The sequence below is a fragment of the Mustela nivalis genome (assembly GCF_964662115.1).
Source record: "Mustela nivalis genome assembly, chromosome: 18".
Lineage (NCBI taxonomy): Eukaryota > Metazoa > Chordata > Mammalia > Carnivora > Mustelidae > Mustela > Mustela nivalis.
The window spans coordinates 45755673-45825955 of NC_139037.1; the positions used below are offsets into that span (position 1 = coordinate 45755673).

The following is a 70283-nucleotide window of genomic DNA, read 5'->3' on the forward strand; positions in this document are numbered from 1 at the left end:
ACCCACTGAGCCACCCAGGCGCCCCTTTTTAAAAGATTTTATTTTGAGTTGATAGCTGTTATTTTTAAGATTTTCAACCACTAAGAGTCAGAGAGTCCCCAGAGCACTTCTAGAGTATGACTCTCCAAACTCTCATAAAACCCTTTCTTTTGGAGTCTCTCTCCTCGTCCTTGTCTTCTGGCAAATGTTCTCCCTCTCTTTCCTCTAAGACCTGCCCTGCTCCTGCAAGAAGGCACACCGGTGGGCATGTGCTGTCCCAACAACCAGATAGAAAGAAGCTTGACTTTCTTCTGCTCCTTGGTGTTCCCCTCCCACCACTCACCCTGGTCCTTGCTGTCACGTGAAACCCAAACCCAAACACTTCACTCTGGCCAAAACCCTTGTTCTACTCTCTGCTTCACTGAGGTGACACTGCTTGGGTCTTTGGTTTAATATGCCAAAGAATGCAAACATAACAGAAGGTCAAACATCCCTCCCATGAAGAGAACTGTTTTATTTTTATTTCCTTTATACAATCGGAATCTTCTGTTTTAGGCCTACAAGAACCACAGGATTATCAGGAACAGTTCTCTAATGTCTCATAAAGAGAAGGGAGGACTTGGCCACCCAGCATGGTGGTTAAGAGCATGAAATCTAGAGTCAACAACACGAGGACATGCCCAGGTCCCACCCTGCTCAGCTGTGGAGCCCAAAACAACTCACTCCCTGCTCCTTGGGCCTTGCTTCACTCGTCTGCAACTGGGGACGGTCAACCCGACCTCACTGGCTTGCTGTGAGGATTTTAGCAAGATCATGCCTGTAAAAACTTCACACAGTAACATCATGAGCTCACTGAATGCTACCATTGTCAGCAGGGCTAGCTTTTACATTTGAACCAAGAAGGCTTAACTAAGATTCTCACCTGCGAAGGATTTGGAATTAGTTACAGGTGGTTGGTTTCTCAACTCTGGGAATGTACTAAATGCCATGAGCTGTTTGCATTAAAAATGGTAATTTTAAAATACGTATTCCTTGATTTTTTTTTTTTTTAATTTACGTACTTATCGCTTTAAGCTCCACACTCAACATGGAGCTTGAACTCACAACCCCAAGATCAGGAGTTGCATTCTCTCCTGACGGAGCCAGCCAGCTGCCCCTTCACATCAACTAAAAAACAAAACAAAACAAACATTCTCATTTGGGAGAGGTCATAGATTTCCGCCACACTTGCGGGCATGCGCCAGGTTTGTGGAGAGTTTCGGGTCAGGCGAGGAGGTGGAGGACAGCAAGCTGATTGATGAGGTTGGCACAGGGAGCAGGGGCCTGGCCTGTGAGGCTCTCTCTGCCCTGCCCTCCGCTCCTCCCCCACCTGTGAACTCCTCCTGCAAGACCCAGCTCCAACAACACTGACTCTAGGAAGCCCTTCTAGCCCTCAGCCCTGAGTACTAGTACTATGACACATAATTACTAATGAGCACTCGTGGGGTCCTTGAGGACTTTAGTTAATCTGGGTCTGCTGTCCCACTGGTCGGAGAAATCCCTAGAAGCAGGGACTGTGCCCAGTTCCCAAAGTGTCCAAAATGGAACTCATTATCTCCTTCCTCAAACCTGCTTCTGATCTGATAAATGACACCGCCATCTACCCCACACTGGGACCCTCCCTCACCTTACCCCACACAGCCAGCACATAACCAGGTTAGAACTGGTTCTTCCTTCTGTCCCTTTCTCCAACCCACGCCTCCTCTCCCTGCTCATGGTCCGGTCCTCTGTCCCCTAGAGCCTATGGAAGCCACTTCCGTGGCTCTGGACCTGTAGTCTCCTCTTCTCCATAAATCTCAACAAGCTCTCCGAAACACAAATCTGGCCGGCTTGTTCCCCTGCCTAAGACCCTCTGGGGCTCCCCATCATCCTAGAACAGAGTCCACACTCCCCGCCCAGTCGCACAAGGTCCAGCAGGTCTGACTCCTGCTGATGGCTTCAACCTCATCAGTGCACATGGCCCAGATCCTTCCACCCTAAGGATACCTGACCATGCTCCCCTGTCTTGGCACTCAGATTCCTCTGCCCAGAATTTCCCCTCCCCACTGTCCCCATCCTGCCTTGGAAAAACCCCTACGTGGCCCTCTAGTGGCTCAGCGTGAACTGAGAAGCGTGAAGCAGGGGCTCTTTCTGGGCCCCTACAGACACCTGCGCCTCCCTCCCCGCTCCCCCAGCCCAGCCCTCTGCAAGCGCCTTCTCACCCCAGCCCTGTGCTGGCTTCAGGAGGGCAGGGCTCAGGGTCACCCCTGTGTCCTCAGCATCCCTCAACAAGGCTGGAACAGAGTGGCGGGGTGACAGCCCTGGGAGGATGACTGTCTTAAATGTGCTGAGTGGCTTAGGAGGCTGGGGGCACTGTGGGAGGGAATTCTCGGAATGGACGTTCACCTTGATCCCATAGGAGCTGACCCACCTCAGAATGCTCTCAGGACACACCTGTCCCATGCAGCCCCTTTCTGCCTGGTGTGACCCTTGAACGCCCAGGGACACAACACCCTGACAATAGGGAATTACTCGTGTTTTTAAGACTGGAAGTGGAGCTGGGCGAGGGCTGCCTCTGAGCACACACAGACAGGCACCAGCAGATTGCAGCCACGTGTACACAGCGTGGCCCACGTGCCTACACATGACACCAGCACACACACACACACAAAACGTCCATCCACACAGCCCTAGAAGGACCTGCAAACAGACACGTGTGGACGCACAGTCAGACGTCAGGGCGGACACACGGACACTCACGCAGACGTCCTCCCACAGGTGTACTCCAAACCATGTACTCGGTTGCCCACACACACAGACACGGCCATGCATTTGGGCACACTGGCCTGCGCACACACACAGAAGGACATGTCTAGACACAAATAGGTATGGAGACCCGCTTACGCACAAACACTCCACAGACGGGAGTGTCATAAATCCATATATCCACATGGACACGCAGACACGTACACGCGCTCAGATGTGCAGAGATCCCAAGCACGTGCCCGGAATGACACACGTAGACAGACGTATAAATAAGAAGATACACAACAGAGGCATATAGGAGAACCCACTTGACACGCTGGCAGGAACGGAAAGACCCAGAAGCACACAAGAGGGCGGGAGGGCAAGTGGACTTGCAGGGAAGACAAAGAATAAAGAATAAGACAGTCAGATGCAAGGGGAGACACAACCGATGGGCAAAGTGCTCTGAGGAGGGTCAGACAGCCTGCGGGTCTATCCCTGATCTACCTTTCCCACTCACTGCCTACTCCACTGACCCTCCAGAAGCCTGCCTCTAAGCTCCATGTTCCATTCTCAACTCCAGGGGGGAAGGCTCAGCTGTACCAAAGAAGGAAGGGCAGGTGGGGTGTCTGGGTGGCTCAGTGTGTTAAGCCTCTGCCTTCTCTTCAGGTCATGATCTCAGGGTCCTGGGATCTCAGGGTCCTGGGATCAAGCCCCACATCGGGTTCTCTGCTCAGCAGGGAGCCTGCTTCCCCCTCTCTCTCTGTCTGCCTCTCTGCCTACTTGTGATCTCTGTCAAATAAATAAAATCCTTAAAAAAAAAAAAAATAGAAGGAAGGGCAGGCACGTTCCCACAGGCTTTCTCTCCCTTCCTCCTTTCCCAAATAAAAATATTTGGAGCTTTAAACCAGAGAATGTAAAATCTGGAAGGGGGTTTAGAGAATCCCTTACTTATCATCCCACAGAGTAATGGGAACAGCTACTCATTTTTGGCACTTAATGGCCATGTACTTCAAACCCATTAATCAATGACTCCTCTCATAATAAGCTAAGAGGTACATCCTGTCCTTGGCCCCAGGAGGCCCAGAGAGGTGAAGTGACCTGTTCAAGGTCCCCCAACAACGAAGCAATAGTAAGATCTTTCATCCATGCCTTCACTGAGTGCTTCACTGCTGCTCCATTGTCCAGAAAGGGAATCTGAGTCCCAGGGAGGGAAAGAGATTTTCCTGGGCGCTGCCCTAACTCACCCTGGAAACTGATGCCCACCCATGCTGTTTGCACGCTGGCCTGGCATACTCCTGCCTCTGGGGGAGAAGGAATGTGATGACAGATGCTGGCCTCGCTCCAGTTTCCAGAGTTACCAACAAAATCAGGCACACTTGACCTCTGTTACCAAGTACTTCTGTCGGCCATAGGCCCTACTCCTCCCCAGCTCATGACAGCCTGTCTGAACGCTCCGTGCCCTGGTTGGTGCCAAGTTCACTGACAAACAAACTCTCGAAATTCTACCTCCCTCCTTGCCAAGGAAGACCAAGGGGAAGTGGAGGGGGGGGGCGGGGAATGGACAGGCTTGTCACCAGCCCAGGTGTAGGCTGGTGTTTGGGATTAAAGGGACTGAAAGCCACCAAGCCTGTGCTAATCTTTCCCTCCTCTGTTCCCTTTAAAACCAACAAGCTTTCCTATCTCTGTTTTGCGTTCTGCTCTTCTGCTCTTCGTTCCCTCCCTATAGGAATCCAGCTTAGAGGTCTAGTAACTCAAAGCTCTTGGAGCAACATGCCTGTCCTGAGAGTGCTATCCTCTCCCACCTGCACTCGTCCTAAGTCAGAGCTGGCATCTGAGTGGGTGGAGGCAGGTTTCCAATAATCAGATGCTGCCTCTTTCCCATCGGGGCCCTGATCAGGCCCACGGGAGGCCAGTCCAGCTCCCACATGATGTTCATGTCAGAGCCAGCTGGGACCAACCTCTGAGCCACACGGCGCCAGCCCCAGTGGCCACCGGGGCCTGCTCTCAGACCCTCCTGCAGCCAGAAGTGGCTCTGTGAGTGTTCTGGCATCAAGTTCAGGGTCCACTTGCTTTCAATTCCAGTGTCTAGCAGGAGTGAACCGATGCCAACGGCAGAAGTTGCTAGCATATCTCTGTGTCCAATGCCAATGCCAATCTCACACCACTCCTTGCTAAACTTGGACTCCACTTGGCCCTTAAGATGGTCTAGGCTAGTCAGTGGAGGCAGGAGAAGACAGGGTTCAAGTCCCAGCTTCCTACCCACTACCTGTGTGACCTCGAGCAAGTGGCTGTGGGAGACCTGCTCTTCTGAACAGCGAAAGGAGGTTGCTGTGAGAGAGTCCCTGCTAGAGGGGTTCTGTGGGGTCACATTCACCCACTGGCTCTTCAGTTAGGGCTCACCAAAGCCTAGCACCTCACTGTTAAGGAAGAAGGTGACTGGGGGAAGGACAGCAGGGCCACCATCTTTCCTCTCTCTCACTGTCAGCCTCCAGGGCCTGGCTCTCCCCAACTCAGGAGTCTTCCCAAACCTCTCCCTGCCGTCACTCCCTCTGGGTGCTGCCAGCAGCCCTGCCAAGCCTGGAGTCACCCCAAAGGGACCTCCCAAGCCCTCACACTCTGCCTCCTCTTCTCGAGTGCCCCCTTCCCACTGGTGGGAAACCCAGCCCCAGAATGGGGGCGCAAGCATGCAGAGCAGGAGACACAGGAGCCCCTGCCCCCCTGTTCTCTGTCCTCGGTACTCTCACACACCAGACGGGGATGGTAGTACTTCTACCAACAGCGACAATGGAAATGGTGAAGCTAGTGAGCTCCCCCAGGGGTCTGGGTAGGACTGGCGAGGCTCTCTGTCAGTTACAGCCCTTGAGACAGTCGGGACTTCTTGGCACCATATGGGTGGATGTCCTTACTGTTTCCAAGTCCTGCCCAGGGCCTCTGGCATGGAGACCACAAGTTACCCTTCTTTCCTAAGAAAGGTTCCCCTTAAATGTGGCTCTGGACTTCTACCCCTTTCCCAACCACAGAAGGGGCAGTGACACTGATCCTGACCTTGCTTTCAGGTCCCCGTGGGGATTCTGGGATACCTTTGCCCAAAGCAAAGGTAGGTCAAAGCCTGGGGGAGGTGCTGACCCTTTGATCCTGCTGGAGTTCCGCATACTTCTTCTGGGAACCCCGCATCACAGCTAGGGGTCCTCCCTTACCCCAGGACCCCCAAGTCCACTCCCTTGGATTTCCTCTTCCAAGACCTTTTTTTTTTTTTTTTTTTTTTTGAGAGAGAGAATGAGGGATTGCCTGGCAGTGAGGGGAGGGGTAGAGAGGAAGAGGGGCCAGAGGGCAGAGGGAGAGAGAGAATCTTAAGGAGGTTCACCACCCAGCCCAGCCCCGAGCCTCACACTGGGCTTATCTCACAACCCCTGAGATCATGACCTGAGTTAAACCAAGAGGCAGATGCTTAACCAACTGAGCTACCCTGGTGCTCCGCATTCCAACACTCTTAAACCCAGATCTCTGGGTACGTTTTTCTAGAGACCTCAAAATTTGCAATGCTAGGGTCCCTTCTCACTCTGAGTCCGAAAATCCAAAGCACGGGGGTGCTCCATGTATAAGAATTCTAAACTCTTCAGTTCTGGAATTTGTCTACTGCTTCAATCAGTTCTGCAGCCCTGGGGTGGTCCCTCCCGAGGGCCAACACTCTCTGTCCTGGGGCCCTACTCCTCATTAATCCTCCTGGGGTCCCCGCCTCCTGCCTCACTGGCTGTGTGCCAAGCTCAGCAGTAAGCCCAGGGTTGCAGGGGAGGGTTAGCTGGGGAGTGAAATGGTACAATTATATAATGAGTCCCAAACTCCGCCTTTCTCTCAGGTCATATAAAGGCAAACCACCCCAGCCAGCACCATCTGACCGTCTCTCCCAGGGTCACCATGCTGGCCTCAGGGCTGCTCCTCGTGGCTTTGCTGGCCTGCCTCACCATCATGGTCTTGATGTCTGTCTGGAGGCAGAGGAAGCTCTGGGGGAAGCTCCCTCCGGGACCCACCCCGTTGCCCTTCATCGGGAACTACCTGCAGCTGAACACAGAGCAGATGTACAACTCTCTCATGAAGGTGTCAGAACACGGGATGGGTGCAGTGGGGTTCGGGCTGGGCGCTGGCCTGGTTGAGCTGGGACTGAATGGCAGGGGCTGGGCAAGGTTGGACCAGAGTCTTCAGAGAGTGGAAATCTACAGGTTGGGTTGCTGGGTCCCAGACAAGAAAGAGCAGATCTTGGGATGTCCAGCCCCTTGAGTATCAGAACCTGGGGGCAAGGCATGCAGTAGGTGAGGGCTGGGCACAGGCCGGCTCCCAGTGGGGGCCGCAGCCTCTAAGCCCCCACTTCCATCAGATCAGTGAGCGCTATGGCCCGGTGTTCACAGTCCACCTAGGACCCCGGCGCATCGTGGTGCTGTGTGGACACGAGGCGGTGAAGGAGGCTCTGGTAGACCAGGCTGAGGAGTTCAGCGGGCGAGGCGAGCAGGCCACCTTCGACTGGCTCTTCAAAGGCTATGGTGAGAAGCTCTGGGTGAGGGTTCGTGGCCAGGCACACCTGATGGCCTTAGTTTCCCCACTGCTCTTCTCCTGACTCACCCACCCGAGCCTGTGGCTGACTTCTACCCCTGTTCTCCTCTGTCCCTGTCCCTGGTTATTGTGGCCTCTCCTTTGCCTTCTGTAGCTTGGCTCAGGGTGTCTGCGACTTGTTCCCCCTGCTTTTTGCCCCATCTCCCCATTCTCTCCCATGGATGCCTCTTCTTCCATCTTGGATCCCCGGTCCTCCGTACCCGTATCCTTGCCTCTAACTACTCTGCTTCTGACTTCCCCAAGCTTCTGTCTCCCTCTGTCTGCCTCTTTCTACTCTGTGTGAGAATCTCACCTTGTTTCTGTTCTCTCCAGACCTTCTCTGTTCTTGCTCCATATTTTCCTCTTTCTCCAGCTCCGCCTTAGGATCCGTCATGTTTTTTTATTGCCACTTCCCAGATCTCCACAGAGATCAAACTCCTCCTCCCCTCCTTCCCTCCCTCTCTGTTTATGTCTCTCCATCTCTGTGGGCATCTAACTTGCCTCTCTCCTTCCAATTCTTTTCTTACAACCCGATCTCTATCTCTTTCAGTGTTTCTCTGACCCTGAGTTATCATTTCTCCCTATCTCTCCGCCCCCAATCCATCCTCCTCCTCTGGCCATCCGGTCTGCTCTGTCCACCTCTGTCCCCGCCCCTCCCCGCCTCACCACACCCTATGCTCCCTCCCCAGGTGTGGCATTCAGCAATGGGGAGCGCGCCAAGCAGCTCAGGCGCTTCTCCATCACTACGCTGCGGGACTTCGGAGTGGGCAAGCGGGGCATTGAGGAGCGCATCCAGGAGGAGGCGGGCTTCCTCATCGAGACCCTCCGGGGCACGCAGGGTGAGCGGGGCTGGGAGTGAGCGAGAAGGAGGGATACACCAGCACGAAGAGGGCTTTCTCCTCCAGGAAGGGGACTGGCTTGGGGGAAGGCATCAGGGTTCCAGGCTCTGGGTCTTGTGTCGGACATCTGGGTCCTCACTCCAGTGCCCTCCTCCAATCCTCAAGCTGGCATGAGACAGCCCAGTTGACGCTCCCCCAAATCCCTGTCTCTCCCCAACCCTATCTCATTCCCCAGGTGCCTTCATTGATCCCACCTTCTTCCTGAGCCGAACAGTGTCCAATGTCATCAGCTCCATTGTCTTTGGGGACCGCTTTGACTATGAGGACAAAGAGTTCCTGTCCCTGCTGCGTATGATGCTGGGAAGCTTCCAGTTCACAGCTACATCTACAGGGCAGGTAACCCGTCCCAGTCTCGCTCTAAAGCACCCCTACCACCACCCACAAATTGCTTTCCCATGCGGAAACAGGTGCCCCGAACCACCATCCTCCTCCTCTCCATCAAAACCACTCGTGGACAGTGGAACACTTACATCAGAATACCCACTTTCCAAGGACACCTGGATATCTCCACAGATGCTCCCCCCACCCAAAAAATAAAAACCAGACCAAACAAACAACAGACAGAGCCTGCAGGGAAGATACATGTAATCTGCTCAGCCATACTGCCTGGACATGCGTTTCATCCCAACTGACCTACTGGTCCCTAGGAAGACAGTCCACCTCTTTGTATCTTAACACCTGAACAAGTGACCACCTCAGCCCACCTCCTGAATACAGGAGCCCCAGGTGCTATAAAATACAGCCCACCAAAATCATTAGGTGTCCCAAACCAGCCTACTGGGTACCTAGATAAGTGTCCCTACAGAGCCCCATGGAATACCTGAACATCTGGACAGGTGCCCCAACCAAGAAGACCCCTCCACATGTAAACACCTGGATGGATGTTTCCCCAAACACCCAAAGAATGTCCCCCAACCCAGCTGACTCCCTTACAGAGGTGCCCCCATCACCTCTGTGAACATCGAAAACAGGATCAGCTATTTCCCCCACTTCAACACTTGCCCATCCGCCCCAACTGAATACCTCAACACCTATGTAGAAGAAAACAAGTCAACCCCTGAACAGGAGTCTCCCAATTCAACCGCATCAGAGTATCTGAACACCTACATGTGTTTTCCAATCCAGCCTCATCAGAACACCCGAAACCCAGATACACAGCCCAGTCCATCTCACCTACATTCTAGGACAGGGGCCCTCAAGCCTAATTCACTTGAAAACTTACCTATCTCCTCCCATCAAGCCCCATATGAGTCCTAAACACCTGGACAGCTGCCTTTAACCCACTTCCTTCCTTACCCCGAGAATGGTCCCGCTCCCAACAGGACCTGCCTGAGAACATCTATACTTCCCCGCCATTCTTCTCTCCTGTCCTCAGCTCTATGAGATGTTTTATTCAGTGATGAAACACCTGCCAGGGCCACAGCAGCAGGCATTTAAGGAGCTTCAGGGTCTGGAGGATTTTATAGCCAAGAAGGTGGAGCAGAACCAACGCACCCTGGACCCCAACTCCCCGAGGGACTTCATCGACTCCTTCCTCATCCGCATGCGGGAGGTACAGCCCAGTGGCCAGTGCGGCAGTCCCAGAGTCAGGCAGAGGGAAACCAGCTGGGATGGGGAGACCAGGGGCCCCTTCAGATCACCCCCGTCGTGACAGCCTCACAATCTCATGTGTGATACCCGGGCTGCTCCGTCTACCAGCGCTTGCCACGGGCAGGACCTGCGTGTGCACCATAAGAGAACGCTTCCACACCGTGCACTCATCGTCAGTGTCCTTTTCCTTCTAAAGGGTCCTCCCTTAAAACAGTGACACCAGGCCTGATGTGTAAAGGGCAGGGAGGTAGCCAGGGAGAGAGTGTGGGAAGGGCATTTGGCCAGAGCCAGACGCCTAAACAAAGCCCTGGCAGGACTAGGCTCTCTCTTCCCATCCCTGGTCTGGACCTAAGAGAGGTGCGCCCAGATGGAGAGACCCAGGCAGGGCTCTGAGGGCTGAGGGGAGGGGGCCTGGCCTGAAGCCCTCTCCCTGCAGGAGCAGAACAACCCCAACACAGAGTTCTACATGAAGAACCTGGTGCTGACCACCCTGAACCTCTTCTTTGCGGGCACTGAGACGGTCAGCACAACCCTGCGATATGGCTTCCTGCTGCTCATGAAACATCCACACGTGGAGGGTAAGGCTGCGGGGACGGGGCCCTGGCCTGGTGGCCACACCCCACTTCCTCTGAGCCCACTGCAATGTCCCCACCCTTCCCAGATGCCTGGAACCTCACCCATACCCTGCCATCCAGATGATAGGCGATATTCTGCTGGCTGTTAATTGGGTTTCACTGGCTGTTAAAATACCAAAAATGTGTGAACTGATGGGCAAATAGCTCCCGTGCTGAGCCAAATGTATGTGAGACCACATACAGGTTGAGACCAGGTGAATAAGACACTGTCCTCAACAATGTTTATGGCCAACGTCTGTCTTGAATGGTCTATGCCCGTGTCACACATGGATGTACATATTTGGATTACTGTCCTTCGCGAGACCCCCAGATACCTAAACACGTTCCCCCTCCTCCCACAGCCAAACTCCATGAGGAGATTGACCGGGTGATTGGCAAGAACCGTCAGCCCAAGTTTGAGGACAGGGCCAAGATGCCCTACACTGAGGCGGTGATCCACGAGATCCAAAGATTTGGAGACATGATCCCCATGGGCCTGGCCCGCAGAGTCACCAAGGACACCAAGTTTCGAGAGTTCTTCCTCCCCAAGGTACTTTCCTGTCCCTGCTATGGGGACCTCCAACCTGCTCCCTGGGGCCCAGCATCCCATCCCCCTTAGAAGCTTCCCAGCCGCTGTCCCACTGCCTCACTCAAACACTTCCTCAACCACCATGTCTCTTCAACCTTCCCACTCAGAGCTTCTTGACTCCAGTAGCTCTCCCAGAGCTCTTGCCACAGGGATTATGAACCCCATGTCCCCAGAAGTCCTCTCTCAAAAGACATGACTTCATTTCTAGACCTCCTCCCTCAAGGACACGAGTCTCATGTCTCCCAAACATCCCGCCTAAGAGGCACAAACCCAGTGTCTTTAAAACCTCCTGTCTCTGGAAGCACGAACCCCCATGTCCTCTCCACCCCCACCGTGGGAGACATGAACTGCACATCCCCCACACGTTCTGTCCTAAGAGACACAGAACCTGTGTCCTTCAAACTTCCCTTCACACAAGACATAAGCCCCATGTCTGCATAGCTTCCTGTCTCCGACACAACAATCTCCTGTCTCCCAAAGCTCTTCCCTCCATGGACCCACACTCCCAGGCCTCCCCTTCCTCATCACCTAGGGCACCCCAATCGTCCCTCCAACCTCCATGCATTTTCAGCACACTGTGCCCCCACTCTGCCTTATCAAATACCCCCTCTCCTCCTCCCCAGGGCACCGAAGTGTTCCCCATGCTGGGCTCCGTGCTCAGGGACCCCAAGTTCTTCTCCAAGCCCGGAGACTTCCACCCAGAGCACTTCCTGGATGAGAATGGGCAGTTTAAGAAGAGTGATGCTTTTGTGCCCTTCTCCATTGGTAAGAGACCACTGTCTGCTGCTAAGCCACCGCTCCCACCAACAGGGCTGTCTTCTCCTCAGCTCCCCTCTCTAAGGAGCAGCCTGATGTCTTTCTCCAGCTTGGAAGTCCTTCCCGTGATCGACCTCAGCTGCAACCCCTATAATTACTTGAGCTTCAGCAAAAGGATAAGGATGATCACACCTGTCTCAGGGATGGGGGAAATCAGAGCCCTTAGTGAGTCAGAGATTTGTCCACCGTCATTTAAATTCTTTAGGTTCCTCAGTTGGAGGTGAGAGCCAGCAGCCAGATCTGAGTGTGCACCCTGAGGGAGGGGCGTCTAAACTTCCCATTGCTACAGCTAGCTCACCCCCATCCCATGCACAAGGGAAACTGATGCTCAGAGAGGATTAGAGAGGTCTCTGAAAGTCTCTCAGGCCAGGCTCTTCCAGCCCCTCATTCCTGGGAGAAAGCATATGGGGGAGGGTAGTGGGGCAAGGGGCAGTGAGAGCAGGTCTCACCTCCAGCCCTCTTCTTCTGTGTCTTCAGGAAAGCGCTACTGTTTTGGAGAAGGCCTGGCTAGAATGGAGCTCTTTCTCTTCCTCACCAACATCTTGCAGAACTTCCGCTTCAAGTCCCCGCAGCTGCCCCAAGACATCGACGTGTCCCCCAAACACGTGGGCTTTGCTACCATCCCACGAAGTTACACCATGAGCTTCCAGCCCCGCTGAAGGAGGGCTGTGCTAGGGCAGGGCTGGGGGAAGAGCAATGTAGAGGGAGGGTGGGGTAGGGCTAAGGATGCGGGCGGGGTTAATGATGGGGCGGGGCTAGTAGGAGGGAGGTGGCTTAGGGAAGAAAGGGCAAGGTGAATGGGAGAGGAATGGGGTTTTTTCTGTTCACCTTGCTAGAGGCAGAGCCTTAAGAGGTGGGATAAAATGAAGAACCTTACACTATACTGTTAATAATAATAATAATAATAATAACAACAACAGCAACAACCTTATTATTTATTGTATCGAATTCTGCGTCAGCTCTGTGCTAAGAGCGTCACAAACCTATGTGCCAGGGAACGGTGCTCATGCCCATCTTACAGGTGACAAAACTTAACTGATTCCCACGGAATCTACAACAAGAACAAAAAATGTCCTCCTAATAAATGAATTCAGTAAGGTCACTGAACATACAAATGTCTTTTTCTGTTGTTGTTTTCCTATATATTTTAAGTAATCAAAATTAAAAACACAATAATACTTTAGTCACTGAAAGAAACAAAAGACTTAAGTATAAATCTGACAACACATGTACCAAGGCTGTACGGTGAAAACTACAGAAGGCTGATGAAATAAATAAAATATATTTTAAAGACCTCATTTATTTATTTGAGAGAGAAAGAGAGAGAGAGAATATGAGCACAAGCAGGGGGAAGGGGCAGAGGGAGAGGAAGAAGCAGACTCCCCACTGAGCAGGGAGCCTTATGCGGAAAGTGATCCCAGGACCCTGGGATCAGGACCTGAGCAGAAGGCAGACACTTAACTACTGAGCCATCCAGGCACCCGGATTTTTTTTTTTTTTTTCAAGGTGAGCCAAGTCTGTAGGCAGATTACAGGGCAAAAATATTAGCTGCAGATGATCTAAGATGTACTCTTATGTCTTTTTAAAAAAGATTTATTTATTAGAGAGAGAGGGAGAGAGTGCTCAGTGGGAGCGGGAGGGAGTCATTTTTTTTTTTTTAAGATTTTATTTATTTATTTGGGAGAGAGAGAGAAAGAAAAAGAATGAGCAAAGAAGCTGAAGCAGACTCCATGTTGAGCACAGAGCTTGACCCTGAGACCAGGACTCAAAACCAAAAGTAAGAATCTCAACCAAGTTTGCCACCCAGGTACCCTGTCATGTGGCATTTAGTAATTCTGTATGTAAAGGTTTGACTATATGGCCTCATGAAACTGAGACAACAGACACTGGAAATTGCAAGGAATTTCTCCAAAGCTCACTTCTGCAGAGTTTATGGAAGACAAAAGTTAGATTTTGGTACGATGCCATGTTAAGTGTCTATTGAAAAAGGCTTTGCTTGGGGTGCCTGGGTGGCTCAGTGGATTAAGCCGCTGCCTTTGGCTCAGGTCATGATCTCAGTGTCCTGGGATGGAGCCCCGCATCGAGCCCCACATCGGGCTCTCTGCTCAGCGGGGAGCCTGCTTCCCCTTCTCTCTCTGCCTAACTCTCTGCCTACTTGTCATCTCTCTCTGTCAAATAAATAAATAAAATCTTTTTTTTTTAAGATTTTATTTATTTATTTGACAGAGAGAAATCACAAGTAGACGGAGAGGCAGGCAGAGAGAGAGGAAGGGAAGCAGGCTCCCTGCTGAGCAGAGAGCCCGATGTGGGACTCGATCCCAGGACCCTGAGATCATGACCTGAGCTGAAGGCAGCGGCTTAACCCACTGAGCCGCTTTCAATAAATAAAATCTTAAAAAGAAAAAGGCTTTGCTTTCCAAAGGATTAAAAATTGTGCTGGAGGAAATGCATAAGATAACATCAAGCAACTCCAAATTGAAGTCTGAACAATTTCCAAAATAATTATTCTCTGCTATTGAAAATATCAAGGTCAAGAGAGACAAAAGCTGAGAGTCTATTCCAGGTTAAAGAAGACAAAAGACATTACAACTAAATATAATGCACGATCACGGATCCTGAAGTGGGGGAAATAATTTGGATATTAACTGTTTATCAGATAAGCGGTTTGCACATATTTTCTCCCATTTTGAAGGTTGCTTTTCATTTTATTGATTATTCATTTGTAGTGGAGAAATTTTTCAGTGATGTGTTCCCACTTGTACATTTTTGCTTTATAATTCAGTGAATGGATAAAGAAAATGTGATACACACACACACACACACACACACACACAACTCACCAGGGAATGTCATTCAGCCTCTCTCACAACTCAATAGCAAAAAAACCTGCAAAAAACCCAAAACCCCCAAATCAAAAAAATACCCACCAGATTAAAAATTGGACAGAGGGGGTGCCTGGGTGGCTCAGTGGGTTAAGCCTCTGCCTTTGGCTTGGGTTGTGGTCCCGGAGTCCTGGGATGGAGCCCTGCATCGGGCTCTCTGCTCAGCGGGGAGCCTGCCTCTCCCTCTCTCTCTGCCTGCCTCTCTGCCTACTTGTGATCACTGTCTGTCAAATAAATAAATAAAATCTTTCAAAATAAATTGGACAGAGGACATGAATAGACATTATTCAAAAAAAGACATACCAGGACACCTGGGTGGCTCAGTCAGTTAAGCATCTGACTCTTGATCTCACCTTAGGTCTTGATCTCAGTGTTGTGAGTTCAAGTCCCATGTGAGGCTCCATGCTGGGTGTGGAGCTTCCCTAAAAAAAAAAATAAAAAAGACATACAAATTGCCACCAGATATATGAAAAGGTGCTCAATATACCTATTTATTTTTAAAAAGATTTTATTTATTTATTTGAGAGAGAGATCACAAATAGACAGAGAAGCAGGCAGATAGAGAGGGGGAAGAAGGCTCCCCACTGAGCAGAGAGCCCGATGCAGGGCTCGATCCCAGGGTCATGACCTGAGCCAAAGGCAGAGGCTTAACCCACTGAGCCACCCAGGCGCCCCTCATTATCCCTATTCATAAGAGAAATACAAACCCAAACCACAATGAGATATAATTTCATACTTTACAGATATCATAGAGAAAAGAGATAACAAATACTGGTCATGATATGGGTTGGAACACTTGTGCACCATTTGTAACCGTCCCTCAGAACAATGTGTTACTTAAAGTATAACTTCTAAGAAATCATACCAGTCCCGCAAACATGCTTAAATATAGCATTAAGAAAAACATGTACTAGCAACAGGCCTCTGGGGGAAAGGACAATATACGTCCTTGAAGTCGAGCAGCTGGGAATGCCTGGCTGGTTCAGGGAGGAACAGCGCCAGAGATCGCCCATGGCTAATTAGATGATCCCTTTGGATGTGCTTGCTCAACTATAAATTCTATACTGCTTGACCAGGCATATCCTGCCTCTCTTCTTGCTTATCTATAAAACTTATAAACAGTGTCTAACTCATATTCCTTCTTGTTTATCTACAAGGGATATGGTTAATGTGCAGTCTTCTTTGGCTCCTTTTTTAATTACTGTCTAATATCCAGTAAATATGAGAATGAGGAGTTGTTCAGGGCGACAGTCTTCTCTACTCTCGTCCACTGCTCCCTCTCTCTTTCAGCTGACTTGTTTGTGCCTCATTCTCCTCCGGTGCACTGCCAGGAAGCGGCAACCACTGATGTGAATGTAAATTGGTAAATTACCAACTTACTGCCATGGTGGGAAACAGAATGGCTGTTCCTCAAAATATTAACAATAGAACTACCAGGGCGCCTGGGTGGCTCAGAGGGTTAAGCGTCTGCTTTCCACTCGGGTCACAATCTCAGGGTCCTGGGATCAAGCCCCATCTTGGGCTCCCTGTTCAGCGGGGAGGCTGCTTCTCCCTCTGCCTCTGCTGCTCCCCCTGCTCATGCACTCTCTGTCTCTCCCTCTCAAATGAATAAATAAATTATTTTAAAAAATAAATACATAAAATAAATAAATATCCATTGATGGATGAAAGGATAAAGAACACGGCAGTGGTTACTTTATAATGCTTAAGTCAGGTTTGAATTAATCTCTTTGCTGTGCCAAGGGGGGCACTGAATGTTTTTCCCTATAACCTGGAGGATCAGGACCCCTGCTGTGCCTGAGGCCCAGGCAGCAGCAGCACATAACCCAGTAAAGGTTCTGGAGAGCAGTCCACTCTTAGGAGTGTGGCCCTCTGCATGTCACCTATAGTGACTTATTTCCTCTTCTCTCCTCTTTTTTTTCTTTTCTTTTTTTTTAGCTCCCTAGAGATGGTTCTTTTATGAGTGACCACTCAAAGGATCCCCAGGTCACAGTGCTTTTTCTGAGTGCTCTATCTGTGGGGCCAGAGCCTGGTTGGGACATACAACTGATCTGCTACAAGGTATAATCTTTCCTCTGAGTCTAGCATGAGTCACAGCTTCATTCCGAGCCACACAAATAAACCCAGGCAAAGACATATTGTCCAGGACCGCATTAAGGAGACCCTGTTACCTTAGTCCTGTCCTGAAATGCCTATTAGTTAGTGGAACTTTCAGTTTAGGTCAGCTAACTCAGAGACGCAACAGTAGTCAACAGTGCGACACAATGCAGCCAGCTCTGCTCACCGTCAGCTTACCCAGTTGGGAAACTCATTCATGTGCAAGTCCTTAGTCTGTCTTCTGATTTAGTGAGTAGCAAGATAGACGGGCAAGGATAGGGAGGAAAGCAGAACTTCAGCTGGTCCCCAAACATGTCCGGCTCCTAGAATACCCAATCCCACCCTGGCAAGCATGAGAAAGAAGCAGAATTCCCTTCTAGGAACTTGCAACCCTCAATGAACTCACACCCAGAAGGACCTAGATTCCTGCAAAAGGCTGGGGCAGAAAAGACACCACATCTGCTGACTCCTTTTCTGAATCTAGCTTCTATCCCACCTACTACCCAAACTTTCTCCTCTACTTCTAGGCACAGAGAGTGTCCTGGGGGGAAAAGATACACTCTCACCCCTCCAGTCTTCTCCCGAGGACTGTGCAATTTCACACCTCCTGTTCCTATAGCATTCTGTTGAAGGGTCAAGACCACATTCAGGGTGTGGTTTGGTTACTCAGCTCTGAGCAGCTGACTCTGGGAACAGAACCAGAATGGGGAACTGGTCAGACAAGAGAAGAGCTAGGCCGGAGAGTGGTGGATTTGAAACAGAGTGACTCAGAAAACGCTAGAGGAGTGGAGGTCCACCACAGCCCCTGGAGTAGGGATTCCCACCTGTATTCATGCAAAGCCATGGAGGAGACAGCACAGCCCAATTATCTAGATGTGCCAGCTGAATGGGATGTGATGGAGGGAGAAACAAGTGACAGGAGAATTTGGGAAAAGGAGAAACTAAGAAGGAACAAAACAGGTGGACTCCAACAACATATTGGCTGAGGGATGCCGAGGACAGTTACTAGAACCGAACGCTTGGATTTCTGCCATTTATACCACAATAGGAACAGGAGGTGTGAAAACTCACTGTAAGCCTCAAGCACAAGGCATATCAAGAAAACTATACCTCTGGGGCGCCTGAGTGGCTCAGTGGATTAAGCCTCTGCCTTCCACTCAGGTCATGATCTAAGGGTCCTGGGATGGAGCCCCCCATGGGGCTCTTTGCTCAGCAGGGAGCCTGCTTCCCTCCACCCCTGTTTACTTGTGATCTCCATCTGTCAAATACATAAATAAAATCTTAAAAAAAAAAAAAAGAAAGAAAGAAAGAAAAGAAAACTACACCAAGGTATGCCACAATCAAATTGATTAAAACTGGCTATACAGAGAAAAAACCTGAAAGTAGCCAGAGGGGAAAATGCCATTACAGACGAAGTCACTCCGCTTCCATAGTGGAAACTAGACACATTGAATAGCAACCCCCACCCTTCTTCCCTTTCCTCTAGCCCCTGGCAAGCATCATTCTACTCTCTGCTTCTATGGGTTTGACTATTTTAGATTTGTCCAGAAGTGGATTCATGCATTATTTGCTCTTCTCTGATTGGGTAATTTCACTTAACATAAAATTCTCAAGGTTCATCTGTGTTGGCAGGATTTCCTTTCCTTTTATGACTGAAAAATATTCCTCTGTATGTATATATCACATCTCCTTTATCCATTCATCAATCAATGGGTATTTAGGTTGTCTGTTTATTTATTTATTTACTATTTTTTTTAAGATTTTTATTTATTTATTTGACAGTCAGAGATCACAAGTAGGCAGAGAGACAGGCAGAGAGAGAGAGGAGGAAGCAGGCTGCCCGCTGAGCAGAGCCCAATGCGGGACTTGATCCCAGGACCCTGAAATCATGACCTGAGCGGAAGGCTGAGGCTTTAACTCACTGAGCCACCCAGGCACCCTTAGGTTGTCTATTTAAAAGTGATTTGCTTCTTTCTTCCGTGGTGGGAAGTTTTCAGCATACAAGTTCTGGGCCTGTGTTGGTAGATTTATAGTTACCTATGTCGCTTTCCTGAGTGACTATAAATGGTATTGTGTTCTTGATTTTGATTTCCTAGGGTTCATTGCTAGCGTACGGAAAAAACAACACAACAAAAACTTTGGGTATGTTTAGTGACCTTGCTAAATTCATTTATTAGGAGGTTTTTCGTCGTTGTAGATTCCTTGGGAATCGGTTAAGATTTGTCACCTGCAAAATGGGCATAAACACCGTTGCCTGTTGCGTCGGTTTGTGAGCCTTAGGCGAGGTGAACGAGTTGACGCGTTTAGCATGGACAGGACAGAGAATATTTGCTCAAGAAATAATTTCCCTTCTCTCATCCCACCTCTGAAGGATCTACCTCTACCAAGGTGAACAGGCAGAGTCCATTCCTGTCCTCTTCCTCTCCCATCCTCTTGGCGCCTATTTCCCTAACCCACCGCCCTTCCGCTAGCCCCGCCCCCAAACCACGCCCCTCCCGACAGCCACGCCGCTCCCTCAGCTTTGCTCCCCCAACCAGCCCTGCGCCTTTGTTCAGCGAGGCTGGAAGCTCAGGGTGTAACTTCGTGGGATGGTGGCTAAGCCCACAAGCTTGGGGGACACATCGATGTCTTGGGGCAGCTGCGGGGACTTGAAGCGGAAGTTCTGCAAGATGTTGGTGAGGAAGAGAAAGAGCTCCATTCTAGCCAGGCCTTCTCCAAAACAGTAGCGCTTTCCTGAAGACACAGAAGAAGAGGGCTGGAGGTGAGACCTGCTCTCACTGCCCCTTGCCCCACTACCCTCCCCCATATGCTTTCTCCCAGGAATGAGGGGCTGGAAGAGCCTGGCCTGAGAGACTTTCAGAGACCTCTCTAATCCTCTCTGAGCATCAGTTTCCCTTGTGCATGGGATGGGGGTGAGCTAGCTGTAGCAATGGGAAGTTTAGACGCCCCTCCCTCAGGGTGCACACTCAGATCTGGCTGCTGGCTCTCACCTCCAACTGAGGAACCTAAAGAATTTAAATGACGGTGGACAAATCTCTGACTCACTAAGGGCTTTGATTTCCCCCATCCCTGAGACAGGTGTGATCATCCTTATCCTTTTGCTGAAGCTCAAGTAATTATAGGGGTTGCAGCTGAGGTCGATCACGGGAAGGACTTCCAAGCTGGAGAAAGACATCAGGCTGCTCCTTAGAGAGGGGAGCTGAGGAGAAGACAGCCTTGTTGGTGGGAGCGTGGCTTAGCAGACAGTGGTCTCTTACCAATGGAGAAGGGCACAAAAGCATCACTCTTCTTAAACTGCCCATTCTCATCCAGGAAGTGCTCTGGGTGGAAGTCTCCGGGCTTGGAGAAGAACTTGGGGTCCCTGAGCACGGAGCCCAGCATGGGGAACACTTCGGTGCCCTGGGGAGGAGGAGAGGGGGTATTTGATAAGGCAGAGTGGGGGCACAGTGTGCTGAAAATGCATGGAGGTTGGAGGGACGATTGGGGTGCCCTAGGTGATGAGGAAGGGGAGGCCTGGGAGTGTGGGTCCATGGAGGGAAGAGCTTTGGGAGACAGGAGATTGTTGTGTCGGAGACAGGAAGCTATGCAGACATGGGGCTTATGTCTTGTGTGAAGGGAAGTTTGAAGGACACAGGTTCTGTGTCTCTTAGGACAGAACGTGTGGGGGATGTGCAGTTCATGTCTCCCACGGTGGGGGTGGAGAGGACATGGGGGTTCGTGCTTCCAGAGACAGGAGGTTTTAAAGACACTGGGTTTGTGCCTCTTAGGCGGGATGTTTGGGAGACATGAGACTCGTGTCCTTGAGGGAGGAGGTCTAGAAATGAAGTCATGTCTTTTGAGAGAGGACTTCTGGGGACATGGGGTTCATAATCCCTGTGGCAAGAGCTCTGGGAGAGCTACTGGAGTCAAGAAGCTCTGAGTGGGAAGGTTGAAGAGACATGGTGGTTGAGGAAGTGTTTGAGTGAGGCAGTGGGACAGCGGCTGGGAAGCTTCTAAGGGGGATGGGATGCTGGGCCCCAGGGAGCAGGTTGGAGGTCCCCATAGCAGGGACAGGAAAGTACCTTGGGGAGGAAGAACTCTCGAAACTTGGTGTCCTTGGTGACTCTGCGGGCCAGGCCCATGGGGATTATGTCTCCAAATCTTTGGATCTCGTGGATCACCGCCTCAGTGTAGGGCATCTTGGCCCTGTCCTCAAACTTGGGCTGACGGTTCTTGCCAATCACCCGGTCTATCTCCTCATGGAGTTTGGCTGTGGGAGGAGGGGGAACGTGTTTAGTGTTTAGGTATCTGGGGGTCTCCGGGTGGTGATGGTAGTCCAAATATGTACATCCATGTGTGACATGGGCATAGACCATTCAAGACAGACGTTGGCCATAAACATTGTTGAGGACAGTGTCTTATTCACCTGGTCTCAACCTGTATGTGGTCTCACATACATTTGGCTCAGCACGGGAGCTATTTGCCCATCAGTTTACACATTTTCGGTATTTCACAGCCAGTGAAACCCAATTAACAGCCAGCAGAATATCGCCTATCATCTGGATGGCAGGGTATGGGTGAGGTTCCAGGCATCTGGGAAGGGTGGGGACATTGCAGTGGGCTCAGAGGAAGTGGGGTGTGGCCACCAGGCCAGGGCCCCGTCCCCACAGCCTTACCCTCCACGTGTGGATGTTTCATGAGCAGCAGGAAGCCATATCGCAGGGTTGTGCTGACCGTCTCAGTGCCCGCAAAGAAGAGGTTCAGGGTGGTCAGCACCAGGTTCTTCATGTAGAACTCCGTGTTGGGGTTGTTCTGCTCCTGCAGGGAGAGGGCTTCAGGCCAGGCCCCCTCCCCTTAGCCCTCAGAGCCCTGCCTGGGTTTCTCCATCTGGGCGCACCTCTCTTAGGTCCAGACCAGGGATGGGAAGAGAGAGCCTAGTCCTGCCAGGGCTTTGTTTAGGCGTCTGGCTCTGGCCAAATGCCCTTCCCACACTCTCTCCCTGGCTACCTCCCTGCCCTTTACACATCAGGCCTGGTGTCACTGTATTTTTTTTTTAGATTTTTTTTTTTTTTTTGACAGACAGATCACAAGTAGGCAGAGAGGCAGGCAGAGAGAGAGAGAGGAGGAAGCAGGCTCCCGGCTGAGCAGAGAGCCCAATGTGGGGCTCGATCCCAGGACCCTGGGATCATGACCTGAGCTGAAGGCAGAGGCTTTAACCCACTGAGCCACCCAGGTGCCCCCCTGGTGTCACTGTTTTAAGGGAGGACCCTTTAGAAGGAAAAGGACACTGACGATGAGTGCATGGTGTGGAAGCGTTGCCTTATGGTGCACACGCAGGTTCTGCCCGTGGCAAGCGCTGGTAGACGGAGCAGCCCGGGTATCACACGTGAGATTGTGAGGCTGTCACGACGGGGGTGATCCCTGGTCTCCCCATCCCAGCTGGTTTCCCTCTGCCTGACTCTGGGACTGCCGCACTGGCCACTGGGCTGTACCTCCCGCATGCGGATGAGGAAGGAGTCGATGAAGTCCCTGGGGGAGTTGGGGTCCAGGGTGCGCTGGTTCTGCTCCACCTTCTTGGTTATGAAATCCTCCAGACCCTGCAGCTCCTTTAACGCCTGCTGCTGTGGCCCTGGCAGGTGTTTCATCACCGAATGAAACATTTCGCAGAGCTGAGGAAGGGAAAGAAGAATGGCGGGAAGGATAGATGTTCGCAGGCAAGTCCTGTTGGGAGCGGGACCTTTCTTGGGGTAAGGAAGGAAGTGGGTTAAAGGCAGCTGTCCGGGTGTTTATGATTCATATGGGGTTTGATGGGAGGAGATACATAAGTTTTCATGTGAATCAAGCCTGAGGGCCCCTGTCCCAGAATGTAGGTGAGATGGACTGGGCTGCGTATCCCGGTTTCAGGTGTTCGGATGAGGCTGGATTGGAGAACACATGTAGGTGTTCAGATACTCAGGCAGGGTTCTGTTGGGGCCACATGTCTAGGTATTTAAGCAGTCATGTGATCTCACAAATTTGAGACAATTGTGTAGATAGTTAGGGGATCTTAACTGGGAGCTTTTGTCCCTTTTGTTGGGCTGGCAGGAAGGGCTACCAAAGATGGCGAAAGTTCCCACCACAAGACCTGAGCTCAGACAGGAGAACAAAGGACCAAGATGGCGAAAGTTCCCGCCACAAGACCTGAGCTCGGACAGGAGAACAAAGGCCCAAGCAGGAATCTGAGACCCCCGCCCCGGGCTCCTGTGGACCAATGGGATCCCGATGAGCAGGAGGGCTATCCAAATAAGGGAAACTTGCCAAAAGACCCCTGAGCTTTCCCCAAGACCCCTTAAAAGCCCCTTCCTCCCTGCCTTGGGCGCGACTTCCCCCACTCTGCTTTCCAGAGTTGCGGAACCTCGCCCTAGGGTGCCCACCTCCTCCCGGTGCAACTTTCTCGGCTCCCCTTCACCTGGGCCCTGAAACTTCACCGGAGAGAACCTTTAATAAACCTTGCCTTACACCCACTTTGCCTGGTGTTGTGTTTATCTCGCCGGAAAAACCTTACACCTTTCTCCTCTTCCCCTTTCTCCTCCTCCTTCTCCCTCTCATCTTTTCCTTCTCCATCTTCTCATGAGGAGCTACTGTTGAGATATTCAGGTGTCTTTGGAAACTGGGTACTGGGCACTGGTCTTGGGTTCTGATGCAGCTGTTGGGTTGTCTGAAAGTGGGGGCTGGTTTTGAGGGTACCCTACTAGAGGAAGATGAGAGTTTGGGACACCCGTCCATATGGGACACATGGGAAAGCAACTGGTGGATTGTAGCAGGGGTGTTATAGAATAAGACTGGGATGAGTTACCTGCCCTATAGGGGTAGCTGTGAACTGGAAGCTTCCCAGCATCATACGCAGCAGAGACAGGAACTCTTTGTCCTCATAGTCAAAGCGGTCCCCAAAGACAATGGAGCTGATGACATTGGACACTGTTCGGCTCAGGAAGAAGGTGGGATCAATGAAGGCACCTGGGGAATGAGATAGGGTTGGGGAGAGACAGGATTTGGGGGAGCGTCAACTGGGCTGTCTCATGCCAGCTTGAGGATTGGAGGACGGCACTGGAGTGAGAACTCAGACGTCCGACACAAGACCCAGAGCCTGGAACCCTGATGCCTTCCCCCAAGCCAGTCCCCTTCCTGGAGGAGAAATCCCTCTTTGAGCTGGTGTATCCCTCCTTCCTCACTCCCAGTCCCGCTTACCCTGCGTGCCCCGGAGGGTCTCGATGAGGAAGCCCGCCTCCTCCTGGATGCGCTCCTCAATGCCCCGCTTGCCCATTCCGAAGTCCCGCAGCGTAGTGATGGAGAAGCGCCTGAGCTGCTTGGCACGCTCCCCGTTGCTGAATGTCACCCCTAGGGAGGGAGCATAGGGTGTGGTGAGGCGGGGAGGGGCAGGGACAGAGGTGGACAGAGAGCAGGAGCAGAGAAGGATGGGTTTGGGAAGGGGGTGGGGGGTGAGGGAGACAGAGAGACAAGTGAGGGTCAGAGAAACACTGAGAGAGATAGACTGGGTTGGAAGGAAAGATTCTGGAAAGAGGCAAGGACATGGGGACGGAGGACAGGGGTTCCAAGGCAGAAATCCCAGGAGCTCCCCTGGGACCCAGAGGAAGAAGAGGCATCCTTGGGAGAGAATGGGGAGATGGGGCAAAAAGCAGGGGGAACAGGGTCGCAGACACCCTGAGCCAAGCTACAGAAGGCAAAGGAGAGGCCACAATAACCAGGGACAGGGACAGAGGAGAACAGGGGTAGAAGTCAGCCACAGGCTCGGGTGGGTGAGTCAGGAGAAGAGCAGTGGGGAAACTGAGGCCATCCGGTGTGCCTGGCCACGAGCCCTCACCCAGAGCTTCTCACCATAGCCTTTGAAGAGACGGTCGAAGGTGGCCTGCCCGCCTCGCCCGCTGAACTCCTCAGCCTGGTCTATCAGAGCCTCCTTCACCGCCTCGTGTCCACACAGCACCACGATGCGCCGGGGTCCCAGGTGGACCGTGAACACCGGGCCATAGCGCTCACTGATCTGATGGAGGTGGGGGGCTTAGAGGCTGCGGCCCCCACTGGGAGCCGGCCTGTGCCCAGCCCTCACCTACTGCATGCCTTGCCCCCAGGTTCTGATACTCAAGGGGCTGGACATCCCAAGATCTGCTCTTTCTTGTCTGGGACCATGCAGCCCAACCCGCAGATTTCCACTCCCTGAAGACTCTGGTCCAACCTTGCCCAGCCCCTGCCATTCAGTCCCAGCTCAACCAGGCCAGCGCCCAGCCCGAACCCCACTGCACCCATCCCGTGTTCTGACACCTTCATGAGAGAGTTGTACATCTGCTCTGTGTTCAGTTGCAGGTAGTTCCCGATGAAGGGCAACGGGGTGGGTCCCGGAGGGAGCTTCCCCCAGAGCTTCCTCTGCCTCCAGACAGACATCAAGACCATGATGGTGAGGCAGGCCAGCAAAGCCACGAGGAGCAGCCCTGAGGCCAGCATGGTGACCCTGGGAGAGACGGTCAGATGGTGCTGGCTGGGGTGGTTTGCCTTTATATGACCTGGGAGAGAAGGGTGGACTTTGGTCTTATTTGTTAATTGTGCCATTTCATTTCCCAGCTATAGTCCCTGCCCACCCCCACTCCCAGACTCACAGTTGACCTTGGGACAAACCAGCAAGGCAAGAAGAGGAGATTTCAGGGAGATTAACAGAGAGTGGGCCCTGGGAAGGGCCACCCTCAGTCTGTAGACTTGGCTGAAGCAGTAGACACATTCTGAACTTTAAGATTTTGGAAGATATGGATTCAGACTCCTGAGCTTTGGACTTGAGGTCAGAGTGGGAAGTGGCCCCAAAATTATGGATTAGGGCGTCTTGGGAGAAAAGAATTCAGAGATCTGGGTTTAAGAGTGTTGGAATGGGACAGCATGTATGGTCATAGATTTAGGATTTTTTTGCAGAGGAGAGATGTACAGTTAAAGGTCTTGGGAGGTGAGATCCCAGGGAGTGGACTTGGAGGTCTTGGGGTAAGGGAGGACCCCTAGCTGTGATGCGGGGTTCCCAGAAGAAGTATGCAGGACTCCAGCAGGATCAAAGGGTCAGCACCTCCCCCAGGCTTTGACCTACCTTTGCGTTGGGCACAGTGTCACTTCTGGTGCCCAGAATCCCCACTGGGACCTGAAAGCAAGGTCAGGATCGGTGTCACTGCCCCGCTGTGATTGGGAAAGGGGTAGAAGTCCAGAGCCACATTTAAGGGGAACCTTTTTAGGAAAGAAGGGTAACTTGTGGTCTCCATGCCAGAGGCCCTGGGCAGGACTTGGAAACAGTAAGGACATCCACCCATATGGTGCCAAGAAGTCCCGACTGTCTCCAGGGCTGTAACTGACAGAGAGCCTCGCCAGTCCTACCCAGACCCCTGGGGGAGCTCACTAGCTTCACCATTTCCAATGTCGCTGTTGGTAGAAGTGCTACCATCCCCGTCTGGTGTGTGAGAGTACCGAGGACAGAGAACAGGGGGGTAGGGGCTCCGGTGTCTCCTGCTCTGCATGCTTGCGCCCCCGTTCTGGGGCTGGGTTTCCCACCAGTGGGAAGGGGGCACTCGAGAAGAGGAGGCAGAGTGTGAGGGCTTGGGAGGTCCCTTTGGGGTGACTCCAGGCTTGGCAGGGCTGCTGGCAGCACCCAGAGGGAGTGACGGCAGGGAGAGGTTTGGGGAGACTCCTGAGTTGGGGAGAGCCAGGCCCTGGAGGCTGACAGTGAGAGAGAGGAAAGATGGTGGCCCTGCTGTCCTTCCCCCAGTCACCTTCTTCCTTAACAGTGAGGTGCTAGGCTTTGGTGAGCCCTAACTGAAGAGCCAGTGCGTGAATGTGACCCCACGGAACCCCTCTAGCAGGGACTCTCTCACAGCAACCCCCTTTCGCTGTTCAGAAGAGCAGGTCTCCCACGGCCACTTGCTACTAGCAGGTAGGAAGCTGGGACTTGAACCCTGTCCTCTCCTGCCGCCACTGACTGGCCTAGCCCGCCCTGAGGGCCAAGTGGAGTCCAAGTTTAGCAAGGAGTGATGTGGGATTGGCATTGGTGTTGGACACAGAGATACACTAGCAACTTCTGCCGTTGGCATCAGCTCACCCCCGTTAGACACTGGAATTGAAAGCAAGTGGACCCTGAACTTGATGCCAGGAGAACACTTACAGAGCCACTTCTGGCTGCAGGAGGGTCTGAGAGCAGGCCCCGGTGGCCACTGGGGCTGGCGCCGTGTGGCTCTGAGGTTCGTCCCAGCGACTCTGACGTGAACACCATGTGGGTGCTGGACTGGTCTCCTGTGGGCCTGATCAGGGCCCTGATGGGCAGGAGGCAGCATCTGATGATTGGAAACCTGCCCCCACCCACTCAGATGCCAGTTCTGACTTAGGATGAGTGCAGGTGGGAGAGGATGGCACTCTCAAGACTGGCATGTTGCTCCAAGGGTTCTAGAGCTCTAAGCTGGATTCCTGCAGGGAGGGATCGAAGAGCAGAGAACAAGGCAGAGATAGGAGAGTTGTTAGTTGGTTTTTGTTTTGTTTGTGTTCATTGGCCAGGAATGTTTGTTGCTTTTAATGGGGGAAAAGGAGGGCCAGAATATTAGCACGAGCTTGGCACGCATCCATGTCCCTAATCCTAAGGACCAAGCTGCATAGCTATTAAGAGCCAGATTATGGCATGGATTGGAATCCTTTGTCCTTTCTTTGTTGTGGGACCTTGAACAGGTCACCTCACCTCTCTAAGCCTCCTGGGGCCAATGACAGGAGCTATCTCTTAGCTTAATGGGAGGATCAGTGGGTTCATGGGTTTAAAGTGTCAACAAATAGTAGCTGTTCCTATTTAATCCTCAGGAAGAAGGACTTGAGTATGGGGTTCTCTACATCCTGTTCCGGATTTTACATTCTCTGGTCTAAAGTTTTGAATATTTTTCTTTGGGAAAAGAGGAAGGGAAAGAAAACCTTGTGGGAACCGGCCTCCCTGCCCTTCTTCTTCTTTTTCTTCTTTTTTTTTTTTTTTTAAAGATTTTATTTATTTGACAGAGAGATCACAAGTAGACAGAGAGAAAGGGGAAAGCAGGCTCCCTGCTGAGCAGAGAGCCAGATGCAGGGCTCGATCCCAGGACCCTTAGATCATGACCTGAACAGAAGGCAGAGGCTTAACCCACTGAGCCACTCAGGCCCCCCAACTGCCCTTCCTTCTTTGGTACAGCTGAGCCTTCCCCCCTGGAGTTGAGAATGGAACATGGAGCTTGGAGGCAGGCTTCTGGAGGGTCAGTGGAGTAGGCAGTAAGTGGGGAAGGTGGATCAGGGATAGACCCGCAGGCTGTCTGCCCCCCCTCAAAGCACTTTGCCTATCGGTTGTGTCTCCCCTTGCATCTGACTGTCTTATTTTTTATTCTTTGTCTTCCCTGCAAGTCCACTTGCCCTCCCGCCCTCTTGTGTGCTTCTGGGTCTTTCTGTTCCTGCCACTGTGTCAAGCGGGTTCTCCTAGATGCCTCTGTTGTGTATCTTCTTATTTATACGTCTGTCTACGTGTGTCATTTTGGGCACGTGCCTGGGATCTCTACACATCTGAGCATGTGTACGTGTCTGCGTGTCCATGTGGATATATGGATTTATGACACTCCCGTCTGTGGAGTGTTTGTGCGTAAGCTGGTTTCCATACCTGTTTGTGTCTAGACATGTCCTTCTGTGTGTGTGCGCAGGCCAGTGTGCCCAAATGCATGGCCATGTCGGTGTGTGTGGGCAACCGAGTACATGGTTTGGAGTACACCTGTGGGAGGATGTCTGCGTGAGTGTCCGTGTGTCCGCCCTGACGTCTGACTGTGCGTCCACACGTGTCTGTTTGCAGGTCCTGCTAGGGCTGTGTGGATGGACGTTTTGTGTGTGTGTGTGTGCTGGTGTCATGTGTAGGCACGTGGGCCACGCTGTGTACACGTGGCTGCAATCTGCTGGTGCCTGTCTGTGTGTGCTCAGAGGCAGCCCTCGCCCAGCTCCACTTCCAGTCTTAAAAACACGAGTAATTCCCTATTGTCAGGGTGTTGTGTCCCTGGGCGTTCAAGGGTCACACCAGGCAGAAAGGGGCTGCATGGGACAGGTGTGTCCTGAGAGCATTCTGAGGTGGGTCAGCTCCTATGGGATCAAGGTGAACGTCCATTCCGAGAATTCCCTCCCACAGTGCCCCCAGCCTCCTAAGCCACTCAGCACATTTAAGACAGTCATCCTCCCAGGGCTGTCACCCCGCCACTCTGTTCCAGCCTTGTTGAGGGATGCTGAGGACACAGGGGTGACTCTGAGCCCTGCCCTCCTGAAGCCAGCACAGGGCTGGGGTGAGAAGGCACTTGCAGAGGGCTGGGCTGGGGGAGCGGGGAGGGAGGCGCAGGTGTCTGTAGGGGCCCAGAAAGAGCCCCTGCTTCACACTTGTCAGTTCACGCTGAGCCACTAGAGGGCCACGTAGGGGGTTTTCCAAGGCAGGATGGGGACAGTGGGGAGGGGAAATTCTGAGCAGAGGAATCTGAGTGCCAAGACAGGGGAGCATGGTCAGGTATCCTTAGGGTGGAAGGATCTGGGCCATGTGCACTGATGAGGCTGAAGCCATCAGCAGGAGTCAGACCTGCTGGACCTTGTGCGACTGGGCGGGGAGTGTGGACTCTGTTCTAGGATGATGGGGAGCCCCAGAGGGTCTTAGGCAGGAAACAAGCCGGCCAGATTTGTGTTTCAGAGAGCTTGTTGAGATTTATGGAGAAGAGGAGACTACAGGTCCAGAGCCACGGAAGTGGCTTCCATAGGCTCCAGGGGACAGAGGACCGGACCATGAGCAGGGAGAGGAGGTGTGGGTTGGAGAAAGGGACAGAAGGAAGAACCAGTTCTAACCTGGTTATGTGCTGGCTGTGTGGGGTAAGGTGAGGGAGGGTCCCAGTGTGGGGTAGATGGCGGTGTCATTTATCGGTTGGGGACACAGATCAGAAGCAGGTTTGAGGAAGGAGATAATGAGTTCCATTTTGGACACTTTGGGAACTGGGCACAGTCCCTGCTTCTAGGGATTTCTCCGACCAGTGGGACAGCAGACCCAGATCAACTAAAGTCCTCAAGGACCCCACGAGTGCTCATTAGTAATTATGTGTCATAGTACTAGTACTCAGGGCTGAGGGCTAGAAGGGCTTCCTAGAGTCAGTGTTGTTGGAGCTGGGTCTTGCAGGAGGAGTTCACAGGTGGGGGAGGAGCGGAGGGCAGGGCAGAGAGAGCCTCACAGGCCAGGCCCCTGCTCCCTGTGCCAACCTCATCAATCAGCTTGCTGTCCTCCACCTCCTCGCATGACCCGAAACTCTCCACAAACCTGACGCATGCCCGCAAGTGTGGCGGAAATCTATGACCTCTCCCAAATGAGAATGTTTGTTTTGTTTTGTTTTTTAGTTGATGTGAAGGGGCAGCTGGCTGGCTCCGTCAGGAGAGCATGCAACTCCTGATCTTGGGATTGTGAGTTCAAGCTCCATGTTGAGTGTGGAGCTTAAAGCGATAAGTACGTAAATTTAAAAAAAAAAAAAATCAAGGAATACGTATTTTAAAATTACCATTTTTAATGCAAACAGCTCATGGCATTTAGTACATTCCCAGAGTTGAGAAACCAACCACCTGTAACTAATTCCAAATCCTTCGCAGGTGAGAATCTTAGGTAAGCCTTCTTGGTTCAAATGTAAAAGCTAGCCCTGCTGACAATGGTAGCATTCAGTGAGCTCATGATGTTACTGTGTGAAGTTTTTACAGGCATGATCTTGCTAAAATCCTCACAGCAAGCCAGTGAGGTCGGGTTGACCGTCCCCAGTTGCAGACGAGTGAAGCAAGGCCCAAGGAGCAGGGAGTGAGTTGTTTTGGGCTCCACAGCTGAGCAGGGTGGGACCTGGGCATGGCCTCGTGTTATTGACTCTAGATTTCATGCTCTTAACCACCATGCTGGGTGGCCAAGTCCTCCCTTCTCTTTATGAGACATCAGAAAACTGTTCCTGATAATCCTGTGGTTCTTGTAAGCCTAAAACAGAAGATTCCGGTTATGATAAAGGAAATAAAAATAATACAGGTCTCTCCATGGGAGGGATGTTTGACCTTCTGTAATGTTTACATTCTTTGGAACTTTAAACCAAAGACCGGGCCAAGCATTGTCACCTCAGTGAATTGGAAAGTGAGCAGAACAAGGGGTTTGGCCAGAGTGAAGTGTTGGTTTTCAGGTTTCAGATGACAGCAAGTATCAGGGTGAGCGGCAGGAGGGGCAGGCCAAGGAGCAGAAGAAAGTCAAGGTTCTTTCTGTCTGGTTGTTGGGACAGCGCATGCCCACCAGTGTGCCTTCTTGCAGGAGCAGGGCAGGCCTTGGAGGAAAGAGAGGGAGAACGTTTGTCAGAAGACAGGGACAAAGGAGAAAGACTCCAAAAAGGAAGGGTTTTATGAGCTGGTGGAGAGTCATATTCCAAAAGTACTCTGGGGAGTTTTTGACTCTGGTAATGGTTGAGTAGCTCCTACCAGATCAAGCATCCTGAAAATAACAGCTATCAACTCAGAATAAAATCTTGAAAACAAAACAAAAACCTGATTCCCTCACATCACTGGAGAATGGGTCAAAGCAGACAGATACTGAAGGAGGTCAAAAGGGAGTTTCCTGTTATTAAATCTTTTGGCCTGAAGGCAGGTGGAGACGATGCCTTGAGGATGGCTGAAACCCAAGCAGAAACTGTAAATTTTCGGAGTGAAGAAACAGGACAAAGAGCAGGGTGATTACAGTGTGTGGTGGTAGCCGTGATAGGGTCTCCAAAAGGTGAGAGCCAGAGTGGGGGAGTCCCAAATCTCTGTATAAACTCTGTCCCATTTTCTCACCTGTTGTTGAAGTACTTACGTGCTAGGAAACTCCATGTGGTGCTATGTAAGTCTACAACATTGAAAGATTTCAGAGCTGTCATTTGAGTTCAGCCAAGTTAACTGCTCCCTGAAACAAACAGAACAAGACAAATTGATATTCTTCAGTAGAACATTACAGAATCCAGAGTCTTTGCAATATGTTACTTGTCTTATCGAGGACAAAATCCAAAATAACTAGGCATATTAAAATACAGGAATATATAATCATACTCAAGAGAAAAGGCAATTGATGGAGATTGACCTGGGGATGCCCATAATGTTGGAATTTAGCTGAGACAGTTTAAAAGTACCTATTATGTCTGTGCTCCAGATGTCAAGTGGTATTCAGAAACAAGAAGTATTGACCTACCTTCTGACTGTGAGACTCAAAGGAGGTAGTCAAATGTGTCCTCTTCATTGGAGAGAGTGTTAGGAAATCTGTGCTCTTGAGGGAAGAGCTTATTTTGAATGAGATTAGGAAATAGAGAGTTTAGAGACACAGTTTATTTTTACACAGATGTTAATAGAATACCTACCATGTGCCGGCCCCTGGGTCAGGTGTTGAGGATATAGCAATCAGCCAAACAGTCCAACATCTGACTCTCTGCAATTTACATTCTAAATGTGTCCAGGAATTTTGGTCAAAGGCATTCTGCTCAGGAATCTATTTGGGGAAAAGGACATGGAAGCAGAAAGAAAATAAATGGCGTCTTGTAATGAACCAGCAGATAATAACAGCTGTATTTACTATTATTTTAGCTAATGATCATGGAATGCCATGTGCCAGGAAGTATGCTAAGTGATCTGCATGCAAGACCCTTGCTTAGTTCTAGGAACAGCTCTGTGAGATAGGCTATATTATTATCTACAGCTTTCAAGTGAAGATGTTGAGGTCACCAACTCAAACATTGCAGAGAAAAGACTAGAATTGAGGTATGTCTGTGCATGGAGCTTGATCTCTTAACCACTACACAATAGTCTACCGGGCAGGTGTTGGAAACATTAAGAGGAATAAGAACAGGCTGGTTCGAGTGAAATCTGTTCACATAAAGCTTAAATTACTAAGGCTACAAATATGGGGAAACTATAAAGAAGAGCAAGAGAATGATAAGTAGAAAATTCAGAATGGAAGCTGCTTCTCAGGAGAAGCAAGAGAAATGATTACAAAGAGACAGAGTGGATTCCTAAAGTTTTAATTTTTTAAAAGATTTTATTTATTTATTTGACAGACAGAGATCACAAGTAGGCAGAGAGGCAGGCAGAGAGGGAGAGAGGAGGAAGCAGTTTCCCTGTTGAGCCTGATGCAGGTCTCGATCCCAGGACTCAGGGATCATGATCTGAGCCGAAGACAGAGGCTTTAACCCACTGAGCCCCCCAGGCACCCTAAAGTTTTAATGTTTTATTTCCTAGGTGAAGTGGTGAATGTTCATTTTCTTGAAACAGTGGTTGTATAGTTTATCAGCATTAGTACATATGATGGGTGTAGCCAGTTGAATGGTGACCCTCAAAAGATATGTCTGTGTTCTGATACCCAGATCTTGTGATTGTTACCTGTTTGGAAGAAGGACATTGTGGGTGTAATTAATTTAAGGATCTTGAAATGAGGAGACCATTGTAGATTATTTGAGTGTGCCATAAATCCAATGATGAGTTTCCTTATAATAGAAAGGCAGAGAAAGGGATGAGACAGACAGACTTGAAGACAGAGACACAGAGGAGGAGGCAAGGAGAAAACAGGTGTAGATTGGGGTGATGTGGCTAACAAGCCAGGGAACCCCATGGGTTGCAGGCAGCTGGCAGAAGCTAGGACAGAGGTTTATAATGCATTATGGCAGGCTTAAGTAACTCATACAAAAGTTTCACCAAAAAAAGTTACCATTTAAAAACTAGACAATAGGGGCACCTGGGTGGCTCAGTGCATTAAAGCCTGTGCCTTCGACTCAGGTCATGATCCCAGTGTTCTGGGATTGAGCCCCACATCAGGCTCTCTGCTTGGTGGTGAGCCTGCTTTCCCACCCCCCTCTCTCTCTGCCTGCCTCTCTGCCTGCTTATGATCTCTGTCTGTCAAATAAATAAATAAAATCTTTTTTTTTAAGGAGAAAAAAATAAAATAAAAACTAGACAATAGGGCACCTGGGTGGCTCAGTTGGTTGAGCATCTACCTTCGGCTCAGGTCATGATCCCAGGGTCCTGGTATCGAGTTCCACATTGGGCTCCCTGCTCTGCAGGGACCCTGCTTCTCCCTCTGGCGCTCTCTCTCTCTGCCCCTCTCATAAATAAATAGATAGAGTCTTAAAGAATTAAAAAATTTCAAAAACTAGACCATAATAAATATATATAAGTAGTTGGAAAGCTCTGTTCTCTTTTACTTATTTATTTTTTAAATTTTTATTAAATTTCTATTTTTTTAAGAGAGAGAGCATGTGCACAAGGTGGTTAAGGGCAGTGGGGGGATAAAGAGAATCCCAAGCAAGCTCCAGGCCTAGCAGGGCTTGATCCCACAAGCCCCAGATCAAGATCTGAGCCGAAATCAAGAGTTGGTGACTCCACCCACTGAGCCCCAGATGTTCCTCTTCTCTTTTGTTTTATTTTTTTTATTTTTTAAGAAAGATTTCATTTATTTATTTGACAGACAGAGGTCACAAGTAGGCAGAGAGGCAGGCTGAGAGAGAGGGGGAAGCAGGCTCCCCACTGAGCAGACAGCCTGATGCGAGGCTCGATCCCAGGACCGTGGAATCATGACTTGAGCCCAGGACCATGGAATCATGACCTGAACGGAAGGCAGAGGCTTTAACACACTGAGCCACCCAGGTGCCCCTTCTGTTTTGTTTTAAATTGAATGGCTTTATTACTTTTTTCCCCCTGATGTTAAAGTGATACACACTACTTATTAAAATTGTTGGAGGCCACAGCACGGTTGGAGTCGTGGATCAAACCAGGCCCTGACTTGCGTCTCCTTTAAAGTCTAGACGCCTTGATAAGGGGTTAAGGACAGGAAAGTTGAGTAACACTGAGAAAGGGTCTGTGCTATGCGTCATGCACTCACCTACGTGACTTCCCACACGTTCTCCCTACAGAAGGGAACAATGTGGTCAGGGTCTTAAATTCTTAGTTGGTCCTTGTTTTTCCTGTACTTCCCATAACCCACTCCCTGGTTGATTGTAACTTCTTGTATCAATAGTAGCTAATGGCATTAGCCATGACAACCTGGCATCATGAGATTTGTTTGTAGTTAATGTAAACTTGTTATAGGAACTTGCGGTTATCTGACTAGATACTGATGTATTACTCCTATTGTGGTCTGCCTTATAAATGCTTGTAAGATGCGGAATAAAATCAGCACTGTTGGACATCCTCCTCAGTGCTCCTCCTACCCCCATCTCTTTTTCTCTTAATTTCCTTTCACCATCCTCTTACCCTCAAGTTCCTGGTCGATTGTCGCGCCGGCCATGACATAAAATAATTTAGACAACACAGAAAAGGCTAAAGAAAAAAAGTAAGACCCAGAGTACATTATCCTTCAGAAACATTTACTCCTTCTCCACATCCCAGTGGATGAATTGTGTGTCTTCACATCTTTTTTTTTTTTTAAAGATTTTATTTATTTATTTGCCAGAGACAGAGAGAGAGAGAGAGAGAGAGAGAGAGAGAGAGAGCCCAGGCAGACAAAGAGGCAGGCAGAGGCAAAGGGAGAAGCAGGCTCCCTGCCAAGCAAGGAGCCCGACGTGGGCCTCGATCCCAGGACCCTGGGACCATGACCTGAGCCGAAGGCAGCTGCTTAACCAACTGAGCCACCCAGGCGTCCCATGTCTTCACATCTTGATCTTGGCCATGGCCCAGAGACTTGCTTTGAGTTATGGATGTGGAGGGATCAAAGACAGGAAAGGCACTTGTACACTACACCTCTGCCATCACCATGAGAACAGGGCTGGATTGGGGCCAGTGGACATGAGGAGGAAGATGGCCATGGGGAGGGGAGCCACCTCGCCGAGCTGAACCCAGACCAGCAATCCCCCCAGCTAACCCTCAGAAACGGAAGTCCCATAAACGCTTATTGTTGAATGAAGTGTTGTGCTTTGTTACCCAGGGATAAGCAGTGCAACCCCAAATCCACTCTCATAGAAATAAGACTTTCTATTTAGGTTAACTCTCTTCCAGACCTTCCTGAATGCACATAAACATATGTAAGTACACAATTGCATTTACTGTTCCCTTTGCCCAAAACCTTGCTACCCGGCATCTTGTAACAGGCTGCTTCGTAATAGTCAAAGCTCATCTGAAGTTGGGTTTCGCTTCTTTTGCAACTTCATTTACAATTGATGTGTAGTGCTGTGATGTGCAGTGGGGTGTACAATGTGATGCTTTGGGAGGTGCCTGGGTGGCTCAGTGGGTTAAGCCTCTGCCTTCAGCTAAGTTCATGATCTCAGGGTCCTGTGATCAAGCCCCACATCAGGCTGCCTGCTCAGCAGGGAGCCTGCTTCCTTCTCTCTCTCTGCCTGCCTCTCTGCCTACTTGTGATCTCTCTCTGTCAAATAAATAAAATCTTAAAAAAACAAAAACATAAAAAAAAACCAATGTGATGATTTGGTGCATGTTTATACCGCAAAATGATTACCAGAAGAGGGCTAGTTAACAAATTGCCTCATATAATCACTATTTTTTTTTGATGGTGAGAACATTCAAGTTTTATTTTCTTATCAGTTTTCAAGTATGTAATATAATGTACTGTTACGTGTAGTCACCGTGCTGTCCCATGGATCTGCAGAAATTTCTTGTCTCATAATGGGAAGTTTGTACCTTCTGACTAACATCTCCCCATTTCCCCCAGCCCCCAGCCTCTGAAATCACCAATCTAACAGGGTTTTTTTTTATAAGTTCGGCTCTTTTAGATTCTATAGGTAAGTGAGATCATGCAGTATTTGTCTTTCTCAGAGTGAATCCTAGTGAAACCATGGGCTAGAGTTAACAGCAAGGTAGCAACACTCCCTCATCAATTGTGATTTCCTCTCACCAGCTTTATTCCAAATGCTCACTTGTCACATATGGCTAATGCCCATCCTGCTGGATAACGTAGTTCTAGAGGAAGAGGAAGTAACCCTTCCACTCCTCCTCTCTTGGCCAAAATGGGAAAGGGAAGTTTGTAATTAGGTGTCATTAAAGTCATTTATTTCAGTGGTTAAAGAGTCTTGATAGCTCACCCCTTGGGAGCAATGAGGTGGTCATTCTCTCTTCTTCAATGAGTCTGTTTTGCACAGGAGTCTTCCGTTGGGAGGGCTCACCAATGCTCAGATCCTTGAAGTGGAGGGAAGAAACACCAGCCACTGAGAGCGAACACAGTTGCTTAGGTTACATCTGCTTTTCACTTAACATTGTATCAAGTAGAAAATTAAAGAGACTTTGTTGAAACATTTTTAGTAATTTTTTTTCACATTCTGGATCTTTCTCTTACTGGAGGAAAAGCACCAATTCATTTAGTTTGATGACCAATGCATGCTGATCTGCTAGAAGATGCATATGTGGATTATTCACCTTATTTTTGTCTTTATAAACACCGTTGAAATGAACATCCCTGTGTTTCCATCTTTGCACACTTTTCTGAAGTGTAACTATTGTGTCAACAGGTATGTACAGAGGAGATATTTCTAAAACTAGAGATAATTAGATAAATCACAAAAAATTAGAAAGAATTTGACTTCAAAAGTAATAATTTTGTTATTTAAAAAAAAAAACCACAACAACGTGAATTCAAGGGCAAATGCCTCATGAAACCTCTTTATCCAAAACCAAGAATAAAGGTCAGCATCTTCGTTGCATGACAAGTTTATAGAATCAATGAGTAAAATTCTGAATATAGAGTAGGTTCATGGGTAAGGAATATATGCAAGGATAAACACACAGAAGTCAGGTCTCATTACTAATCAAAGAAATAAAAACTTAAACCATAGTGTGCCACATTTTATTGATCATTAAATTGACAAATTTTGAGAAGAATGATAATACCTATGCTGAGTGAAATAAGTCAAACAGAGAAGACACTTATCGTATGGTTTCGCTCATATGTGGAACATTAGGAATAGCATGGAGGACATCAGAAGGAATGGAAAAATGAAGGGGGAGATATCAGAGTGGGAGAGGAAGCATGAGAGACTATGGGCTCCAGGAATCACACTGAGAGTTTTAGAGGGGAAGGGGTTAGAGGGATGGGGGAGTGTAGTGATGGGTATTAAGGAGGGCATGGATTACATGGAGCACTGGGTGTTATATGCAAACAATGAATCAACAACTAATGATGTACTGTATGGTGACTAACATAATATAATTTTTAAAAAGAATGACAATACATGTGTCTCATGAAGGAGCAGTATGAGAAATTCTGGTCAGAAAATGATAAAAACCAAACATGAATTTTCTAAGGACATGACAGATATGGATAGAGAGCCTTTCACACATTTCAGATTTAAAGTCTCAAGATCTTCTAGACAATCCAACAAAGAATTTGATTTGGGGATACCTGGGTGGCTCAGTTGGTTGGGCGGCTGCCTTTGGCTTGGGTCATGATCTCAGGGTCCTAGGTTTGAGTCCCTCATCCCACAACCTTGCTTGGCTGGGAGCCTGCTTCTCTCTCTCCCTCTGCCTGCTGCTTCCCCTGCTTGTGCTCTCCCTCTCTCTCTGTTAAATAAATAAATAAAATATTTTAAAAAAAAGAATTTGATTTGTTTTTACTGCTGATCCATCTAACAACCCAAGGACAGAACCAGCCTCTGATAGCTGTCAGTCTGTCAGCAGCCCACTCAAGAAAAGAAAAATGAAGTTCATGGTCCCTACATTGCCTAGTTTTTCCTTCTGCTTCTATCATCTTTCTGTTCTGTAACTCTGGTTTTTGTTTTGTTAGCTGAAACCCATCTAATTACTGATTTTCCTTAACACCAGTAATGAACGTGCTGGACTGTGAGCCATGTGGTCAGTAACTGACTCTCTCCTGGTCACCTTAATGTCAGGAGATCCCAACAGTGTGCAGGACTGAGGGCAGGAATGTGTCTGGAATGGCTAGGTGCCTTGTAGCCCTGGGGATGTCTCCTCATGAGAGAAAATAAAGTGTCTTTGAGGGTCTAGAGCTCTTTTGTGCTTCACTCAGAGGGAGATTAGCAATCCTTTTCCAAACTATTTCATGTATTGGACTTGCACACAGGAAAATCTAACATAAGATTTTCACAGCTAAGAATGTGTAGTGACGGTTGGGTTATATACTTGCTAAGTGAGTTGATAGTTCTAAAGATGGCTCATGGAGAGAGTGGTAGGGCTATAATGATGTGTGTTTATGTGTCTATGTCTATGATGGGCATGGAGATGTGCCTCCAGATTCCCCCTTCAAGAACTTGCTGTTCTTGCCAAGAGAGCAGTGAGCTGACAGCCTCTGGCTACAACACCATCAGGATCCACCTCAGCTCAGAGCTGAGTCCATGTTGTTCCAAGAAAGCCCCAGACCGAGGACAGTTTGTTCACGCTCCTTAACATTACAAAGCCAACTATTATGGGGGCTCATGTACCTGGAACCTATGAGGTTAAGAGAGATTCCAAAGGATGAGGTCTCATCCCTGACCCTCTTTTTCTCCCACCCCATATTCAATTCATCAGCAAACCTTGCCAGCTCCATCTTCATAGCAGATCCCAACCCGGCTCACCTCTCCCTGTTTCTACAACACAGATCTCTATTTCCCTATCTTCAAACTCATCTTCAGGCAGCAGCCAGAGTTTGCCTTTAAAAATATGTCAGTTGGTGTATGTCACCCTGTATTCGCCAGGAACCATCCCCTCACTCAGACTAAAAGCCCAGGTCCTTACTGAGGTCCACGAGGCTTCACACAATCTGGCTCTTTCATGCCCTGCCTTCTTCCCATTTCCCCTTCTCTCCCTCCTCCACTCCACCCGTAGTCTGCTTGTGGATTCTAGAACACACATGCATAGCCTCCTGCTTTATGGCTCTGCTGTTTTTTTAAATCTTACTGCCAGAAACACTCCCTTCCCAATAACCCACATAGCCTGTTTCTCCACACCTTGAGACACCTACCCTGTCCTGATCGTAATCCCAATCCTGGAATCTCTGCTGTCCTAATATATTATTTTATCATTTACTTATTTATTATGTTTATTCTTCATTGTCTATGTCTCCCACTAGAAGGAAACTCCACGAGGGCAGGAGTTGTGGTCTTCTTTGTTCATTGATGGATCCCAAGTACTTGAAGACGGTATTGGTACATGTTGGGTATTTGACAAACATTGGTTGAATAAAATGAAGTATGAGGGAAAGCTTTCATCCACCGAGTTGATGGAGCTTGGAAATAGAATGATAGAAGGCTGAATGATTCTCCACAATGGAATGGGGGAGAATCTGGAACTGGGAGTTGTGAAAGAAGTTCCCTGCAGACCAGGAAGGTACGTTTAGAGGGAGAGACAATTGTCGGGGTTTCGGGCAAGGAGCCAGCAAGATGGTTGTGAATAGAGTATTGGGGGGTTGAGCATCAAGTGGGAAATCTCTGGTGGTGGACTCCTATGAAGGATAATTAATAACAGGGGAGTCTAAAAGGTCATTTTAAGTAGTTTTCTATGCCCTACAGTGACGGTGCACAGAACACACAAGAAGCCAGCTACACCCAACAGCTTTGACTCCCTGGCTGCTTTTATTTTATTTTATTTTATTTTGTGCGGGAGATGATAATCAGGGAGACGAATGGTGCACTACATTTGGGTCACTATCACAAAAAGACATAGAGTCTATAACAAGAATTCGGTGGAGACAGGAAGCACCACAGAGGGGAAGAGAACACAAATTCTCCAGATTGTTGCTGAAATCTTGGACAGCGCATTGCTTTTCCATTGGATGGAGCCGGTACATATCTCTGTATTTGCCCGCAACCCTCCCTGACCTGCAGTCCCATGACAGTAGGAATAGTGCCTTCTCTTAGAGCTGTTGTGAGGATTTAAGCTGTTGTGAGCGCCTCTCCACCTTAGAGGAGGTGAGCTGGTGCACTCGTATCCGGGGACAGAGCTCTGGTCTCCGACCGGTCCTTCCACGCTCAGTAGGGGGCACTCAGCGGGCCTTGAGGCAGAGCTCGTAGGTTGGAGGGATATTGCCAAAGCCTGAGACCCTGGGTGTGATATCGATGTCAGCGGGTGGCACCAGCGAGTGTAGAGAGAAGTTCTGAAGGATGGACGTGAAGTAGAGAAAGAGTTCCATGCGGGCCATAGCCTCGCCCAGGCAGATGCGCTTTCCTGTGGGCACAGGGGAGGATGGAGGGCGGCTCATATTTGCACTGGGATCATGAAGGCATGTGGAGCTTTCTGGCCCCATCACCCCATCACCGCTCAGAGCCTCCTCAGCATCCCTGGGCTCATGATAATTAATACCTGCTTTGTGGGGTTATTGTAAAAGTCTCAGTGGGCTCCTCTAGGATCTGCCACTTATAGGAGCTCAACACATGGCAGCTACTTCTCTGATGACTGGATTCCATCAGATCCCAAGAAGGAATGGCTCTAAAAAAAACCCTCGAATTTGAAGTTTCTGTTCATTTAAATTTCTCAAAGGCTTACCAAATGCCTGTTAGGTGTCAGATGCTGGTGAAGGGGGAAAAAAGGGAAAGAAAGAAAGAAAGAAAGACTGACTCACCCTTAAATAATGCTTACTATTTGTTGGTCACCCTTCCAATGGTTTGAAAAGATGAATCCCCACTTTATAGACAGGAAACGGAAGTAACTCACCTATGACTCCAACCTTTATAAGGGTGGGGTGGGGGTTCTGTTTCCTAACCACTGCACTGATTGACTATGGCTTATACTTAAAATACTCTCTTAAGGTGATGTGTCATCGGTCACAAGCTCCTGTTCATCAGGCAAATCCACCTGCTGCCTATTTTTTATACTACCTGCAAACTGGTTAAAAAAGAAAACCACACACCCCAAATGGAGTCACTTAGATTAGGCCAAGTCATTAACCCATGCTCAATATCTAAGCTAATTTCAACCTCCCCCAGAAATGCAGTCTTAACTAGTTAGTTGAGAATTTTTTGATCCGCACCCATGAAACGATCTGCCACATGGACCCTCTCCACCCCCTAGAAGAAGATGACGTAATCCGCCTAATAAGATCTTGCCATTTGCAAAGACATGGATGGAACTAGAGGGCATCATGCTAAGCAAAATAAGTCAATCAGAAAAGTCAAATATCATAGGATTTCATGCATGTGAGGAATTTAAGAAACAAAACAGAAGACCATAGGGGAAGGGAGGAAAAAATAAAACAAGATGAAATCAGAGAAGGAGACAAACCTTAAGACACTCTTAATTCTGGGTTAAGGGCATTAAGGAGGGCATGTGATGTTTAGAGCAGTGGGTGTTATATGCAGCTGATGAATCACTGAACTTTACCCCTGAAACTAATAATATACTATATGTTAATTAATCAAATTTAAATAAAATTTTAAAACCCTGCCCTTTCCCTAGGGGAAGGTGATCTTGTCTATAACAATCCTTTCTTTTCTTTTGCTAATAACTTCCTGCCCACTCTCCTCCCTATACAGACTTTCTATTTCTACAACCCTAAGGCTGCCCTCTACTTACTAGATGGAATGCTGCTTGATTCATGAATCATTTAATAAAGCCAATTATATATTCAAATTTACTCAACTGAATATTTGTTCTTCAACAAAACTAAGGATGCTTTTCACATCTTTAAATGGTTGAACACCATCAAAAGAAAAATAACATTTTCTGACATGTGTGAATTCGATGAAATTCAAATTTCTATGTTCATAAATAAAGGTTTTTGGTATCACAGACATTCTCATGCATTATTTGTGCTGTCCATGGTCACTTCTAAGGCACGAGGGGGTTAGTTGAATAGTTCAGACTGAGATTCTACTCCTGGCAAAAACTAAAATATTTTCTACTTGGTCCTTAACAGAAAAAGTTTGCTGATATCTGTTTAGTACTATACCTTTTCTAATTATCAGAGTTAACGGTTCTAATATCCCATGATTCTGGAAAATAGCATTCAACTTTCCATCCAGACCTGAATGTCGAAAACAGACCAAGAATTGGGGGGTCACATCTAACATGTTCCTGTGGTGGGGGCGGGGGAGTTCAGACCATAGAAACCTACCAGAGGAAAAAGGTACAAAGGCTTCATTCTTCTTGAAGCGGCCCTGCTCATCCAGGAAGTGTTGAGGATAGAAGGCATCTGGATAGCGGAAGTATTTGGGGTCTTTGAGGACTGAGCCAAGCAGCGGGAACACATCAGTGCCCTGGGGTGGAAATTTGGACAGTTAGGAGAAATCAGTGTTGGAGGATGGGGGCAGGGAACCAGAAGGAGAGAGGAGTGAGGTGGAGGGAGAAGGGGTAACAATGAGACCCAGCTCTACCTTGGGCAGAAGGTAGCCTCGGAAATGAGTGTCCCGGATGACATTATGGGGGACACCCATGGGTACGATATCTGTCAGTCTCTGTATCTCATGGATCACAGCATCCGTGTAGGGCATCTTCACTCTGTCATCCACACTTGGGATCCGGTGTGGTCCAATCACCTGGTCAATCTCTTCATGGATCTTGGCTAGAAGGGGCCAGAAAACATAGCAGACAAGGATACAGGAGGTGTTTCTGGAGGTCAAGGCTAGGCTATGGGTTTGTATCTTTAGTACCTGTGGATCCTGAGGGAGTGCACCATGTGTGTTTGCAATGCCTCTTTATTCTTAACATCAGACTCATTGGTGGGGTGCTCCCAGACCGATGGGAGGCACACAGCCTGGAGCCTAGAGTGCCTGCTGGGATATTTGGTCTTTATCTTGCAAGTACTAAAGAGCAGGGCAGTGTCCTGGTTCCCAGATGGGCTGTCATACACAGATTTTTGATAAGATGGAGAAAAGGTACAACCATAACCAGGACAAGATTGAAGCAAGTGACAGCAATTATGTCACAGGAATTAAGAACAGTATTGGTGTAGTTACTCCTCCCTGAACTTCCTAGATGAGTGACTCTGAGGCAAATGACTTAACCTTCTGAGCCTCTGTTTTTCTTCCTTTCTTTCTTTCTTTCTTTCTTTCTTTCTTTCTTTCTTTCTTTCTTTCTTTTTTAAGATTCTATTTATTTATTTGACAGAGACAGCGATAGGCAGAGAGGCAGGCAGACAGAGAGGGGATTGCAGGCTCCCCGCTGAGCAAAAAGCCCAATATGGGGATGGATCCCAGGACCCTGAGATTATGATCCGAGCATAAGGCAGAGGCCCCACCCACTGGGCTACCTAGACACCCTGAGCCTCTGTTTCTTCATCTTCCAAATGGATGAGATGGTTCTACAAGTTTATAGAGTTGTAAAATTTACCTAAAATGCAGCATGCAAGTAAGTAGAATAGTGCCTAGGCACATAGCAGGTGTCCGTTAAATATCTGATTGTTTAGGTATTTAGTTGTTATTATTGTCATTTGGTAAAACACAAGGACAATGGAGCAGGGGCTAGAAAAGTTTGAGTGGAAACAAGTTAGACTCTCCCATTGTCTATACCAGGAAAAATTTTTTGGCTTGTTTTGAACTGCATTAGAAGGGAGAAATGCCAATATTGGGGGTTTTCTTTAAGCAAGGAATGAGCTCCTCGTCATTAGAGTTACCCAACAAGACCAGACTGCAATTTATTGGAGATGGATTCTATCGGATTCCTGCACTATAGTTGGCTAAATAAGGACCATCAAAGGTGGGCGCCTGGGTGGCTCAGTGGGTTAAGCCGCTGCCTTCGGCTCAGGACATGATCTCAGGGTCCTGGGATCGAGTCCCGCATCAGGCTCTCTGCTCGGCAGGGAGCCTGCTTCCCTCTCTCTCTCTCTCTCTGCCTGCCTCTCCATCTACTTGTGATTTCTCTCTGTCAAAAAAATAAATAAAATCTTTAAAAAAAAAAAAAAAGGACCATCAAAGGTAACTACTTCCTAATCCCCAGAAATTGTGCATGTTACCATAGAGGACAAACTTGGGGCTTTGAAGACATCATCAGAGTAAGGCTCTTGAGAGGTGGAGATTATCCTGGATTATCCAGATTGGCCCTAAATAAAATCACAAGTGTCTGTGTAATTGGGAAGCAGAAGGGTCAGAGTGAGAGGAGATGTGAGCACTGAAGCAGAGAGATTTGAAGATGCTATGCTTCTGGCCTTGAAGATGAAGCAAGGGTCATGAGCCCAGGAATGCAAGGAATACAGCTCTTGAAGCCGAAAAGGCAAGGAAACGGATTCTACCTTGATTCCACCCAGTGAAATCCTGTGTAAACTTCCGAAATCCAGAACTGTAGGATAATAGATTTATGCTAATTTAAGCTGCTAAATTTCTGGTAATTTATTACAGCAACCATAGGAAACTAACACAGGCACCAAGTAGAAGATTAGTTAAATAGCCTTCTAAGTCAGAGGTGAGATTCTGTACACTGAGATTCCAGAGTGTGAAGAGTGTATGGCCGTGGGGTTCTAAGGTTTCAAGATTATGTCTTCTTCCCTGTTGAGAGTGGGGGTCACCAGGTAAGCAGCTCAGGTGAACACTCACCTTCCACCTCAGGGTACTTCATCATTAGCAGCAATCCATAACGTAGTGTAGAGCTCACAGTCTCTGTGCCAGCAAAGAATAGGTTGAGTGTGGTCAGCACCAAATTCTTGAGATTAAATTCTGTGTGGGGATTATTTGTATCCTAAAAATGAGAGGGATAGGACACAGAATCACCCTCTTCTGTGTTTATCTTCTTATTTTGTCCCTTTGTGGAAACACAATAGATGGTTAAACCAAGTGACTATCTGGGAGATGAAACAGCCAGAGCACAGGTCCTGGGGCAGCAGTGTCCCCCATGTATAGAGGAACAACAAGGAGGCCAGTGTGATTGGAGTGGACAGTGGAGGAAATGGGAGGAGAAAAAGTAGAAATTTGAAAGTTCTAGGACATTAAGCTATATAATTGTAAAACTCCAAGTGCTGAGTGTAATAAGAAAAATACATAAATTTCTAAAATTCCAAGACTTTATGATATAGAAGTATTAAGTTTCTAAATTTCTACATCTCTAAGACTCAAATTTAAAGCTTAAACTCTTAAGCTTCTCAAATTCTCAAAGTCTAAACTTCTCAAATTCTAAGACTGTAAAGACTCATTCTGGCTTTCTGTATTTGTAAGTCTCTGGTAGTTGTAATCACAAATGATTTGAAGGGTATAAGTTTTAATTATCCTTGCTCTTAAATTTTCTAGATTCAAAGTTTATTTTAAAAGCGTAAGAGTAGGGTGCCTGGGTGGCTCAGTCGTTGGGCGTCTGCCTTCGACTCAGGTCACGATTCCGGGATCCTGGGATCAAGCCCCACATCGGCTCCCTGCTCAGCAGGAAGCCTGCTTCTCCCTCTCCCACTTCCCCTGCTTGTGTTCCCTCTCTCACTACCTTTCTCTGTCAAATAAAAAAATTAAATCTTTTGTGAGGGTTGCTGGGGGGAGGGGGTTTCGGAGAAGGGGGTGGGATTATGGACATTGGGGAGGGTATGTGCTTGGGTGAGTGCTGTGAAGTGTGTAAACCTGGTGATTCACAGACCTGTACCCCTGGGGATAAAAATATATGTTTATAAAAAATAAAAAACTAATAAAAAAAATTAAATCTTTTAAAAAAAAATAAATGAAAGCGTAAGAGTGTATGTATGCCTTCACAGTTTCTATATCTCATCTATAAATAAGATCCAACGATGTAAAACAATGCTTGCTCTTTTAACTCCAACAGGTTTGCAGGTAAAATTTGCAGGTACTAGGGAATAGGATGATGACAGAAAAGGATTGGAGAAGAGGTACCTGGTACATCTTGATGAGGAAGCAGTCAATGAAGTCCCGAGGGTTTTGTGGGTCAAAAGATGCTTCATTTATCTTCACCCTAGAGGCAATGAAGTCCTTGAGCTCTTCTACCAAGTAGTAGATGCGATTGTGTCTTCCTGGCAAGTACTGCATGATCCCGGAATACATGTCATACAGCTGTGGGAAATAAGCAAAGGGAGTTTGTCAGCAATGGGCACCTGGGGCCAGTGTAGGCTGAGTCTGGGGTCAGCTAGCTGGGCTCAACACCCAGATCTGGGTCTGAGGATTGGGTGAGTCCATTTGCTTCTTGGAGGCTCCAGGTGTATCAATCCTTGCCTCCCAAGGTTGTGGGGAGGACTAAGTGAGGTACAGGCAGGTGCTCAGTTCACTGAGATTGGGAGTGGGCAGGGAGGTGGTTAGTGGGCACCTGTGCCCAGGGTGTGCTCATCTCAATGAAACTCTCATTGATCATCTGCAGCAGCTTCAGGAACTGCTGGTCTTCATAGTCAAAGCGGCTTCCAAAGACGACAGAACTGATGACGTTGGAGACAGTGCGGCTCAGGAAGAAGGTGGGTTCGATGGGAGAACCTGGAGGGTGGAAATTGTCTAGGTTGGAGACAGTGATTAGGAGCATGGGATGGAGAACCATTCAATCATGGATACAAGTCTTGGCTCCACTGTGTAATAGCACATGTTAGTTACTTCATTTTTTTGTGTTTCGAGTCTAGATTTCCCAGTATGCAAATTGGTTTAGTAACCAAATTGGTTTAGTAACCTGAGGCTTCAATATAATTATCCATGTGAAATGCTTAGCACCGTCCTTGCCATGTAATAAGCACCCAAAAAGTGCTGGTGGAGTTTAATCATTACTTTTGGTTATTTAACTGTGTTTGTGCTGTAGAGTCACAGATTTGGGAAAGAAGTCATGGTATGGGACACATTAAAAAAAAAAAAAAAAGGAAGGCTAGATTCTGTGTATCTCTAGCAATGATTCCATTTGAACTATTAAGAAAATTCTTCCTTTGGCCTCAGCTGCACCATCTAAAACAGGATACCGGATCTGGGGACAATTTTTCTAGAACAACGCTCATATTCATAAATACACAATTTTGCAAGTAATTTCTGGGGGTACAATGGACATTCAAAGTCTTCATGTCAGGGTGTCTGGGTGGCTCAGTGGGTTAAAGTCTCTGCCTTCAGCTCAGGTCACAATTGCAGGGTCCTGGGATTGAGCCCCACAATGAGCTCTTTGCTCAGCAGGGAGCCTGCTTCCCCTCTGTCTCTGCCTGCCTCTCTGCCTGCTTGCGATCTCTGTCTGTCAAATAAATAAAATCTTAAAAAAAAAAAAAAAGCCTTCATTTAGACTGTTTAGTTAGCACCCATGAAACCTAGAAGGGAAACTCTGATTTAGAGAAATTTCTCTTTCTTGTTATATCTTATCTATTTCTCTTTGTACTTCTAAGCTGCTGTGTCTTTTTTTCCCTCTAAATCCTGTTGGTTCCAGACCTTATTTCAGGGCAGGGATTGGATTCCTTAAAAAATATAATCAAATGAGTATAGAGTTTCAGATTTGCAAGATGAAAGATTCTGGAGATCTGTTTCACAACAATGCAAATACACTGGAATAGGCATTTAGGAATGGTTAGGATGGTAAAATTGTACAATATGTAGTTTTATGACAATCGTATTATGTATTTATGTATTCATGACAATTGTATTCCCTAAGTGGAGGTGGCAGAGACCTATGGGTTGAGTGTATGTACTATATGTATACATATATGTGTAATTAAATTTGATCCTGTCATCGGAAAAAGGCACAAATTTACATATTGCAAAAGTTTGCACATGCTTTCAGGAGCTCACAAAATCCCTGAGATCCACTGATTAAAGCTTCTGAACAAGTGGTCTCTGAGAGGCTTTCACATTAACTTTTAACATGGAGACTGGCTAGAAATCTCAGTAAATCCTTAGTCTTTTTCATTCTCTCCCATTCTAGAGGCTTCTCCCACCAAGGCCCATCTTCTCATGACTGAGCTCTTTATAATAACCATTCATCTTTTAGCCCTGCCCCCTTGTTGCCCCCCCCCCCCCGCCCCGCCTTACCCTTGGTCTTCCGTAATTCCTCTAGTAAAAAGCCAGCCTCTTCCTGGATCCGCTCCTCAATGCTCCGCTTTCCCATTCCGAAGTCCCGAAGAATGGTCAGGGAGAAGCGTCGGAGGATCCTCCATCGTTCTCCATTAGCCAGAGCTACACCTGCCAGAATCTTTGGGTCAACCTCCTGCCTCCCCTCCCCTTCCTGTGTCTAACTCTGTGCTACACAAGGATGGGAACAAATTATGAAAGCTCTGGACTCTGGTCTCAGGGAAGCCCTTCCCAACCTCCCAGGCTTGATGGAGAGACCGTGGTTCCCTCCCTACGGGACCCTCAGAAACAGTCTAGGATTGAGATGGATGGAAAGGAAATCAGGCTAGGAATGATTGAGGGAGATCATGGAGAGTTTATTACAGGATAAAGACCTAGAACAGGATAAATAACTGGTTGGATGCATAGGAAGGGCGAGGGGGTATAGAGAGAATGCCATTTATGGTACCTTGGAATGGAGAACTACTTTTATCTTCTGTACACCATTTGGGTTCTCTAGATATATGCATACATGCAACAGAAGCTCATACCTGTACATCAATATACCCACCTTCTAGGAAGCAACACTTTGAAATGACCAGATGTGTGTGGATTGATAATTAATGTTTAGAAATTTAATGAAATTATTTTAGTGGATTAATGAATGAAAGGAAGCGTTTTGACTGGAATGACTGATAGATGATGGATAAGAGACTCAATGGGTGAGTAAAGTGTTAATGAGTAGAGGGTTTGGGATGAATGGATAAGTGGCTGGAAAGATTTATGGTTTGAAAGGTTAATTGATGGGTGAATAATAGAAGGGTTAGTGAATGGATGGATGGATGGAATGGTGGATAGATGGGTGAATGGAAAGTTAATTCATAGATGTACAGATAAACTGGATAGAAAGATATTTGTATAGAAAGGCTAATTAATAAATGGATGTTTTTGGAGGATGCGTAGATCAATGGAGAAGTGGATAAATGGGAGGAAATAGATAGGGATAGATAAATGGATGGAAATATGGAAAGAATAGCATGAGGCTGTTTGGAATTGAAGAGTGTGAACAGTTAGAGGTAGATGTATAGGACATACTAGAAAGGTATATCCCTAAGTGGAGGTGGCAGGGACCTATGGGTTGGGTGTGTATGTATGTACAGAGAGATAAGAAGTAATGTTGTTGTAAGTGCTTCAGTGGGTATACAGTGTCACTAATCCATTAAAAACAGAAGTAATGCAGCAGATACTCATGAGCCAGATGTTTTGAGTTCAAAACAAAATTGTTTCACTTACTGTGTGATATTACCCAAACTCTCACCCTCAGCTTCCTCATTTGCAAAATTAGTAAGACATTAATAGTTCCCTCAAAGGAGTCAATGCAGTCATTCATGCAGAGGACTTATCAAGGAAACCGGGACATACGAAGTATATTATTATCATTTTGTCGTTGTTACTTACCATGACCTTGGAAGTTTCGCTCTATCGAAGCCAGTTCTCCGCGGCCACTGAACTCATCTGCCCGGTCTACCAGGGCCTCTTTCACTGCCTCATGTCCACATAAAACAACCACTGGCCGGGGACCCATGTACACAGTGAAGACTGGACCATACTTCTCCTTAAGCTGTGAGCAAAGGAAGATATAATTGGAGGGAGCTGAGTGGAGGACCAAGTATATATCAATCAAGGACTTTAGGGTGGAAATTTCAAGAGGGTACAGATATAGGAATAACAGATAAAGGTGAGTCTTGGGCTTAGACTATTGAGCAAAAGGTACAGAAGCCTTGGGTCCTGTGATCCTGGGCAAGACCTCCCCGCCCAGTGCCTCCACAAGCCTTAGTTTCATCATCTGTAAAATGGTGGACCTGGATGAACTGGACTCCAAGATCTATGCTTCTCTCTCTGCAATGCTCAATTTCTGGAACCCTGAGATTTCATGATACTGAGTGTCAAAGTTCTAAGTCCATCACAGTGCACGAGTTCTTGTGTTTAAGGGTGTAAGGTATTGTGATTCTGAAGTTCTCAGATATGAGAGTCGTAAGTTCCAGTGTGCCAGGAGTCTGTGTTTCCATGAGTTTAAGATTCTGGAATTTTAGTAGTCTAAGGTTTATAAGGTCTATGTTTCTAAGAGTCTATGTTTTAGATGTTACAAAGTTATACATGTGTCTACAGAATTAGTTGTTGCCAGCTCTGTGAGAGGAGTAGTCAGACTTACCTTCATGAAAGACTGAAAAGTGGCATCAGTACGGACTTGCAACACGTTCCCCAGGAAGGGTATTGGTGTGGGCCCAGGGGGCAGCTTACCCCCCTTGCTGTTCCGTTTCCAGGCGATGAGGATGAGTAGACAAGACAAGGAGAGTGCCAGAAAGATGGTGAAAGCCCCTCCTAGCTCCATGGTGTCAGGTTGAAGGGTTGTGTCCAGGGAACCAGATTCTGCTTAAATATGTTCTGGGAAATCAGCTGTGCAGAAATCTGAATACCCTGAGATTTAAGTTTTCCGGGTTTGGATGCCATTAGAGAGGATATTGCTTTATCTGGGGGGTTGTTATATAACCTCTAATCTCCCACCTGAATAAAGATGGATTGAATTCATACAGGGAAATCCACTGGGGCCATCCCTCTTTCTTCATATTTCCAGTCTCAGCTCAACCCCTGGTTCAACATGTCTTGGTGGGATGTGGGAGGCAGCTGAAAATCATTTTTAGACTATTGCATTAGGAATCAGACATTCTGGGTTCAAATTTCCACTCTACCTTTTCTCCATTGGGAAGTCACCTAACCCTCTTGGTCTCAGTTTCTGGAATCTGTCAATAATAGGGTAACCATACTGTTTTATAAAGTCTTGGTAAAGAACAAAGATGACTCCTTTCTCATTGCCTAACTAATCAATTTCTTTAAAAATACAGTATGATGAAGATTTAGAATAGCAAAAGAAATAACTCAATTGAAAAGGTTTTTTATTTTTTAAGATTTTATTTATTTATTTTTAGAGAGAGAGTGACAGAGGGCAAGCAGGGAGAGGAACAGGTGGGATGGGTGGCGGAGGGGAAGGAATTTCATGCAGATTCCATTAAGGGCAGAGTCCAACATGGGGTTTGATCTCACCACCTTGGTTTTACGACCCCAGCCTAAACCAAGAGTTGGATGCCCAGTTGATTTACCATAGATGGGCTTGAGCTGAGCTCAAATTCAGAGATTCTATTACTAAAGAAAGAAGGGATAAAGGGATGTAAGGGAACAATTAACATGGCATCTGCCGTGGGGATCGACCCAGGGCCAATAAGGAAACAAAAGAAAAGCAATCAGCAAACAACAGAGTTGATATTTGGCAGACATACTCATCCTTAGGAAGGTCTGGGATAGGAAGTGGGGTCCTAGACAGGTTCCCGGACACAGCAGAGGTGAATCCTTTGGGCATCGTGCTGGTTTTGTTCACATGCTTCCAGACGATAAAGCTCACCAGGATGGACACGCGGTAAACAGGAAGAGGGTGAGGCCGTCTCAGATCTCCAGGTCCCCAGGAACAAGGAACCGTCCTTGGCCATGGGCCCTGGCTACAGAGACTCAGCTTCTTTGGTAACCTGAATACCTTTGGATTAAAATCCCTGGGGGTTGGATCCCATGTGGGAGCCCGCCATGGCTGTGGAGCTTACGTAACTTGTAGTCTCCTCTGAGCTCGCCGCTCAGTGTCTTCACCCCTGCACTCCTCCTTCGCTAACATAGGCATCCTCCACGTTTGTCCTCTGAGAACATGTCCGAGGTCATGGACGTTCTAGGGTCAGGGAGAATCAGGTTTGCATTCTGCCTCTGCTCCTTTCTTGGTGAGTGGGTTCTGGAACAGGACACCTAATTTCTTTGAACCTCCATTTTCCCCTTCCATAAAATGAGAATACCCATAACAGTTCCTCCCTTGCCAAACCTGGAGGTTTGTACAGACTAAATGTATTGAAAGCCATCAGCACGGTGCCAGTACTATCATTCAACAACCAACTTACTCTCTAACCGAGGCTCCTCAGCCCTTTGAAATCTGTTCTCATGGAGGAATTTGCTGTAAGTGGGGCAGATGGCTAGGGCAGGGAGGCTGAGCAAGGTTTCGGGTAGGGTATGGTAGGGGGCAGGGCGTGGGCAGGACTGTCGCTGGGTGCTGGACTAGCAGGGAGAAGAGGTGGGGACTGCCCATCCCTGAGCCTCTTCTGTACACCAGCACTGTGCTAAATTCGTGACTGTCATACTCTGATGGACCTCCACGTCCTTGTGCATCATTCCCATTTTCCACACAAACAGACTGAGACTCACCCAGGTTATTGAGCTCTCAAGGGCAGACTTAGGATTAGCATGCCTCTTTGTCCTTCCAGAAACTCTCTCCCACCCGTGACTTGCCTGGGGGTCCTCTGTGTGGGGAAGGTTTGGGGATGGGACCAGCTGGTAGGTATCTAAGAAGGAGGGAGACTATGAGTGGAGTGTCGGGAGGGGGTGTCTCTGTTGCTGAAATGGAGGTTTGGGAAGGTAGCTACTTACTGTTGTTTTCAGTGGGTGGAGCAGAGACCTACCGAATTTTCAGGAGCACCATGGTGACCAAGAGTCTCCAGGAAGAGCTAAGAACCCAAAGCACTGTCTCCCTTGCTGAAGCCCCCAGTGGGCTGGGGTAGCCTCCACCATCCTTCCTTCTGTGCTCAGACTTTTAACTGAGCTGAATTGGATGGTTCCCCAAAGTTTCCATTACCACCTTGTTTGCACAGCTTGGCACTTTTCCTAGGAGCTGGGAGAGAGCCCCGGTGCCTGCCTGCCTGTCTCCTTCAGGAAGCTCCCCATGACTGTAGCCTCTGACCTGTTTATTCTGTTTCTAGGCTGGGGGAAGCAGTTATCTGATCTCTGCACCCAATCCAGGGAGAATGAGCTGGGAGAGCATCTGTGAGGCTGGGTTGGTGGACTGAGAAAAAAAGAGAACTAAGAAGGGTGAGAAGAAAGAAAATGTTCTTCCTGGCCTCTTCCTCATCCCCCACAGTCAGCTGCTATGCATAACAAACAATTACATAATCAGCCCCCTCCAGCTAGAAGGAGAAGGATCTGGGCAAAGGACATGTGTCAGTAAGAAGGGAGCAAAGAAAGTGATCTCAGAGTGACAAAAAACAAAAGAGGGAAAGAGTGGCATGGGACAGAAAGAGAGAGACAGAGTATCAGAGAGAGACTGGGGAAAAGGGATGGGAGGGAGGGGTCAACTAGGACCCAGAGCAACAGGGAGAAGGAATCAGAAAAACATACAAGATAGAGACTGACCCTTGGAGGGAAAGACACAGAGAAAGGAAGAGCCAGACCTAAGGAACACTCACTCAGAGATGTGTAGACAGAGACAGAGAGAGAGAGAGCTGGACACAAGGAGAGATCTAGAGAAGCAAGAAATAGAGCTGCAGAGGAGGGAGTCACACACATGCTGAGAGCCTGAGACAGAAGGTCAGGGAGAGGGACACAGAGACACAGAAAGCTGCAGGAGTCCAGGGAAGGATCCCAGGACCTGCCTGAAGCAGAAACAGAGGGGCGTCAGGGACCAGAGAGATAGTCCCATCAAAGGGCTGGAGAGCTGGTCAAGTCTTGTGAGCAGCCAGCAGACAGGAGACATTATTTTTCTAGTTTATGTTACACGTCAGGCCCTGATAGAGCAGATCTCTTGGAATCCCAATCACAAACCTCAATGACAAGGGCCCCAGCTGACACTTCTAGAGTACTGACTATGTCCCAGGATGGTCTCAGCACTTGGGCACACACCCACCTGGTCCCAAAGCAACCCCACCCGGTAAGGACAACTACGATCTCCACTGCACAGAGAAAGAGACTGAGGCATGCAGAGGGCTAATTCAAAGTCACCAGCTAGGAGGAGTCAGGGGCTGGCAGCCAGGCAATCTGGCCCCAATCTGCCATTTAAAAAAAAAAGATTTTACTTATTTACTTAAGAGAGAAAGAGAGAGAGAGAGAGAGCATGAGAAGGGAGAGGGTCAGAGGGAGAAGCAGACTCCCTGAGCAGTGAGCCCGATGTAGGACATTATCCCAGGACTCCAGGATCATGACCTGAGCCGAAGGCAGACTCTTAACCAACTGAGCCACCCAGGCGCCCCTCCAATCTGCCATTTTAAGTTCTCCACTCCCAAGAGAGAGCTGGGAACCCTAAAGACGTGTCCCCCCAATTTGAAAGTGAGAGTTCTTAGCCTGGAGTCCAAAGATTGACGGCAGGAGCTTCTGAAAATCCCCAAATGATCTTGCATCATGGGGCTCCATCATTCCCCCTGGGAGAAGCTGAGTTCATGTCTTTGGATAGGTATAGTGGGGAGGCATAGTTCTAATTTATTCCCAACATGGTTATTATGAACCCTACTACATGTTGGGCACTGTTCTAAAGGATGGAACTCCACAGAGACGAAGCAAACAATCACAACAAAACAATGAGATTCTCTGTTCCTGGAGATGCTATATGGATGGGAAGAGGGATTGATCATGAGCTCTTGCCTCAAGCCTTTTGCCCTTGCTGTGCCCTCTGCCAGGACTGCTTCTCCCCACATCTTCCCACAGCTGACTCTCAGAAGTCACCTCCTCCAAGAAGCCCTCCCTGACCACCCAATCTCCAGCAGCCCCCATCAGGTAGTATCCAGCATAATTCCTAGTTTAATTTTCCATAGTTCCTAGTATAATTTTCTTCATGGTGTTTATCACCAGCTGAAGTCATTGTATTTATTTAGTGGGCTGCTTGCTTTTTGTCAGCATCTGCAGCCTTCACGAGGGGAGAGATTTTGATTTTCGTGTTCCCCCTTTTTTAAAAAAAAATATTTTTGAGAGAGAGCCAGAGCATTCATGCGTGTAAGCAGGGGAGGGAAGGAAGGAGGGAGGAGAGAGAGAGAGACTCTCAAGCAGACACCCTGCTGAGCACAGAGCCCAACACAGGGTTTGATCTCATGACCCTGAGATCATGACCTGAGCCACATCAAGAGTCTGATGAGGGAGACAGGTGTTCCCCAGGCAGGTGGGCCTCTGTCCAGGTCTCACCCCTGCTGACACAGCTCATGGACTCTCATCCTAGCCCTCAGCTTGGGGAGGATGGGAATGAGACTACCGCTCAGCTCAGGAGTTACCTCTGAGGAAACCGGGGTGGGGGGTGGGTGGGAAGGGATGGGCAGTGACAGGAGACAGGAGGGATGAAGGAACAGAGAGAGGCTGGCTGTCCAAACGCCCTGGCATCTCGCTATCTGGGCCCCAGCCCTCTGCCTTGCCTCCCAGCCCAGCCTTGACCCCACTGGACTGCTGCTCCTGACTACGGGTTTCTCTCTCCAACCCGACTGTGTGCTCTGTGACCGCACGAGCCCCAGGCCGTCTTAGTTTTTGCTGTTTTCCCGCTGCTCCACAATAAATACTAAGGGACAGACAACTTAAATGCAGACAACAGGCTACTGGAACATTCCAGGGGAGAGGTGAGGAGGCCTGAGCAGGGGCTGGAGAGGTGGGCAGGGGTGAAGGCAGCTGACCCTCTCTTTTCCTCCTGCCCCTCCTCCCTTTGCTCATCCTCCCGGCTCTCTCGCACCCCCTTATCTCTCACCTGCCCCCCATCTCTCCCGCACCCCGCCGTCCACGCCCACGCCCATTCCCGACAACGCAGGACCTCTGATTTCATAATCTCAGTTCTGGCTCCTGCTGTTGACACTGTTTCCTTTAGAAACAAAACTGCAGCCAATCTTCCCCATCCATCCACAGATCTGGCCCCTCCGAGAAGAGAACGCATTCAGGAGCCGCGGGATGGGCTGCAGAGAAGGCAGATTCGGTGGGAGGACCGCAGCGCGTGCCCGCGCGCCGTGGGGCCGGTAACGCGGCTCATGCGCCCCCTGCAGGAGAAGGGCTGCAACCTCAGGGTCCGGGCAGCGGGGACGGGGGCGGGGGGCGGGGGGGAGGCTGGGAAGGGAAGTCTGGGTCTGGTGGGTGGGGGCTTTTCAAGAATCTGCTTCCAGAAGAATACATCTTGCGATAGCCCTGAGCTGCATGAAGATAGTCATCCAAGTGGATAGAAGTTAACAGTGTGTTCCACTGGGCGAGCACCCAGGACCTGCCTCCCACCTACTGGCTATCCGTTCTGTGTCTTTCAGGCTGTTATGTGCCCTGTCCTCTCCTCCACGGAGGGAACCATGCAAGGAATCTAGACAGATTCTGAGAGCTGGTACCGTTTCAGGAGCTTCTAAGACTTCACATGCCTCCAGTTTCCTTGGCCTGGACTGTGATGGTCAAAGTGCATTCAGGTGAACTTAGGTGAGCTTGCCAAGGGGGTCCTTTCTGTGTTGTTCTGTTCTCATAACTTGAGCCATGTAAACGGTAAAGCCATAATAAGTATGAAACAGTGGAGACTAGGTAAACTGGGTAGCTAGGATACAGGTGGAACCTTGACCATGGCCATGCAAACAAGTGAGCTGTTGGGTGCAGTCAATCCTCAAGGGTATAGCCTATTTTATCAGAGTAGGTATGAGCCTGGTACATGTTGTAGTCAGCTCCGCCTGCCATAACAAAAAAACCACAGACCGTGTGGGTTAAACACATTTATTTATCACAGTTCGGGAGGATAGGAAGTCCCAGATCAAGATCCATGCTGATGGATCCTTTTCTCAGTGAGCAGCTTCTGGCTTACAGACACTGCCTTCTCCCACTATTGTCAGATGGTGGGGAGAGGGTACATGGTGCCTGCTATCTCTTCCTCGTCTTCTTCTTCTTCTTTTTTTAAAAGATTTCATTTATATATTTTAGAGAGAGAGAGAGGGCACACACGGGGAGGAGAGGCAGAGGGAGAGGGAGAATCTTTAAGTAGACTCTGCATTGAGCTCAGAGCCGAACATGGGGCTCAGCCTCACAACCCTGAGATCATGACCTGAAGCCAAAACCAAGAGTTGGACACTTAACTGGCTGAGCCACCAAGGCATTCTACTTCCCCTTCTTATAAATGCTCTAATCTCACCCTGGGGGCTCCACCCACATGACCTTACCTAAACCCAATTTCCAGGGATGCCTGGGTGGCTTAATTGGATACGCATCTGCCTTTGGCTCAGGTCATGATCCCAGGGTTCTGGGATCGAGCCCACATCGGGCTCCTTGCTCAGCGGGGAGTCTGCTTCTCCCTCTGTCTGCCCCTCCTCCTGCTTGTGCTTGCTCGCTCTCCCTCTCAAATAAGTAAGTAAATATATCTATATCTATATCTATATCTATATCGATATCTATATCTATATCTATATCATCTATATCTATATATTTTTTAGTGGGCAGCAACAAAGCAAGGTTTTTTGAGTGACAACAGTGATCATACAAAGATCCCAAGGAGGGAGGGGACCCAAGGGGGGTCCTAAAGAAGTAAAATCTTGCCCTAAATAAATCAAATCTTTAAAAGAAAAGAAATGCAACTTATGGGACACCTGGGTGGCTCAGTTGGTTAAGCGTCCAACTCTTGATTTTGGCTCAGGTTATGATCTCAGGGTCGTGGGATTGAGCCACAAGCCCAGCATGGAGCCCGTTTAAGATTCTCTCTCTCTGGCCCTCCCCCCGCCCTCTCTAAAAAAATAATAAGTAAAAAATAGTTTATGATATTTACTCATAATATTTACTCGTCTCCCAAAGCTATCTTAAGAATCAAGTGTGATGGTGACTTCAAAAGTGCTTTGTAAGCAGGAAAGCACCTTATAAATAGCTGGTTGGTTTGGGAGGTCTTTTGCAGTGTTCTGTGACTGAACACTGTTGCTCTGAATTTGCTCCCCACTTCTTCCTATTCATTTCCTATCTTCATCAGTTCTGAGCTCTCTTCATAGCGCTCATCACTGTCTGCTATGATTTTATTTTTTAATTTTCTCCCCGACTTGATGTCAGTTCCCATTGGGCAGAGACATCTCCCTGATTTGCTGCCTAATCACCATCTCAGCATCCTAACATCAGATGAAACCTGGAGGATTTGTAAACTGCCCAAGGGCTTTATTTTTCAACCTTGATCAAGTGCTGTTCTATTTTGACTTGTACTATAGGTAGAAATAAAGCCCTTCATGAATGACAACTTCTCTGTGAATGCTACAAAGGAATTACTAAATATGCACTTTGTCAAATGGAAAAAAATCACTTTATTACAACGCACCCTGCCACTCTGCTAAGATCTTTTGTAAACAGAAAAATTTTTATGTTACAAAATGCTGTATAGACCACGTGCAGTGTTTACAAATACTCTATCCCATGTGCCATTTGGAATCTTTGTAAGTGGTAAAGTGCTTTGTAAATGTCAAACTACTTAAAAACTACAGAATGTTCTGTAAACAACAAGGAGTTCTGTATACTACAGAACACTCTGCCTCAAAGAGTTTTGCTAAAGGCAAACAATATTTTTAAATGCAAAATAATCTGTCCACATCAAATACCTCTGTAATTATAAAGTGCTCTTCAACTGCAAAACACTTTACATTTTGGAAAGATAAATAGACTGATACATAATTTAAAATAAATTACTGACAAGAGGCAAAGTCTCTGACACAGTGTAAGGTCCTGGGTACCCTAAGTAGTAATTTGTAAATAGGTACATGTTTGTTGATGGTCTCCTGCTTTGTTAAGTATGTGAATTGTTGGTTATTCAATGTCACTTCTTTCTCCTCCTCTGGAATCTGGGTGGAATTTGTAGCTGCCCTGGCCAGTGGAATGCATACCAGACTTCCAAGGCAAGGTTCTAAAAGGCAGTAGTTTCTACCTGGCTCTCTCTGTTCCATCTTCCACTCCCACTGATTCCCCATGAGTTTAGTGCCAGCAACCCAATCTCACCCCTACTGGAGGATGCCTGGGCTGGCCCATCAATGGCTCTTGACCAACCTCCATCCCACACAAATCAGCTTCCACAGCTTTCCTTCTGGCCACCTGCCGCAGCTGAGCCTGAGTCTTACGGTTCATGGCCCCAATTCCCTAGGGAAGGGAAGAAACACTGGTTAGCTCCACATGTGACCTCAACCGTGACCCATCCCTCAGCTGTGAAGGTATAACCCAGACTGTCCAAAGACCATAATCAGAGATGCAGTAAGCCCCCACCCACCCCAGAACACTGCCTCCCTTCTCCTGAGCACTGGGACCAAGCACGTGTCTGGGGTTGAGGCAGAGAGGATGGGACAGGGAAGGGGCGTTACTCTGGCTGACTGGGACCCCCTATCCCCACATCCATCCTCGTGGGTATAGGAACTAGCTACCCCTCCCATGCTTCTCCCTGCAACAGCCTTACTCCAGACATGCCTTGAATGGCCCCTCAGCATGGGACAGGAGGGAAACCGAGGCACAGGGCTGAATGGACAGGCACCCCCTCTCCACAGCACCCCAGTGTCAAGAGCTCAGCCTGGAGAGTCACTGGACTCTGGTATGTCAGGCTCTGCCTTCAGGCCAATGACGTCACCTCCTGGAGGATTTATTTACTTGTCAGACACTTCAGGGCTATTTGCTTGGTGCCAAGCCATGTTCTAGCCACTCTGGACATACTGTCTCATGGAATCTTCAATGCCACTTTGGAGGAGCATCTGGGAGGGGAGTTCTGGCCCCATCCTTCCAGAGCCTCAGGTCCGAAGGCAGAAATGGAAGAACACCTGCCTTCCATTCCCAGTGGAGAGTAAAACAAACGTAAGGCCACCCTGCACACAGATGTCCACAACGGCACTGTTCACAAGAGCCAAAAGGTGTCAACAAGCCACGTGCCAATCACCTGATGGGGGAATAAACCAAACGTGGTATTTCCATCCAGCAGAATATTATTCAGCCCTCAAAAGTACAGTGTTTCCTTTTGGGGCGAAGAACATGATTGGATGCTGGACAGAGACAATGATTGCATGATACTGTGATTGTACAAAATGCCATTGAATTGTATACTTTAAGATGGTGAGTGTTTAATTTTGTTATGTGAATTTTAGCCCCCCCCCCCCCAAAAAAAGGAAGAAAAGAAAAGGAAAAACAAGAGGCATGGTAGCAAGATAGCCGTTGGGTCCAGAAAGAGTAGAACTTTATTTTGATCTCGGTTTTCGTGGATAAGAGCAGAGAAATAGGGGAGGTGTTTTAAAGTACACAGCCCAGAGGCTGAGGGCCACAGTGGCTTTTTCAACTCAGAGAAAGAACAGGAGGGTTAGGGGTGGTTGGGTATAGGTGTGGGCCTCCGTTTCCCCAACTGCACAATGGATGGTGATGACACCAAGTTACTGAAGGTATTTCATGGCCCTGAAGGCCAAGGTTTTACCCTCCATCAACAGGGCAGGCCATCTAGGGATGAAGGGTGAAGACAGTATGCAAACAGAGGAGATTACAGAAGGGATTTTCCCCAGGGGAGAGTGAGCAGGGAGGAGTCAGGAGGCCTCCACAGACTGCCTGTGGGCAGAGGTGGGGGCTAGAAGGAAGAGCTCCAAGGGGATCTACAACCTTGGTGCCACTCCCTGGCGGGGCAGGAAGCAGAGCTGGAACTCAGGGGGCATTTTTCCCAGCCCATTCCTCCGGGGAGTGATATCAATATCTTCCAGGGCCTTGGGAGATCTCAAGGTGAAGTTCTGTAGCACAGAGGTCAAGAACAGGAAGAGCTCCGAGCGGGCCAGGCTCTCACCCAGGCAGAAGCGTCTTCCTGAGGGTGTGAGGGGGACTTGTGTCATTGGGGGAGCCCTCAGGAGCACTCAGCTGCCCCACCCCCACTCTCCTGGGACATTTGCGTGCTCATTTACACAAATTTACATATGAGGTACTTCTGTTCTTGTCGTCCTCAACACAGGCAACACCAGTGTATTCGTGCATGCCTGTTTCTATCTGGTCCCACGTGTCTCAGCCTGTCCTCTATGGTGTCCTCCTCTGTCTCTCTTGGTCCCCAGTCTTTGCCTGTTAAGAGTTCTTTCTCTGTGATATCTCTAGTTAAGTATATTCTCAGCTCAGCTGATGTTTTGAGAAAATGTGCAAATAGTGGAAAAAATCTTGCAAGCATGCCCTGGATATGAGGAATCATGAGAGAGAAGTAGAGGGGAACTGAAGCCTCTGAGGTCTTGGGTCTGGACCATACCTAGGAGGCGGGCCCCTCTACTTAACAGGCTATTAAAATGTAGAACTACTCTGGGGGATGCCTGGGTGGTTACCCACTGAGCCACCCAGGATCTCAGGGTCCTGGGATCAAGCCCCTCATCGGGCTCTCTGCTCAGCAGGGAGCCTGCTTCCCCCTCTCTCTCTGCCTACTGCCTACTCCTGATCTCTCTGTCAAATAAATAAATAAAATCTTTTAAAAAAATAAAATATAGAACTACTCTGAACTCTCAATGTGCAGCCGCTGCTCTGACCTTCTAAGTGTCCCACTCTTCTGATCACCTTGGTCTCCTCCAAGCCCCTGGACCTACCCGCAATCAGCACTAATGGCATGAGCCTTCCAGACCCAGTCCCCATACCCCAACCAGTGACAGTCTCAATTGGTTGGTGGGCCTCGTCATACTTGATAAACATTCAGAAAATCACCCCTGCCTCTCCTTTCTCCCTGCAAGCTGGGGTCAACCACCACAGAAGTGTCCCATCTAGTTGGAGCCTGGGTGGGATCCCATATGCAGCAAATTTTCTAGAATACAACTAGTCTATGTCGTTTGGTTATGGAACACTGAGTTGAGGGAGACAAAGAGGCTCTGTGAACAAGAGCCACTATCTCCTCTTGAGTGTCTTAGAAATAAATTTAGCAAGAAATATGCAAAACTTGATTAAGAAAACAAAAGCCCGAGATGCCACCACATCATACAAGAGTTGGTTCAGTGGACACACACTCTAGTTTTGTCTGGCATATCTCAAATTTCTCAAGTTGTCAAAGCTGTCCAGATGAATCTGCAAATTTAAGTTAATCCCAATAAAATTCCAGTGGGATTTTTTGAGAATTTGAAAAAAAGTTCTAAAGAGTACTTGGAAGAAAAACAAAATGTGTTACAATGACCATGTAACTATGTGGGAAAGAAGGGTAATGGAGGGAGTTAGACCCTGTAAAATAATGGAACTTATTACACAGGTATAATAATTCAAATAGTATGGTATAGCTAGAAAAGACACGTCCGTGAACCAGTGTGGATATAGGTCAGTATAAGTAAGCCAGGAATAGACCTAAGGAGATTTAAAATGTTAGCCTATGATAAATTTCAAGCCAGTGGCTAAAAATTGAATTAATTGATAGGTGAACGAAGGCACTTGTACAACTACCACAGTGAGTGAATATTCCTTATATTTTTTGCCCTAGGTCCCCCCTGGGCCTCATTCTAGTCTGGGGCTTGGATTTCAACAACTGGCAAATAAGAAATAAATCAATTCCTTTTCCTCTTTCCCATCCCTACTGTTCTCTTTTTCTTTTCCTTTCTTTTTTTTTTTTTAAAGATTTAATTTATTTATCAGAGAGAGAGTGCATAGCAGACAGAGGCGGAGAGAGAAGCAGGCTCCCTGCCAAGCAAGGAGCTGGATTCAGGACTCGATCCCAGGACCCTGGAATCATGACCTGAGCCAAAGGCAGCGGCTTAACCAACTGAGCCACCCAGGCATCCCCGTGCTCTCTTTTTCATCTTACCTTCCTTTTATCTACCTACCTATTATCTATCTGTCTACCCATCACCTACCTTTGTGTGTGTGCATATGTTTAACAGAAAATATAGAAGGATATCCTCTGTGATATTAACAAGTCTGGGTTTTGGAGCTCCTCTCTACTTGCTAGATGGGATGCTTCCCAATTCATGAATCTGTTAATAAAGCCTATTCAATTTTTTGTTAAAGTCTGATTTTGACAGTAAATTACAGGTGATTTCTACTTTAATTTTATTGCCTCCTTGTTTGTATAAAAATCAGAAATAAACAATAAAGTTCTTGGGGCGCCTGGGTGGCTCAGTGGTTTAAGCCTCTGCCTTCGGCTCAGGTCATGATTCCATGGTCCTGTGATGGAGCCCTGCATCAGGCTCTCTGCTCAGCAGGGAGCCTGCTTCAGGGATCCTGCTTCCCTTCCTCTCTCTCTGCCTACTTGTGATCTCTGTCTGTCAAATGAATAAATAAAACCTTTTAAAAAATAATAAAGTTCTTTTTATTTTGAAAGAAAAGCTCAAATGCCTTTCTGAATTCTTGGCACATGGCAGAACGCTCAATAATGGATCCCTCATTTGTCTGTTCTTTGTGTGAGAATGTGAGAGCATGTGTGTGTCTTTATCTTTTACTTCATCTCCGTCACTGACTTAAGTCTCTGTCTTCCCTATTATACCCCCTCTTTTCCTTCTCCCACACCTTCTATGTCTCTGTAGATTTCTTGCTTTTTCTTTTCTTCCGAATCCTCATCTTTTTCAAAAATCTTCACTGTATGTTTGGGGTTAGACAAAGGGAGAAAGTCACCCAAAGGGCAGGTGGTGAGCAGGAGTTCTCAAAATGTGGGTAAGGTCTCAGCTTACCTAGGGAGAATGGGATAAAGGTCTCCTGCGTCCTGAAGTTGCCCTCCGCATCCAGGAAGTGGCCAGGGTGGAACGTTTCTGGCTTCTCAAAGTGGCATGGGTCATGGAGGACAGAACTCAAGAAGGGATACACAGTGGTGCCCTAAGAGGGTGTCAAAGCCAAGAGGACCCAAATGGGCATGAACAAGGAGCGGCTGAATCAATGATGGTACATCCACAATGGATTAACAATAGCTTCATCCTTTGTATGGTTCTACAGTTGATGGCTGATATTTTGAGTAACTTTGCCCCATTTGGTTAATAGTTGTGTCCCAAGCCTTCTAGGTATCCCCACCAACTACCCCACCCATCCCCTCTTCCTCCAAGACCCTTCGGACTTCTCCATAATCCATCGACTGAAATTTTCACATTTGGCTCTGCTGTTCCAGACCACAGCACTAACATGGGTGATGCAAAAAGTGGATCAAATGAATTTTTTGATTAACCAGTGCATATAGAAGTTATGTTTACACTATGCTATACTCTATTAGGTGAGCAAAAAGCATTATGTCTGGGAAAATATTTAATAATTACAATTAATTTCACAATACATTATTGCTAAAAAATGTTAATCATAATTTGAGCTTTCAGCAAGTCATAATCTCGCTGAGAAGGGTCTCACCCAGTGTTGACGGCTGCCAAAAGATCAGGGAGGTAGTTGCTGATGGTTGGAATGACTGTAGTAATTTCTTTCTTTCTTCCTTTGTTTCTTCCTTCCTTCCTTTCTCCCTTTCTTTCTCCCTTTTTTTCCTTCCTTCCTACCTTCCTTCCTTTCTCCCTTTCTTCTATTTTCTTTTTATTAAAGTAAGCTGTATGCCCAGTGTGGGGCTTGAACTCATGACCCTGAGATCAAGAGTCAGATGCTCTACCTGACTAAGCCAGATACATGCCTCTGGTTGTGAGCAATTTCTCAAAATAAGACAAAAATGAAGTCTGCCTCATTGATTGACTCTTCCTTTTACAAAGAATTTTGTAGCATGTGATGCTGTTGGATAGCATTTTACCCAACTTCTTTCAAAATTGGAATCAGTCCTCTCAAATCCTACCAACACTTTATCATAAAAGCACATGAGTATGAGAATATGTGATATTTTAAATCCTTTGTTGTCATTTCAATAATCTTAACAACAGGTTCCCCAAGAGTAGATTCCATCTCAGAAAACCACCAATAACAGACCATCATAAAAAACATAATAATAATGAAAAAATCTGAAATATTTTGAAAATTACCAAAATATGACACAGTGACATGAGGTGAGCAAAGGTTGGTGGAAAAATGGCAGCAAAATACATGCTCAATGGAGAACACATTACATTACAGAAGTATGTATTACAATAGAGCTGTAACAACTTTCAATCTCTAAAAAAGCAATATTTGCCAACTGCAATAAAGCAACATGCACTAAAAGGAAGTATGCCTAAATTCTCATGGGTTAGTGCCCACTAGGTGATTAGATATTACCCTTAGGTATATCTGTGCTTGGGAATCTGTGCAACCACAGAAAATATGAGTTAGAACCATAGGTATTGACTTGAAAATATACTAACAGCATACTATTGTTATATTATGAAAAGAAAGACACACACACACAAACATACAATAAAAGATAAGTTGCACATTGCAATGATTTGCACATGAAGACATGAGGGGAAGGAAGGAAACACAAGTTTCAAAGTGATAGATAAATATGAATTGAATTGGGGCACCTGGGTGGCACAGTTAATCATCTAACTCTTGGTTTCACCTCAGATTGTGATCTCAGGGTAGTGAGATTGAGCCCTGTGTCAGGTTCTGTGTTCAGCCTAGAGTCTGCTTAAGATTCTCTCTCTTGGGGCGCCTTGGTGGCTCAGCGGGTTAAGCCTCTGCTTTTGGCTCAGCTCATGATCTCAGGGTCCTGGGATCAAGCCCAACATTGGGTTCTCCTCTCAGCGGGGAGCCTGCTTCCCCCTCTCTCTCTGCCTGCCTCTCTGCCTACTTGTGCTCTCTCTCTTTCAAATAAATAAATAAATAAATAACATCCTTAAAAAAGAAAAGTCTCTCTCTCTGACACTCCCTCCATGGGCTTTTTCTCTCTCTTTCTCTTTAAAATAAATAAATAAACCCTTAAAAAATAAACTTATCTATTCTGTGTATATATGGAGTGCATGTTCATATAAACTTAAAGAAATTATAGAAAGAGAAATAAAGCTTTGAATGTCTTCTCATGAAAGAGGAAAGTAGGAGAGATGACAAAATGCTTAAAAAAAAAAAAACAGCTCTATTGTAATACATACCTCAGTAAGTATATGGTTCCCCCCAGTGTATCCAACATCTAATAAAGGTTTAAAAAAAAGGACAGAAGGGAGAAGATTTTTCTACATTTCCAAAATCTGTCTCCTTCCCATAGAAATCTGGAAATAATAATTCCCATTGTGATCCATTGACCAGAGACATGAACCATAAGGCTACACCAAGATTCTGTGGTCTCACCTTAGGGAGATGATATCCCCGGAAGTGAGTGTCCTTGATGACACAGCGCGGAACACCAAGGGGGAGGATGTCACTGAATCTCTGAATTTCATGGATGACGGCGTCTGTGTAAGGCATTTTCGCCCGATCTTCAAGGGCTGGGAGATGGTGTGAGCCAATCACTCTGTCAATCTCCTCCTGGACTTTCTCTTAAAATGGTAAGGATGGAAGGAGGGGGTAACATCAAGGAATGTCAGTAACAGTGGTCTCAACAAAGTCATACAGAAGATGATCTGCAGACTGGGGAGAAGAGGTGTCTTGTGAACTCTTTGCTAAGATGTTGGGTTATTGTTCCTTCTCAATGAAAGGAACATTCAGGGACGCCTGGGTGGCTCAGTTGGTTAAGCAGCTGCCTTCGGCTCAGGTCATGATCCCAGCGTCCTGGGATCGAGTCCCACATTGGGCTCCTTGCTCTGCAGGGAGCCTGCTTCTCCCTCTGACTCTGCCTTCCACTCTGTCTGCCTGTGCTCGCTCTCACTCTCTCTCTGATAAATAAATAAATAAAATCTTTAAAAAAAAAAAAAAAAAAAGAAAGGAACATTCATTGATTTTTCAATGAATGAAAGTCAGTGGCTTCATTGTGGAGAAGTCTTGTCTGATGTTTCCACTCTAGTTATGAGTGGAGATCAGTTGAGTAATGATGGGTGGGTGGAAACTCACTCAACACTTAAGGCTATCTTTTTCTTTTCTTTTCTTTTTAACTAATAATGGGTATGGCTGGGACTGGTGTCATATTTTGTCCCAGTGACTTGCTATGTGATCTTGAATAAACCACTTTCCCAATCTGGCCCTCAAATTGATTACCTGTAAAATAAGGGAATTTGATTAGATAAGAGTTTCTCCAAGTCTGATCTGCAGACTGTCAGCATGAGAACTGAATGAGGGCCTTTCTAATTAGCTACACATCAGCAATATACTTCAAAGAGTCAAGTTCTTTGTTAACCTCAAAGCGTTCTGTCAAGAGTCATGTGGTTTTGTAAACTGCGAAATGCTTTGTGAATGATACTCCGTGATTGGAGCATCCCTCCTAAACCATGAAGCATTTTACAATTCACCTTATGTACTTTATAAAAGTACCTTTCAAGCCACAGGAGCTTCACTGAATGGAAAACATTTTGTAAACTGTAAATTACCCTGTCAACTCCAAAGTGCTTTGTTCTCAGCAAAACTTTATAATAAGCTACCAGTCCCTCCAGGGGTGTATCTTTGCTGACTGAAGTGATCTGTCTTCACCCATCACACGACCACCCTCCAGTATGGCTGCAAGACCCTCGGCTCTTTCTGGCCTTTGACCACCAATGCCCAGCTCACCTACAACATCAGGGTTCTTAAGAAGGAGTACAAATCCATACAAGAGAGTGTTGCTGGAGCTCTCTGTGCCGGCGAGAAACAGCGAGACAACCGTGTAGACAAGGTTCTTAAAGTGAAACTCGCTCTCAGGATCAGAGCTCTCCTGGGGATAGCAACAGACAATCCTTAACATCTCCCCTTGTAAAGATTCTCAGCTTCTAGATCTTTTCTTCCAACCCACCTCCATGTAACTCTGTGCCAGTTTCTTCTTTCTTTCTTTTTTCTTTTTGGTATTTCCTTTTTTCCGTATTCGAGGCCAACAGTGGAGCAAAAGGGTGGGCTCTGGACCCAAACTGCCTACGTCCAAACTAAAGCCCTACCATTCACTAGTTAGGAGTCTTTGGGTAAGGAGCTTAACCTCTCTGTGCCTTAGTTCATCATCTGGGGTTGTTTTGATGTTATGTTTGTAAGTACTCCATACATGTTAGGGATTAATATTTTTTGGTTTTTGCTACCTTTCTTTGGGTCTCTCTCTCTCTTTGCAGTTGTCTATCCAGGGGTGATAGTGAAATACTGAATAACCAGCTACGCACTTGCCAGACCAATCAGAACAGACACGGGCCTCTGACCAATCAGAACAGAAATTGGCCTCTGACCAATCAGAACAGTAATAGGCCTCTGTCTATTTAGGACGCGAGGAGGTGGAGAAGGGTCCCGAAGAACCGCTGTGTGGGGCCGGTGGTCGCTAGGTCTTTTAGTTGCTACCTCAGACCACCGTTCCAGGAGAGTCTGGGAAAGCTGAGGAAGGACTGGGAGATGGGAAGGGAGGGTGGGCTAGTGGCTTTCTTACCAATTTGCAGGGAAGTATTTCAACATTTAAACATCACATACATCGTACCCAAACATATCAAGTTAGCTCGATATCAGTAGTGTGCCCATTGCTCTCTTTCCCACCCACCCCTCATCCAGCTTGGCCCTTGCCTTGTCCATGCAGACCAGGAAGGAATCGATGAAGTCCTTTGGGGCGCTGGGGTCCAGCATTTCCTGGTGCCTCTGGATGTTCTTAATGACAAAATCTTCAATTTCTTGGACTTTGCTGTACACGTCCCTGTGGATGCCCGGAAAGTATTTCAGGATGCCGGAGAAGACTTCAAACATCTGCAGGGAAGCAAGGAGGTCCCAGAGTTTGTTCCCTCTGGGCTGGTGCTGCAGGATTGAGGCTGTGCCCTGCATGGCACAGCAATAACTAAAGGGCTTAATTCACCCCCTGGCCTTGGGGAATGGCGCGCCTCCCAGTTGAGCAAACAAGTATATATGTACACACTCAGTGGTGTGTGAACGAGTACACCCTGGCCCAATCATGCTTACCTCTACTGGGATTTCCTCTCTCATAGGCCTCCCTTTCCTAAGGTCTATTTCCTACCTTCAGCCTGACTCATCACCTTTGGTGTCTTCTTGCATCAGTGTTAAGACAAAAAGCATCTGATTTTTGCCCAGGGTCCACCCACCCCAATTCCTGCTCACCCCCACTCCCCACGGAACCTTTGGCTTCACCTGGCTATAGAAAGAGCTGGAAAGATCGGAGATATCATTCATTAAATGTAGCAACCGTAGGAATCCAGGGTCCTGGTTATTGAAGCACTGTCCAAAGATGATAGTACAGATGATGTTAGCCATGGCGGAGTGAAAGAAGAAGGTGGGATCCAGATAGGCCCCTGTGAACAGGAGTTCTGTCATGGTAGGGCCCTACATGGTGCTTCTGGGAGGCTCTGACCTGGCCGGTGCCATCTCAGCTTGGTTGGTTGGTCTCTTTCTCTTTCCCTCGGCCAGCCTGCCTTTGCTGGTTCTCTTATGATTTTTTTCCTGGACATCTCAGGCTTTTGTCTCATGGTTTTCTTGGGCTCTGTCTGGATCTGACCCTCTTGGTGCACCTTCGTCTTTCTCTGGTTTTGTCTCTGGCTCTTTGTTTGAGACTCAGCCCCTTCTTCTCCGTCCTCTCTCTTTCCATGTCCGTCTTCTTGGCCCTCTCCCCCTGACTCTATTACCCTTTTCTTTCTATGTCCTTTCCTTTACAGTTTCTGCTTCTGGATCGATCTTTGTCAGGGTCCTGGGTTTTCCCTCTGACTTGCTTCTCTGTCTGCTTTCTCTGCCTTTTCCTCTCTGTGTCCCTGTGTTCTTCATTCTCTTTCTCTTTCTATCTGTCTCCTTCTCTCTTTCCTTGAACTTGTCTCTGCATCTCTCTGTCTCTGGGTCGTTCTGTCTCCATCTCACCCACCCCCTGCCTGCCCATCCACCCCCTGCCCCTGCCCCTGGGCTCACCCTGGGATTTCTGGAGCTCCTCTACCAGACGCTGAGCCTCCTCCTGGATT

General features: G+C 47.8%; 3 protein-coding genes and 1 long non-coding RNA gene across 5 annotated transcripts in view; 1 reads left to right on the forward strand and 3 right to left on the reverse strand.

Annotated features, from left to right (window-relative positions):
- Nucleotides 1-6605: 6605 nt before the first annotated feature.
- On the forward strand, nt 6606-12952 carry LOC309852545 (cytochrome P450 2A13). 2 transcript variants are annotated; one of them, XR_014305234.1, is made up of 9 exons: nt 6606-6840; nt 7118-7280; nt 8019-8168; nt 8404-8564; nt 9551-9780; nt 10255-10396; nt 10795-10982; nt 11645-11786; nt 12315-12952. XR_014305234.1 is itself a non-coding variant. In XM_082709365.1 (9 exons), the coding sequence occupies exons 1-9, from the start codon at nt 6661-6663 to the stop codon at nt 12494-12496; spliced, it is 1485 nt and encodes a 494-aa protein (XP_082565491.1). In that variant the 5' UTR covers nt 6606-6660; the 3' UTR covers nt 12497-12952. The 2 variants fall into 2 exon arrangements, 1 of the variants encoding a protein (XP_082565491.1); XM_082709365.1 differs by having other exon boundaries at nt 9604-9780.
- A 6415-nt stretch (nt 12953-19367) lies between these two features.
- Nucleotides 19368-51145, reverse strand: LOC309853278 (uncharacterized protein; the record flags this gene model as incomplete). Its single annotated transcript, XM_082711117.1, has 20 exons — nt 50858-51145; nt 50104-50266; nt 48628-48777; nt 46952-47112; nt 46525-46701; nt 45256-45397; nt 43102-43289; nt 42843-42984; nt 40785-40957; nt 25914-25964; nt 25444-25450; nt 25112-25350; nt 24671-24833; nt 24023-24172; nt 23631-23791; nt 22288-22464; nt 21472-21613; nt 20878-21065; nt 20074-20215; nt 19368-19549 (listed from the first exon to the last, which is right to left on the reverse strand). Exons 1-20 carry the CDS (start codon nt 51035-51037, stop codon nt 19368-19370), a joined length of 3078 nt encoding a protein of 1025 aa, XP_082567243.1. The 5' UTR covers nt 51038-51145.
- On the reverse strand, nt 30364-32157 carry LOC309852568. Its single transcript, XR_014305245.1, has 3 exons — nt 32058-32157; nt 31686-31775; nt 30364-30830 (listed from the first exon to the last, which is right to left on the reverse strand). It is a non-coding gene; the product is annotated as an uncharacterized lncRNA (long non-coding RNA).
- Nucleotides 51146-59480: 8335 nt separating the features above from the next.
- LOC309853279 (cytochrome P450 2B11-like) overlaps nt 59481-70283 on the reverse strand; it is a gene marked incomplete at its 5' end in the record, with an annotated part of 11827 nt that continues 1024 nt past the window's right edge. Inside the window, 8 exons of the mRNA XM_082711118.1 lie at nt 59481-59586; nt 61072-61267; nt 64077-64218; nt 66586-66773; nt 67936-68077; nt 68896-69072; nt 69469-69629; nt 70234-70283. The exon at nt 70234-70283 is cut by the window's right edge and continues 100 nt beyond it. Coding sequence (XP_082567244.1) covers nt 59571-59586; nt 61072-61267; nt 64077-64218; nt 66586-66773; nt 67936-68077; nt 68896-69072; nt 69469-69629; nt 70234-70283 — 1072 coding nt within the window. The 3' untranslated portion in view covers nt 59481-59570. The remainder of the gene's footprint in view (nt 59587-61071; nt 61268-64076; nt 64219-66585; nt 66774-67935; nt 68078-68895; nt 69073-69468; nt 69630-70233) is intronic.

Bases quoted from the DNA above. Each gene is read 5' to 3' on its own strand.
- LOC309852545 (XM_082709365.1), top strand. From the start codon at position 6,661: ATGCTGGCCTCAGGGCTGCTCCTCGTGGCTTTGCTGGCCTGCCTCACC. The intron at 8,169-8,403 runs GTGAGCGGGGCT...CTCATTCCCCAG, and splicing joins GACCCTCCGGGGCACGCAGG to GTGCCTTCATTGATCCCACC. The intron at 10,397-10,794 runs GTAAGGCTGCGG...CTCCTCCCACAG, and splicing joins GAAACATCCACACGTGGAGG to CCAAACTCCATGAGGAGATT.